The 71,254-nt window shown below is 46.3% G+C and overlaps 2 protein-coding genes across 4 annotated transcripts in view; one reads left to right on the top strand and one right to left on the bottom strand.

Moving 5' to 3' along the window:
- IFNGR2 (interferon gamma receptor 2) overlaps nt 1-23,697 on the top strand; it is a 28,625-nt gene extending 4,928 nt beyond the window's left edge. Inside the window, exons 2-7 of one of the 2 annotated variants that reach the window (XM_080802554.1) lie at nt 5,409-5,527; nt 11,096-11,298; nt 14,864-15,009; nt 19,343-19,502; nt 19,891-20,048; nt 22,555-23,697. In XM_080802554.1, the coding sequence (XP_080658680.1) occupies nt 5,502-5,527; nt 11,096-11,298; nt 14,864-15,009; nt 19,343-19,502; nt 19,891-20,048; nt 22,555-22,716 (855 nt within the window). In that variant the 5' untranslated portion in view covers nt 5,409-5,501 and the 3' untranslated portion in view covers nt 22,717-23,697. Of the gene's footprint in view, nt 1-5,408; nt 5,542-11,095; nt 11,299-14,863; nt 15,010-19,342; nt 19,503-19,890; nt 20,049-22,554 lie in introns of both variants that reach the window. The other variant, XM_080802553.1, reaches the window with a different exon arrangement.
- Nucleotides 23,698-31,650: 7,953 nt separating this feature from the next.
- On the bottom strand, nt 31,651-68,647 carry TMEM50B (transmembrane protein 50B). 2 transcript variants are annotated; one of them, XM_080807153.1, is made up of 7 exons: nt 68,528-68,647; nt 46,047-46,192; nt 43,647-43,759; nt 41,794-41,861; nt 41,110-41,202; nt 37,023-37,080; nt 31,651-33,157 (listed from the first exon to the last, which is right to left on the bottom strand). In XM_080807153.1, the coding sequence occupies exons 2-7, from the start codon at nt 46,143-46,145 to the stop codon at nt 33,112-33,114; spliced, it is 477 nt and encodes a 158-aa protein (XP_080663279.1). In that variant the 5' UTR covers nt 46,146-46,192; nt 68,528-68,647; the 3' UTR covers nt 31,651-33,111. The 2 variants fall into 2 exon arrangements, with proteins under 2 accessions (XP_080663279.1, XP_080663280.1); XM_080807154.1 differs by having other exon boundaries at nt 43,647-43,749; nt 68,528-68,634.
- Nucleotides 68,648-71,254: the final 2,607 nt, after the last annotated feature.

Raw genomic sequence — 71,254 nt, 5'->3', positions numbered from 1 at the left:
CAGGACACCCTGAAATAGTCACGTCTTAGGACTTTACTCAAGTGCTCGCTTCGGCAGCACATATACTAAAAATAGGACTTTACTCAAACAGCAGCGTCTAATTTGTCTTTCATCTGCTGTCTTGCACGCGCCCCTCGCTCCAGCTCCAGGAGAGAGGGCATCGTTCCACGAGTCAGGAGGAAACCGAGGCTCAGCTGGGGTGTCGGCAGGGTCTGTGGCTGTAGGTCACAGGATCAGGATTTCAGCCTAAGCCCTTTGTCCGTAAGTTCTGTTCTCCTTCCGCTGAGCCCTTGCAGACACGTTGGACAGCACGCACCATGACCCTAGATACGCTGACTCTTTGGAGCCGAGCAGATAGGTCACAGCCTGGAGCAGTCCACCCACACCGTGCTGCAGCAGAAACCAGACAAAAGGGAGGAACTTGAGCATAAAGCAAGGAAGGAAAAAGGGAACCTAAGCTCTGCCTGGTTTTCGAGTGGACGAATGCACCGCTGAGGACCAGAAATTGGTTATGTAATCTCTGAAGGCAAGCCCGCTACTGGGCTGCGGGCCAGTCACTCCCCAGATCTGGAGTGCCTGCTCTTCCAGGCAGGGGGGGTAAAACCGTCCCCAAATCCAACAACGCCCAGCCTTCCCGGAGCTCCCCACTCTCGTGTTCAGGGGTACCGTCGATAAACCGTTAGCAATGCAAGAGAGGCACGGGCCACAAGGTGCTCACCCTGTCCTCTGCCCCACGCATAAAACTAACTCATTCTCTCCTCATAACAACACTGCGAAGTCTGTACCGTACCCATTTTACAGATGAGACAACTGAGGCACAAAGAAGTTAAACAACTTGCCCAAGGTCCTAAGGAGCGTGCAGCTTTGAACTCAGGCAGTCTAGTTCTGGAATCCATGCTCCTAAGCACCGTGGTGTAAACAAAGGACCCAGGTGGTGACCTAGCACCGCGCGGATGAGTCAAGCAGAGACAGGGACCCCCGCGCCCTGGGCGTTTTACACAGGAAACCACTCTAGTGAGAGCAGAGGCCTGAAGGGAGTTAGGGGAGAGAGCTGTGGCATAAGGGGAAAGAAGGTTCCAGAGAAGGAGCCGCAGGGGCAGGTTCTGAGTTTCTCAGGAACAAGGAGGGCCCCGTGAGGGCTGTGGTGCAGGGGCGAGGCGAGGCCGTTCAAGGATGGGCCTTCCGAGAGGTACGGAGGGCAGTGTGATGCGGCAGTTGCTAATGAGCGGGCAGTCTTCGGTGCTTCATTGTGAAACCCTCGGTTTTAAGACTTGTTATCATCTCTGAATGTGGTAAGACAGGGGATTCCAGGAAAGTCAAATGTCAGAGTAAAACTGCGGGGCAGCTCCCCACACGTCGGGAAAATGAAAGCTGAAGAACGTAGAGGGCCCATCTGGAGACCCCATGTTTTCGGGGAAGCGTTTCTTCTGGGCCACCTGTCAGTTGGGGTGGAAGTCCGCCCTTCCTGCTCCGGCCCTTGGTGCTTCCTTCCTTAGCTGATGTCTGGATCTTGGAGATCGGGGCGCCAGGAGATGGCTTCTCCCCAGAGATGGGGGCATGGTGAAGGGCACCGTGGCAGGCAAGATGTCCCCAAAGATGTCCACGTCCTAAGCCCCGGAGCCTGTGGCTGCGTGACCTCATGTGGGAAATGGGACCTTGCGGGTGTGACCAGGGGTCCTGAGATGGCAAGATGACCCCAGATGGTAGGACTCCGTGGTCCCAGTGTCATCACAAGGGGTCCTCGAAAGATGGAAGAGGGAGGCAAAAGAGTCAGACCAGTATGGTGACAGCGTGAAAGGGAATCGGCCTGGTCTCTTCAACACATGGTCCTGGGGGAACTGAACAGCCGCACGCAGAAGAGTGAAACCGGACCAGAAGCTTTCTCACACCGTGTGCAAAGATAAGCTCAAAAAGGATGAAAGACCTAAATGTGAGACAGGAATCCATCAGAATCCTAGAGGAGAACACAGACAGCACCTCCTTCGACCTCAGCCGCAGCAACTTCTTGCTAGACACGTCTTCAAAGGCGAGGGAAACAAAAGCAAAAGTGAACTATTGGGACTTCATCAAGATGAAAAACTGCACAGCAACGGAAACACACGACAAAACCAAAAGGCAGCCTCCAGAATGGGAAAAGATATTTGCAAACAACATAGCTGATAAAAAGGTTAGTATCTAAAATCTATGAAGAACTTACCGAACTCAATGCCCAAAAAAACAAATAATCCAGTTAAGAAATGGGCAGAAGACATGAACAGACATTTCTGCAAAGAAGACATCCAAACAGCCAACAGACACATGAAAAATACTCCACATCACCTGGCAAGAGGGAAATACAAATCAAAACCACAGTGACATACCCCCTCTCCCGGTCAGAATGGCTACAATTAACAACACAGGAGATGACAGATGCTGGCGAGGATGCGGAGAAAGGGGAACCCTCCTACACTGTTAGTAGAACACCAGCCGGTGCAGCCATTCTGGAAAACAGCATGGAGGTTCCTCAGAAAGTTAAAAATAGAGGGGCGCCTGAGTGACTCAGTCGGTTGAGCACCAGCTCTTGATTGTGGCTCAGGTCGTGACTTCAGGGTCGTGAGATCAAGCCCCGAGTCGGGCTCTGAGCTGCACAGAGTCTGCCTGGGATTCTCTCCCTCTCTCCCTGATCCTCTGCTCTCTCTCTCCAGTAAATAAATAAATAAATAAATAAATAAATAAAATATTTTTTGTAAGTGAAAAATAGAACTACCCTGTGGTCCAGCAGTTGCACCACTATTTAGCCAAAGGGTACAAAAATACAGATTCTTACAGGCACAGTGTTCCTAGCAACAGCAATAACCAGACTGTACGGAGAACCCAGATGTCCACCGACTGAGGAATGAATGGGGAAGACGGGGTCTAGGTATGCGGTGGAATGTCACTCCGCCATCCGGAAGAATGAAATCTTGCCCTTTGCAGCAATGTGGATCTGGCTGGAGTGCGTGATGCTAAGGGAAAGAAGTCAGAGAAAGACGAACACCGTGTGACGTCACTCATGTGGCCTTTAAGAGACAAAACAGATGAACACAGGGGAAGAAAAAAGAGAGAGAGAGAGAAAACACCAAAGCATCGGAGACTCTTAACAATGGAGAACAAACTGAGGGTTGGTGGAGGGAGGTGGGTGGAGGATGGGCTCAGTGGGGGATGGGCTCGGTGGGGGATGGGCTCAGTGGGGGATGGGCCTTCAGGAGAGCCCGTGTTGTGATGAGCACTGAGTGTTTTATGTGAGTGATGAATCATTGGATTCTACCGCTGAAACCAATATTACACTGTATGTTCACTAACTAGAACTTAAATATTTATTTTTTTAAAAGATTTTATTTATTTATTTGCCAGACAGTGATCACAGGTAGGCAGAGAGAGAGGAAGGGAAGCAGGCTCCCGGCTGAGCAGAGAGCCCAATGCGGGACTCGATCCCAGGACCCTGAGATCATGACCTGAGCCAAAGGCAGAGGCTTTAACCCACTCAGCCACCCAGGCGCCCCTAGAACTTAAATATTTAAAAAGGAGTACCTGGGTGGCTCAGTCGGTTAAGTGTCTGATTCTTGATTTCGGCTCAGGTTGTGATCTCAGGGTTCTTGGGATCAAACCCATATCAGGCTCTCGGCTCAAGGCAGAGTCTGCTTGGGTTTCTCCTCTCCTCTGCCCCACCTGCTCGTGCTCTCTCCCTTGCTCCCTAAAATAAATGACTAAATCTTCAAAAAAAAATTTTTTTAGAAAAATGAATAAATGAATGGGTAGTCACTTAAACAAAGAGAGAGAGAGAGAGAGAAAAGGAATCAGCCCACTGTTGCCGGGGGAAGGAGTCAGAGCCAAAGAATGTGGGCAGCTTCTAGAAGCTGGAGGAGGCAAGGAGCCATTTCTGCCCCAGAGCTTCCAGAAGGATCCCAGCCCAGCCAACACCCAGACGCTACCCCAGGGAGAGCAGTTTCAAACTTCTGATCTCCAGAACGGTAAGCGATCGAGCTGGGTTGTTTTAAGACACTGAATCGGTGCTGCCTCATCTCAGCATCCGTGGGAAACTGTGGGTCTCTGACACTGCTGAGCGCGGCCCTAAGGAAGTCCTCCCCCCGGGGGGTGCTGTCTGGTGCTCAGCTGCGCTCTGGGGTCTGCGGGCCATGCACAGTAGCCACGGGGAGCGAGCTGGGCCTGCCCAGCAGGGCCTCCTTCCAGGCAACCCCAGCCTGCCTGCCTTTGGCCCTCGTGCAAATTGGCAGAAGTGCTGGTTGGCCAGTTGAATAAGGATTATTCTGGAACTGAGGCCTGCCTGAGCTCGGGGCTGTGGAGACAGCAGGCATTCCAGAGGTAAACAAGTGGCCACGAACTCTTGGTAGCACATCCTTCAGAGGAAGAGCCAGACAGACACCAATCTTTGAGATGGGATGCGTTTCCCAAAAACATACAGTTTGAATTTCCTGCTCTGAATTCTAGAACAGCATGTTTTTCAAAACCCTTCTTTCCGCCTTCTGGGCGTTGGTCACTCATCTTTCCATCTTGAAGAACAGCCCATCAGGATCATGTTTTCTTGCAAGAGAAGAAGAGCCTGTGGCAGTTGTGGTCCCCAGCCCAGTCCAGGTCACCCCAGGAGGGCGGCTCTGACCTTGGCAGTGGCTCCCTGGGGCAGGGAGCCCTGTTTGTAGCCCTCAGCCTTAACCGTGCCTGAGAATCAGCTGGGAAGCTTGTTGGAGATGTGGATTTCTTGGTCTGGGGTGGGGGGGGGGGTGGGCTGGGGGTGTGTGCTTTAAGCAGGACCTTGGCGACTGTGATACTGGGGGTCCTTGAGGAACACCGCAACCCTTACGAAGCCCAAAGGACATGTCTCACCCTCCACGTGCCTTTGGGCTTTGCACACCTGGTTTGGGGTTTGCACGTGTGAGTGTGTGTGCGTGTGTGGAGGTTTACCAGACGCTCCCTCGGTACGAATGCACGTCTGCAACTAAGGCTAGTCTGGGGCCAATGCATGTCACATGGCCACCGACTCAGCGTTCACTTACAGACAGTACAGCTGTTTACCCCTCGCTCCTGAAGAAGACCGTGAGCCCAGACTGTCAAGTTCACGTGCCCAGCCACACGTGCTTATTCAGGATAGAGCACGCATTCCAGTGGAGCCGGACTCCAGCACGCGGGCCCCGTTCCTAAGAACCGCAGCCTGCGGGCCCCGGGCCTCTCTTTCCCACCGGCTGTGTCACTGGTGCCATACTTAGCTCAAGGCCAGGGCGAGGGGACGTGCGTCGGGCAATAGCCATTTCTGCACTTGGACAGAAACGGAGTTGTGCGTTTAAATATTGTTGTAATCCGATTTTTCTCTCTCAACCCTCCCCCCTCTCTCTCTCCCCTCTGCCCCCTTCTCTTACTCCCTTGCCCCTTTCAAGACTCTCCCTCCCAGCTGCCGGCTCCTCGAAACCCGAAGGTTCACCTGTACAACGCCGAGCAGGTTCTGACTTGGGAGCCGGGGTCCCTGAGCAATGACACCAGGCCGGTGGTCTACCAGGTGCAGTACAAATAGTAAGCCGGATCCTTCTGTTGGCGTCCTTTTGGGAAGGGGTGCGGGGAGCCTCGGGGCCAGCGGCTCTGGCTTGCCTCTTGGCAGGATTGCCGGCAAATCCGCTGGAAACAGATATTCCTCTTGTACTTTTAAAATCTCCGAGGACAGGGGCGCCTGGGTGGCTCAGTGGGTTAAGCCGCTGCCTTCGGCTCAGGTCATGATCTCAGGGTCCTGGGATCGAGTCCCATATCGGGCTCTCTGCTCAGCAGGAAGCCTGCTTCCCTCCCTCTCTCTCTTTGCCTGCCTCTCTGCTTACTTGTGATCTCTCTCTCTGTCAAATAAATAAATAAATAAATCTTTAAAAAAAAAAAAAAAAAATCTCCGAGGACAGAGATTTCACAACCTCCCACTCATGCGAAGGCTTAAACGGCACTGGTGTCACAGAGACTGGGCTGCCTACCTACGGGACTTCTTAGTTGGGGGGCGACTTGGGTTCAGGAGAGGCTTGTAGAAGAGGGCTTCCTGTCTTGAAAGGGCAGGAGGCACCTTGTAGCTTTCATCTTCCTCAAGTTTGAAATATCTGGTTTATCGAACTTTACAGGCCAGATTTGGCCTACTAAGGAATGTATTCACTTAATCGCTACGAATTCTCGATCTCTAAAAGGGGTTTTCCATTTCACATGTTCTTCTGGGCCCTCATTCTCTCTCTCACCGGCTTTCACACTTTCTAATCCCTTGGTGTACAACAGAAACACACAGGGGAAGAAGTAAGACAAAATCGAAGTCCTCGGTGGTTACGTGTTTACTGTGTTACAGAGGTTAAAAGAAGACGAAGTTAAAATTATTGGCCAAGTCGTTTTGTATAACCAGTCACACAAACTGTAAGGAAATGGTAATGCTCCGTGCTTGGGGGAGTGTGGTTGATGGAGATTGTGCTGGGCGAGGGTGAGTTAGCCCAGCCCTCCTCCCGCAGCGTTAGCCACTGGACAGCTCAAGTCACAGAAATGCCCACATTACTTTCCCCCTACACAGCTGATACAAACTCCCATCAGAAAAAGATAAAGAAATGGGGTGCCCAGGTGGTTCAGTCGTTTAAGCATCAGACTCCTGGTTTCAGCTCACGTCATGATCTCCCGGTTGTGGGATCAAGCCCCACGTCAGGCTCTCAGAGTGGAATCTGCTTCAGATTCTCTCTCCCTCTCCCTCTCACCCACGTGCCGTCTCTCTCTCTATAATAAATAAATAAGATCTTTAAAAAAAAAGAAAGAAAAAAGAAGGAAGAAAAAACCACTCATATTCATGAAGATAGATAGACATTGAAGTATACATTCGTGTCCGTCAGCAGAAAAATGCCAAATTGTGTCATGTTAACTAGTCGTTGAACATTCAGGAACTATTAAAAAGGATAATCTGGTAGCGGTTGCAACTGTGTAAAATCTGGACCACATCTGTGGTCAAGAACAGGGAAGGAATCTGGAAAAATTACGGGCACTTAATTTGTAAGAGGAGCGTGTTTCCAGATGACTTCATTTTCACCTTTGAATGTCCATTGTAACAACATTTGCTAAATAAGAATAGATTCTAAACCAGGGTTTAGGGGTTATCTCTGAATAACATTTAGGTGTTCCTCAAGTAAGTACCAAGTAATCTATAGTAAGCGGACAGGTCCACAAGGACCAGGTACATAATTCGTGGGTCCAGCACAAAATGAAAATGGTACAAGGCCCCTTGCTCAGAATTACTGAGAATTTCAAGATGGCGGCAGCCACGCATCAAACTGAGTGACTCCTCAGAGTGGGGCTTTGGGCCCTGCACGGGTCCTGTGCCCACAAAACTTGCCCTACTCGGCACTCAGTAAACACTGAATCGTAGAACTAAACAAGATTTCGGTGACAGGAAGTCACAGCTCGTATCCTGACTAGCATTCCTTAGCCTTGAAGGGGGAAGTACATCTGTGGGTCGACGGAGCGCCTGGAGATAGTGGAAATATTCCTTAAAGCCTTTGACAGTTTCCTTTCCCAGACTAACATGTTTATTATACTTCATTTCCTTTTTGGAAAGCATTTTGGAGATGGTTTTTTCAGGATAGAAGATGGTTCTAGTAAAAGAAACAAAGGATGGGTTGAATGTAAACGTCCTTCTTCGGAAAAGTTGAGGGGTGACGAGAAACTGAAACCCGGGCTGGTCTTGTTTTCTTTTCCAGTCACAAATCTGATGAGAGGACGGCCTTTGCTCTTGTTTTGTTTTCAGAGACTTTTACATGTTTGGGACGTTTGAATGACATGAAATAATCATTTTGAGGCTTGTGGGACTTAAAACTTTTCCATCATATTTCTCTACAGTAAAGCATTACCATAATTAGAAATGAAGGTGCCTGTTTTCTGGTAGTACAGTAGCCAAACCCAGATTACACTGAGCACTGTGGGAAATTTTCAAGTTTAAATCAGGGGTTGCAGGGAGTGTGGCCTTCGTGCTGGGTTGGACCCACAGTGTTTAATTTTTTTTTTTTTTTCACTTAGTCCTGACATTAAAAAATCTGGAGATTTCACTTTTAAAAAACTTAACCTGACCAGCCCAGTCTTCTGAAACATTTTTTATTTCCTTTTTTTTTTTTTTTTCTGATTTTAACAACAACACGTGTTCTTTACAAAAAGGCTAGAACACCCAGGAAAGTAGAAAGAATAAAATTAAAACAACCTCATGCTCTGTGAGCCCAAGAATAATCCCTAGTCTCCTTCTGGCGTATTTCTCTCTAGACTTTTTTTCTAAATGCACGCACTTGGTTTGAAAATGTGCCCGTGTATGTGTAAAAATGAAACAAAACTGGGGTTATGCCTTTGGGTACTGCTTCCTTTTTTTTTTTTTTTTCAACCAAATGTAGTTAAGTGTATGAGCCTAGTGATCCTCCTAGTGATGTCTGTGTAAACATTTTTACCGCTCGTTTTATTAGAGGATGCATCACACATGATATATTCAATGCTTCCCCACTGGCGGGTGTAGATGGTCCCCAGCCTGCGTCCTCATACATAAATCGTCTGATTGTTTTCGTATATTTGGAGCAGAGGAATTGCTGGGCGCAAGGGGACACTCGCCGTTTTCGGAAGTGATGGAACAGAGACTGAACAGTGAAGCCCATAGCTGCCCAGGCGCGGGACAAGTGATTTACATGGTGCTTTCGGGGCCCCCGGTCCCGGCTCAGGCACTTTCGTTAATGTCAGCTGGTTCAACCTTCATGGTCCCTCGGAGGCAAATACCATCATTTATCCCCATTTTATAGATAAGGGGACTAAGGAGCAGAAAAGCGAAGTAACTGGGATTTGAACCCAGGTGGATCCGGCTCCAGAGTCCGTGTGTTCGGCCGCTGTGCCGTGCTCCCTCTCATGGTGCTCCCTCTCAGGACGAGGGCTGCTTTCACAGTGAGAAAACTCAGGGACAGAGGCAGTCCGTGCTGGACACATGGTGAGGGGGAGCCAGTGGGGACTCTTGGGGTGAGACTCAAACCACACACACCCCCACCCCCACCCTGCACCCCTGCACTCAGGCCCCAGGAGGCCAGAGTCTGGCAGGGGGCCGGGCCACGCTCTCCAGGCTGCGCTCATTGAAGTGCTGCCAACATCCCCTCATTTCTCTCGTTCATGAAGACAAAGCAATGTGGCCTCCCAAAGGCAGCTTCCTTTCCCTCTCTTCCCCCTGAAATTGCTGTCTTGTGTCAGCTGTCATTTCAATTCGGATGGTTTGTCCCTCTTCAGACCCCTTTGTGGAGAACCGTTTTTCAAAAGCAGTTCTGAGACAGGGCCAGGTGTGGAGGAGAGGGGAGGATGGGGAACGGGAGTGGTCCAGTCCCTGCTAAACGGGGAAATGACCTTTGAAATTGGGGAGCCTTTCGCCCAAGTTCAGCGGCTGGGATCTTCGGGGAGAAGGTTAGAGTATCTCTAAGTATCTGTGTAACTGTTTAAAGATCACTTACCCCTTCTGAAGCGCACCCCCAATCTAAGACGGGGGTGCCTGTGCTTGGGGACCCCTCTCCCCAGCACGGTCTGGCCCCGGGGCTTCGTGGTAAGCCACAGAAGCCGCGGCCACACATCTTCAAGTGGACTTCATCTTGCCACTTGCCACTTCGACAGAAGTTTCCAGTCAGGGTCAGAGGTACACTTAGAAGCACGTGTGGTGTCTGTAAGACAGTGGCAATGATCCCCAGCCTCCTCTCTCCTCTCTTCTGTCTCCCCCTCGCCCCACGTTCTAGGCCAGAGCCACTGTTGGGGGCATAGCGTGTCTCTACAGAGCACACTGCCTACTGCCCCCCATTGGGGTCTCTAGCAGCCACCTCCCTGGTTTTCCTCAAGTCTGTCACCTAAGAACAGAGGTCAGAGCTGGAGAGCAGAGCCCCGTGTGGGGATGTGGCATTGGGACTCTGGAGAATGCCTAGTCATTTATAAGAATATATGCCCTTGTATTAAGCAGGGTTTTCATACAGGTGACGCAGACTTTAAATGGGCAGCTATGGGGTAAAAAGAACTTCACACTAGCAGGAAGCGTGAGTGGGGTTTGTAGGAACCCAGTATCTTTCCTAAAGATGTCAGGGGCTGAGCTTGAAGAATTAAAATCAGTTGCAGGACCGAATGGGAAAAATCTGAGAAGAGACTCACATCCAGAATATATAAAGAACTCTTACAACTCAACAATTAAAAGACAACCCTGTTAAAATACCAAGAAAGAGTTTGAGTAGACAGTTCTCCAAAGAAGATAAACAAATGGCCAATAAATACATAAAAAGATGCCCAGCACCAATATTCATCAGAGAAATGCAAATTTAAAATCACAGGGACATACCACAGCACAGCCACTAGGATGGCTAAAATAAAAAAAGGCATAATGACAAGTGCTGGTGAGGATGCGGAGAAATCGGAACCCTCATACATTGCAGGTGGGAATGTAAAATGGTGCAACCACTTCGGAAGGCAGTTAAAAATAAGAGTTACGGTATCACCCATCAGTTCCCCTCTTAGGTGTTTCCCCCAGAGAATTGAAAAGTTACGTCCGCAAAGAAACTGGCACGTGAATATTTCTTAGTGTTACTCACAACAGCCAAAAAGTGGGAACAACCAACATGACCATAAACAGGTGAATGGAGAAACAAATGTCCTATAAGCATCACGCATCACGTCTGAAAACACACTACGTGGAAAGAGCCAATCAGAAAAGACCATGCGGTTCATGAGCCCCTTTGTAGGAAGTGTCCAGAGGAGGCAAACCCTGAGAAACTGAAAGGAGACGATTAATGGTCGCCTAGGGCTTGGGGGGTTGGGGCACAGTGGGGAGTGAGTGCTAATAGGTATGGGGTTTCTTCGGGGGATAATAAAAATGTCCTAAAATTGGTCATGGTGATGGTTGCACAACCCCGCCAATCTCCTGAAAGTCATTGGTTGTACACTTTCACTGGAGTGGATTCTTTGATCTGCACCTTGTATCTCTGGAAAGCTGCTTTAAAAAAAAAAAAAAAATCGGCTCAGGGGAAACTGTTGGATGTGGCAGAAGAGTGAAATCCACGAAGTGAAAGCCTTTTTTCCTTTGCAGCTTCTCTGGCAGTAGGTGGTACAACGCCAATGACTTAGGTGTGAACTGTATGAACCTCACCAAGCCGGAGTGTAACTTCACCCCAAGCAGCCTCTCAACGGGTTTCCCACCACATTTCAACATCTCTTTACGCGTCCGAGCTAAGCTGGAGGACCTGGTCTCCCCCTGGCTGACCGTGCCTTGGTTCCTGTCCTGTTGGAATGGTAAGAGAACTTGGCTCTAAAACTTCCTTTATCATTCAGGCTTTCTTCACTTTCCTCCTCGCTGAGCCGTGCGGACTCCATGCTCCCCAGTCCTGTCTCTCGCCCCGCACAGCCAGTGAACAGGTGCGTATGATGGTCGAACCCACGTACTGAGCGTGGAGGCTGGCGCTAGAGGAGTGTGAGTTGCTAAGACCAGGGGCTGGGAAGCCACAGCCTGTCGGCCACATCCGGCCCGCCAACCTGCTGTTGTAAATAAAGTTTTATTAGAACACAGTTTCACCGTCTGTTAATAACGTATGGTCTGTGGATGCTTTCAAGCTACAGCAGTTCAAGCTTTCAAGCTACAGTTGCAACAGGGATTGCCTGGCCCACAAAGCCCAATTTACTAGGACGCTTTACCAAAAAAAGCTCGTTGGCCTCTGGGCTGGATGGGACATATTGGCTTCACTGTCTTCCGGCACAACTTCCTTTATGTTTAAGAAAGACTTTCATTTGGCCTCGAACAGTGCCTGGCTCATGGTGGATATGCCCTGGAGCTTGGTTGAATGAGCAGATGTGCTCCCAGAAATCAGAAGGGGGCATAAGAACGGACAGATTCTAGTTTGTACTTCGCTCCTTCCATGATTCATTTCCCACATGGTCAGCTGTGTCCCAGTGCCCCAGTGTTTATGGTTTAGGCAAACTAAGCAGAGGTAGAAGACAGCTGAGGGAGTGTGGTCACGGTCTAGCTATTTGACGGGCTAGTAAGCAATTACTGTTTGTTTATCTTAGGTTCCATAATGGTATTTTATGTTTTTAAGGGTGGGGCGGGAGGGCCCAGGCTTTAGAGACACGTACTGGAGTAGTTACACATGAAATGATGTGGTGTTTGGGATTTTTCAAAATAATCCAGAGAGTGGGAGGGCAGAGGGCAAGGGGGATGAGAGGAACAAAATTGACCATGACCTCACGGTGAGTGAAAGTTGGGTGATGAGGACATGAGTTGTTACCATGACCTTCCCTCTCTTTCCTACGTGTCTGAGAGTGTCTGCCTTGGGAAGCTAGGAAGAGCAACCCACAGCTTGCACCATATGGTGTGGGGACAGGAAGAGAAGGCAGCGCAGTCCCCGTGGGCCAGGCAATTACGCGGACAAGTCGTCTGTCCTTGTGTAGAGAACCAGCCCATATCTGAGCTACGAAATGTCACCTAGCTGGGAATTAGTTAAGAGAAAAAGAAAAAGTAATGGTGGGCCCTGGCCCTGGTGCTGGAGAAGAGGAACGGGCTGGAAGCAGGGCGTGTTGTGAAAGTCACTGGTCCAGTGCCAGCCATCAGCGGCTCCCCGTCCTCCCGGCCTGAGCTGGGCAGCAGTGTTCCCAGGCGGTTCCCGGCTGGGCAGTCATCCCCTGCCCTCGCTTGCAAAGTCGGAGGCAGACGCGTCCTCAGAGTCCATCGCTGGGTCCAGCACCTGTGCACTTGGGGGGCACGACCAACACGAGGATGAGCGTGTGTGCAGGGAGGAGGAGATGGCTGCAGGGGCAGGCTGGTGGGGGTCAGGTCGGCCTCGCTTCAAATCCCACCTCTGCCCCTTACTGGCTAGGACTCTGGGCAACTGTGATGACCTCCAGGCCTCTGTGTCTCCCTGTGGGAACGAAGATGACCTTCTGTGGCGGGTACACAGAGCTGTGTGGACACGTGAAAATCCACGTCGCCGGGTTTACAGTGAGAGCTGGGCCGTGGAAGCTGTCAGCTGTCACCCGCGGATAATCGAGACTCCCTTCCGTGTGTTGAGAGAAGGCGGATCGTCTCCCCCTCAGAAGACAGGCTCATTTCCCCTCAAAAAGTGCTTCGTCGATGGAAGGGGCCTAAGAGCGGCAGGCGTTTATCCACACTCTACATCAGACCCAAGAAACCCGTTTCGTTACCTCTTGGCACCTGTCGCTTGGTACCAGATCCCAGATCCAGCACTCTCGAAGGGCAGCTCTCTCCACCCTGACCTTCCAGGGGACGAAATGACCGCTCAGGCTGGCACCCTAGCTTCCAGGCCCACCCCTGCGTGGAAGTCACAGAAAAGTCTAGAGAACATGTCCTACGGAGGAGACAGGCCGGAGGATAACGTGGCTTGAGCTGGTGGCGGGGGGCGGTAGAGGGGACCAGGCCGGCCAGGTCTCTGTCTAGACCTCATCCCTCCCCCACAGCCCATGACACCAGATGGTATGGCCGCAAACCCTGCAGGGACCAGCCCCTTGCCCAACAGGTGCCAGGGCCTTGCCCAGCCGGGAGAGCCCAGGCGGGAGCGTGGAAGGCACGAACGGTCTCAAACACACGACTGGCCACAGTGATCCGATCGGCGGCACGTGTGGACGGCGCAGGGACGGGCCTCTCGGAACTCACGGGACCCGAGCTACACACTCCGTCTGAGTGATTGTTTCGTACAAGAGGGAACCCTTCCTTCAGTGCGCTTCAGGGTCCCGGGAACTCTGTGAAAAGCTTCGAGAAATAGACTTCCAACTATATTTAAACACGGTCTGTTTATAAATACTCTTGTTCATTTGTAAGGAAGTACGAATGTGTATTGGACATAAATCTGCAAAGGAGCCAGGTGGTGGGTAAGGGGAGCAAGATCCTGTCCCCCCTCCCCCTCTGCCTGCACATCTGATCTGTGGTTAACCTTCCAGCTGTTTCTCTGCAAACCTGGTCACGGTGGCTGTTTGCCACATTCCTAAGCAGCATCGCTTGTGGCAAAATGACCCCTGACTGATAAGCTGCACCTCCCCTTCAGTGCCTTTGAGGGACCCGTGTCTTCAGCTGAACGCAGCAATCCTTGTAACTGCGCATGGTCCTCACGGGGACTCTGGAAACTTCCTGCGGTGCTGTCGTAAGAAATATTGGCTCTTGGGGCTTTTCAGCCTGGGAGGCTCCTGTACCGGCCTCTTGTGGGTCTCAGTCTGCAGGGAAGCTGTGTGCTGGGGTGGGGACTGGGTGGGGGGTGAAGAGACTGGCTCTGGGCCAACACGTGGACAGCTGCAAGGGCCCTCCTGCCACCGACAAGAAGCCCTGGTGCCACACTGTGGCCTTCCTGCCCCGTGGCCTTCCACGTGAAGCTTGTGCCCAGACCAGTCTCGGGGAGTGCGCTGTGCCAGAACGCGATCTCACCGGATTTAAAAATGTGTGTGGGGGGAGTGTGGGTGTGGGTGTGTGTACACGCCATATATATATATAAAATCATGTGTGAGAGGAGAAAATAAACCAAGACGAAATCAGAGAGGGAGACAAACCATAAGAGCCTCTTAATCATAGGAAATAAACTGAGGGTTGCTGGGGCCGGGCGGGTGGGAGATGGGGTAACTGGGGGGTGGGCGTGAAGGAGGGCACGTGACGTAATGAGCACCCGGTGTTGTAGGCACCGATGAATCACTGACCTCCACCTCTGAAATAAGGAATGCACTATATGTTAATTAACTGGGTTCCAATTAAAAAAATTAAAAAAAATAAGATTATATATTATATTATATATAAAACGTGTGTGTGTGTATATACATATATATGTGTGTGTATATATTTGTTTGTGCCGTTACTCTGTTTCAGTTACCGTTGGACCTCCTGAGAACATCTGGGTGACGCCGGGAGAAGCCTCCCTGATCATCAGGTTCTCCTCTCCCTTCGACATCCCTCCCAACCTGGGCTATTTCCAGTACTATGTCCATTACTGGGAAAAGGCAGGAATCCAAAAGGCAAGAGCATTTTTCTCCTTTTCTACATTTTTTCTACTTTGTTTTTCTTTTCTTTCCTTTGGACTTTCTGATACAGAAAAAAAAAATCAACTTGAAACTAGACGAGGAGGACAGAGAGTCCCCGTGTTGCCTTAGGGTCTGAGCCCTGAACCTGGTTTAATCCTTCCGCTCAAGACCCGAGCTTCTGCTCCCTATGCCCAGCCTTCCCTTCTGCCAGGTGGCTCCGAAGGCCCCTCTCTGCCACAGAGCCCCTGGGGCACTCTAAAGTGCGGAGAAGGTTCTAGAAAGTCTGTTTCTACAACAAGGAATCCACCCCTGCAGTCTGCAGGGTTTATGTAAGTTGCTGTGGTTTGGATGATTTGCAAAGAGAGCGCATATGAACAGGTGATAAGTCTGCTGGGAGGAGAGCGCGCCTTTTAGGGAAGAGGACAGGGTGTGGGAAGGTTCGGGATGTCTGGGGATCTGCAAGGGCCAGGGTCGTCAGGAATGCAGGAGGGGCTGCGGCGGGCCGCGAGGCTGGCAGAGGTGGCATCAGACCAGCAACGCCTGGTCAGCCCTAGTAATATGAGGGATGGTGCTGGCCTTTGGTCGTCCGCGTGCCTGATTGTCCAAGCTGCATGTCAAGAGGTTTCATTATCTATGTGCGTTTCCGGGTTTCCTAAACTCAACAGTATTATAATTGTTTTGGTTTTTTGTTTGTCAGTTTTATTGTGATATAACTGACATTCATCACTGCACAAGTTTAAGGGGTACAGCATAATGGTTTGGACTTACGTGTATTATGAAATGATTATAGTTTTTTGTAATGCTAAGAGCTTATGTTAATCGAGAGTTTTCTTTGCGTGGGGCCCTGGACCAGGCATTTTATTTTATTTTATTTTATTTTATTTTATTTTACTTTTTTAAAGATTTCATTTATTTATTTGACAGACAGAGATCACAAGTAGGCAGAGAGCAGGCAGAGAGAGAGAGAGAGAGAGAGAGGGAAGCAGGCTCCCCGCCGAGCAGAGAGCCGGACGCGGGACTCGATCATGAGATCGAGTGACTGATCGAGACTGAGATCATGACCCGAGCCGAAGGCAGCGGCTTAACCCACTGAGCCACCCAGGCGCCCTGGACCAGGCATTTTAGATGCACATTTAGTCTTTGTCCCGAGCCGTGTCACAGAGAAGAAAACCAGCTGGTTGAGTAAGTTGCGCAGGGTCAGCAGCTGACAGCTAGCACATCAGCGCAGGGACATCTGAGCCCAGGGTCCGTGCTCTGCAGTTTGTCTTTTTTTTTTTAAGATTTTATTTGTTTGGCAGAGAGAGTGCACAAGCAGGGGGAGGAGCAGAGGGGGAGGGAGAAGCGGGCTCCCCACTGAGCAGGGAGCCCTATATGGGGCTCGCTCCCAGGACCCCGAGATCGTGACCTGAGCCAAAGGCAGACGTCTAACCAGCTGAGCTCCCCAGGCGCCCCCGTGCTCTGTGGATCGTCCCCCACAAGTTCACGCTTGTCCTCCCTCCCCATTTCTTCATGGCGAATCTTAAAACACTGAGGAAGGTAAAGCTCCCGGAAGAGTAGACTCTTATCATGTGAGGAAGAAGGAACGAACCATTTCCCTGCATCAAGAGGTCAAGGTCTGGTCAACTAGGATGGAGAAGGCCTGGAAGATTCCAGAAGGGATTCCCCTTTCCCCCTTCCTACCAGAGCAGCAACACTTCGGACTTGTGTGAACAAAGATTCTAGGGCTCGAGTGAGTGTGAGAGCCACCAAAATATCCGCATCCCAGCTGTGAGTCTGTGTCCCCAAGACCAGCCCTTGGATTTGCTGGAAGGACCCACGGGACTTGGCATATGGTTGTATTCACGGCTATGATTCATTACAGAAGAAGGACACGGAGCAAAACCAGCAAAGGGAAGAGGAGCGCGGGCCAAACTCCAGAGGAAGGCAGGCACACGCTTCCAAGAACCTTCTCCGGAATGACTCAGACAGGACACACTCAATTCCTTCAACAACAAACCGTGACAACGTGTGAAATGTTGTCTACCGGGGAAGCTTATCGGAGATGCAGTGCCCAGGGCTTTTATTGGAAATGCGGGCCCCTTCTCCTTAGCACAGATCAAAATTCCAGACTCCTAGAAGGAGAGCAGGTGGTCAGCATAGAAAACATTGTTTTCACCATAAGCCACTGATATTACTTAGGGAATGGCGGGGTTATTTCTGGATTCCGAGTTCCCAGGCGCCAGCTTTGGTTAGCCTGGCAAACAGGCCCCCCAAGGACAGCAGTCTCAGGTCTCTGCAGTCTTTGATTCTAAATTCTAGAAATGCCAACTGGCCACTGAAATAAACCCCAGAGGAAGTTTATATTTAAAATGGCATCGTGCGGTGGGGCGCCTGGATGGTGTAGTCGCTTAGGTGCCAGACTCTTGGTTTGGGCTCGGGTCATGATCTCCGGGTTATGGGATTGAGTCCCAGTAGGGCTCCACGCTCAATGCGGAATCTGCTTGCGATTCTTTCCATCTGCCTCTGCCCCTCCCCCACCACACTTGCGTGCTCTCTCTCTCTTTCTCAAATAAATAAATAAATCTTTTTAATAATTGCTGTATGGGGCATCACGAGCAAAAATTTTTCCCCTCTGCCCTGGCAGTCCCTCAGCATTAAACAGAAGGAAGAAAAATCATCTATGGTCCTACTATTCCTAAGTAAGGCGACTATTTTATATATTTTTTTAAGATTTTATTTATTTATTCAGCAGACAGAGATCACAAGTAGGCAGAGAGGCAGGCAGAGAGAGAGAGAGGGGGAAACAGGCTCCCTGCCGAGCAGAGAGCCCGATGCTGGGCTCGATCCCAGGTGCCACATTTTGTATTTTTAAAAATAAGATGCTCTCTACATACTCTTGAGTAATCTGCCGGTTTTCAGCCAACACGATAGCAGCTTCATCTCCGTGTCGCTGAGCATATGTTATACCACCGTTTCAAACGGCTGTGGCGTTTTTCTGCTACATCTCAAAATAGGAAAGCAGGGGCTCCTGGGTGGCTCAGTGGGTTAAAGCTTCTGCCTTCGGCTCAGGTCATGATCCGAGGGTCCTGGGATTGAGCCCCGCATTGGGCTCTCTGCTTGGCAGGGAGCCTGCTTCCTCCCTTCTCTCTCTGCCTGCCTCTCTGCCTACTTGTGATCTCTGTCTGTCAAATAAATAAAATCTTTTTAAAAAAAAAATAGGAAAACAATCCCCTTATAAGAAACCCTATATGGCCATAATATATCTTTCCCCCCTTTCCCTGTGGGACAATGGTGACTTCGTCCAGGAGAGCAAGATGCCATTGACTAGAGGGATCCAGAGGCAGCACCAGAAATAGGCTGAAGGGAGGAGACAGAAAGCTCCAGAATCTGGGATCCAGCTGTGTCCCAATCACGTAACTCACCAAGATCATGTGGGCCAAAACTCTGTAAGAGGCATCAGCCCATTTCAGTTAAAACTAAAACCAGACTCGGAACGAAAAGAACGTTATTTCCCACCATGATGTTTTTTCCTCTGTCGGTTGGCTAGCTTGAAGAATCTAGAATACATTAACCGTGAAGTACAAAATAGTGATTTTAAAGTAAACACACTGGGCATAGAAGCAATTTTATTATTTTTTTAAGATTTTATTTATTTATGTATTTTAAAGAGAGAGAGAGATTGCGGGAGGGTGGGAGAGGGACGAGCTGACTCCCCCCTGAGCATGACTCGGGGCTCGAACTCACCACCCTGAGCTCATGACCTGAGTTGAAACCAAGAGCCGGATGCTTAACTGACTGAGCCACGCAGGTGCCCCATTTAAGGAGAAAATTTCATCCCAGACATGGGGACCTGGTAGATTCCAGGGGTGGACCTCCGTGGCCACGGCAGGCCCCCTGAGGCCTCACAGCCAGAAAGACAGCTCTGAAGCCCTCAGTGTCTTTCTCCACACGGTTCACCACTTTCGCACATAAAATATGTCCACTGCAAACCAGTGACTCTTTCAAAACAGAATCTCTTGGGACACCTGGGTGGCTCAGTTGGTTAAACGGCTGCTGCCTTCGGCTCAGGTCATGATCCCAGCATCCTGGGATCGAGTCCCGCATCGGGCTCCTTGCTCGGCGGGGAGCCTGCTTCTCCCTCTGCCTCTGCCTGCCTCTCTGCCTACTTGTGATCTCTGTCAAATAAATAAATAAAATCTTTAAAAAAAAACAAAACAAAAAAACAGAATCTCTTTCGTTGGTGACGGTGTTCCCTGGGGATTTGAGGAAACACTGGCAAAGCTACAAGCGGCTCGACCACATCTCTCTGGGTCATGTTCACATGTTCCTGTTGGCGTTTTTTACGTAGGTTAAAGGTCCTTTCAAGAGCAACTCCATCGTGTTGGATGGCTTGAGACCCTTAAGAGAATACTGTTTACAAGTGAAGGCGCATCTCTTCCGCACATCCTGCAACACCTCTAGGCCCGGCCACTTAAGCAACGTAACTTGCTACGAAACAATGATGGATGGTAACACCTGCCTTCCTTACGTCCTTTCTGAGCTGGGACCAGAATCCTCCCCGAGTAGTGTGACCCGGGCTGGCTTTCGAGGTGGAGGGCGGTGGCAGTGGGGAGACCCAAAGAGAAGGGGCGAGAAGCCAGCGCCCAAGTAGGTCTAACCAGCTCATGCTGGGATCCTGTGACAATGACACCGCCAGGCAGCTACCACCGCCCGATGTTAGGGTCGCTTTTAGTAGTTACGCACTCGAGCGTGCGAGGCTGGGCAGGGGAGGGACAGCGTGTGTCCATCTCAGGAGGATGTGGACACTATCGAAGCAGTTGGCAGTGAAGGCTGACCCGGTGTTTGTATCGTGTGTGGGATGGGCCTCTTGTTCACTCTCGTGTCGTCTTTTTTAAGCTACTACCAAGCTTCAGCAAGTCATCGTCATCGCCGTGGGAGTCTTTCTGTCGCTGGCAGTGCTGGCGGGGGCCTGTTTCTTCCTGGTGCTGAGATACAAAGGCCTGGTAAAATATTGGTTTCACTCTCCGCCAAGCATCCCGTCACAAATCGAAGAGGTACGTGTGCACACATCCATGGGGTGACATGTCAGCCCTCTGTGGCCCCGTGGTAATGCCTAGGAGTCCGGCAGTGGACAAAGCCACGGACACAGAGTGTGGAGTTAAAAGTGGTTGAGGGCAGGGGCGCTGGGGGGCTCGGTCGGTTGAGCGTCTGACTCCTGATCTCGGCTCAGGTCTTGATCTCACGGCTGTGAGTTCAAGCCCCGCGTTGGGCTCCACACTCGGTGTGGAGGGGAAAAGAAGTGGTACAGGGTTATTTGTACACCCGTGTTCATAGCAGCAATACGCACAACCCCTAAATGCTGGAAGCAACCTAAGTTTCTGTCAGTGGATGGATGGATAAACAAAGTGTGGTCTAGCCCCACCATGGAATGTGATTCAGCCATAAACGGGAAGGGGAGTCTGACTCATGCAACAACACGGGTGAACCCTAAAGACACGATGCTCGGTGAAATCAGCCGGTCACAAAACGACAAATTCTGTGTGATTCCACTTCCATGACATACTCAGAAGAGTCAGACTCACAGAGACTGAAAGTAGAGTGGTGGGCGCTGGGGTGTGGGTGCGGAGGGGGCAATGGGGAGTGAGCATTTAATGGGGACAGAGTTCTAGTTTTGCAAAATTAAAAGTTCCAGAGATGGTGGTGAGGCTTGTCCAACTGAGTGAATGTATTTTATGTCACCTAAAAATGGTTCAGATGATCATTCTGTATTCTAACAGTGTATTTTGCCACAACTTAAGACAATTTTTTTAATGGCATGAGGTTGGTGGAAAAGGTGGCCTGGCGTGGCCAAGAGATCACCTGTGAAGAAAGCCACCAGGACACCTGGCAGAGGGTGGGAAGGCAGTGGAGACAGGGCTGTAGGGCGTGAGCTGTGCACTTAGAAGGATTCTAGAGGAAATGCACCCAGGGCTGTGAGTACAGAGCCATCCACACTGAGAGCTCACTGGATGTCACTTGTATTCTGAAAGACCTGAGGAAGACAGGTGGACAGGGTCTCGTGGGAAGTCGCTTTCCTGCCCAGCATCCCCACCACCACCGCCGCCCAGGCTCCGTGAGGTGGCCCAGCCTTCTAGGAGCTGATGGAAGATTATTTAAAAGTATTTGTCTCTGGAGGTTTATTAGCAGTAAAATCGGAGTAAAGGTACTGGAAACAGACTCTGCGTCTGCTACACCTAGAAGGAATAGGTGTTAGATAAGGCCCAAGTCTGTAGAGAAGGAGTAGTGCTTCTAGAAAGAGCTGGAGTCCCTTATCTTCCTTCCTCCATCACGAGGTGTTTAAAGTACCCAGACAGAACTCAAATTACGTGTGAAGTCCCCCACTAGAAAACTCCAGGCCGATTCCACTCACGTGAGGCATCTAGAATAGTCCGCCTCATAGAAGCAGGAGTAGAATGTGGTTGCCGGGGGCGGGGGAGAGGGACCCGGGGGGATGCCGTTCAGCGGCCATGAAGTTCCAGTTATGTGGGATGAGTAAGTTCTGGAGAGCTGCTGTGTGTCAGCGTGCCTAGAGGCAGTAGCGCCTTGTGCGTTTAGAAATTTTTTAAGAGGGTAGAACTCATGTTAGGTGTTACTACAAAAAAAAAAAAAAAAAAAGAAAGAAAGAAAGAAAGAAAGAAAGACAAACAAAAACAAAAGACCTTCCCTGGTTAATATTTTCACACAGTAGCAGCCCTCAGTGGGCGTCGGCATCTTACCTGCTCCGATCTCTCTCACGGTAAAACCACCAGCAGGTCCCTGTGAGGTGAATTTACTACTAGCTGTTTCTTTGGGGCATGGGTCTAGAACAGAGTCTTTCGGTTCACTTCCCTGGGAAAGTGTGAAAAATAGATATCAAAGGGCACTGAGGTTACACGAGAATAACGAATCAGGTTTCACTTATATTTTTGAGGTTTCACAAGCGCTCAGGATTGGTTTATGCTCCTCTTGTCGCCCGTCAGCTCTGGGCTCGCTGTGTGTTTCGGTGTCTGTCGGCCCGTCTGACAGCGAGACGGGAGTTTCTCGGTCACACAGCGGTGACATGATGGCTCAGCCTGGTGCTGAGGCCGGAGGGAAGGGGCAGGTGGGGCGCCATGAGGCCCCCTCCGTCTCTCCTTGCTTCTCTGCTTGGTGTGTGTCGTGTGAGGTGGAAGTGACCGGTGGGTAGAGGGGCTGAGGGAAACACGGGCCAACTTTCCCTCTTTTCCCCCATGAAGGGTGAACTGGAGGCCCCTCGTCCTCCCTCACCGCAAAGTGAGAATCCCAGAGCCACTTCCGGGGAGAAACAGGCCCCAGGCCCGCACCAGGGGCGGGAAGTCACAACGCGCTTTTCCCAAGGCACTGTGTGAGCTTGGTTGGCCCTGGGATTCCTGTTGAGGTGACTGTTAACGTGAGGGGCGTTCTTGTTTGAGAAGTGGCTTCGCTGGTGGTCAGAATAGGAAGGTACCAACTCAACGTCAGGTAGAAGGTCCGCCATGTTGAACTGAGAAGCTAATGACGCTGTTGGTTTTCAACCTTTTCAAGTATCTGAAGGACCCGAGCCAGCCTATCCTAGAGGCCCTGGACAAGGACACGTCGCCAACGGATGATGCCTGGGACTCTGTGTCCGTCATTTCGTTTCCAGAGAAGGAACAAGAAGATGTTCCCCAAAGCACTTTGACCCAAAACTCTGGTGCGGTCTGCTAGCCTGTGGGGTGAAGGCTCTGAGCCGAGGAAGCTGCTGGAGTCCCTGTCAGGACTTTATGGAGCCTGGCATTCCATATCCCTGTCCCCAAAAGGCCCGTCAGTGCCTGGGAAGATGTAACGGGTCTCATGGGGGCGACAAGCTTATTGATTTTTTTCTTCAAACTAAGAGTTTTCTAATCATACGCGTTTTCAGAATAATTCTACAGATATGTCCCCGAAAGATTAAGATTTCTCTTAAACACTAAAAAGACATGTAATTATTTGTTGGCAAATGGGCGTCTGGTACGCCTCTGACACTTTTTCGTCAGCAGCCAGGACACGAGGTCCCCTCCTTGATGAAGCCCCTTGGGCAGATCATGTCACCCATCCCAGCCTGTTCCAAGAAGGGACATTAAGTGGCCCTTCTTCATATCCAGACACCTGGCTTGAAATGTGATTAGTCCTGTAAATAGTTCCCCAGAGATTAAGCCTTTTTTTTTTCCAAGTTAGGAATAAAAGACTATAATTAACTTTTTAAAAGTCAATGTGAAGTTTCTGCTTTCCACTTCACTTTCTTGATTTTGGTCTTTATCTTCTGCAAAGTTTCAACCATTTAAAATTCCTCTCTCTAAATTTCTGTTTTCTTAAGTAACACCCGGTAGAGCTCCCAAGGACTCATGGTCACTCAGCGAGAACAGTCTCCATGTGTCCCGATTCCCTAGGAAGGCATAAAGGGCACTTTCAGAAGCTGCATGAGCCTGGGTGGCTCAGTTGGTTAAGCAGCTCCCTTCGGCTCAGGTCATGATCCCAGCGTCCTGGGATCGAGTCCCACATCCGGCTCCTTGCTCTGCAGGGAGCCTGCTTCTCCCTCTGCCACTCTGTCTGCCTGTGCTCGCTCGCTCTCTCTCTCTCTCTCTGACAAATAAATAAATAAAATCTTTAAAAAAAAAAAAAAAAAGAAGCTGCATGAGCACGTCACCCAGGATGACTCGTGCATTGACCAAGACAGGGGCCTGTAGGCAGTAAAGAGAATTCGCTAACAGTCAACGGTGACACCTACAGGGCATGTGCGTCTTCTGATCGTGTAAGTATCGACAGGTTCTGGATTAAAAATCCATTTCTGTGACTCTTAGCATTTAGGAAGTGGACGTGTAGCTGCATGTCCCCTCCCCCGGCGCGCACGCTCGCGCACACACGCACGCACACACACACCCCAAGTGATACACTTGCTGTAAGGTCTGCTTTCCAAAGAAGCCCCTCCTGGCAGCCAAACCTCACTGGGAAGAGGAGGCAGTGACTTTGTAAGAAGAAGCAGCTTCTAGCACTCATTGATGGGGCCACTTCTCTCTCTCTCATTCGGGGCCTGTGCCACTGGTGAGGAATCGGCCCTGGGGCTGAGCTTCTAAGCAAACGCTGCTCCCAGAGGCCTGGCTGGGATGTTATTGTGTCAGAGAGGAGAGTGTGCCCATGACACCAAACCCACTTCAGCATCCTAACTCAGTAAACACCCCAAGGAGGCCTGGGCCTGGCCTATAATCCGGGGAAAAGGACAGGAAATAGTGGAGGGAGAGCCTCCCTTTCTATATATCTTCCCCAAGAAACACCTGGTTCTACTTTGTCACATGAAGGGCTAGTCAATGGAATTCATACTTACACTTACTTGGGTTTTAGTTTCTCGTCAAGCAAAGTACCTAACCATAAAATGAGTCAGAAGCAATCTTGTCGGTCAATTACAACAGGGCACACTGCAAGCCATTCCGCAAAGCCAGCCTGCTCCCCGCATTCGTAGTTAAGAATAGTTTCTACACCTTTAAACAGTTTGGGGGGGGGGGGAAATCAAAAGAATAGTATTCCTTCACACATGAAAAGTACCTGGAATTTAAATTTCAGTGTCTGCAATAGCCAAACTTTGGAAAGAACCTAGATGTCCATCAACAGATGAATGGATAAAGAAGATGTGGTGTATATATACGATGGAATACTATGCAGCCATCAAAAGAAATGAAATCTTGCCATTTGCGACGACGTAGATGGAACTAGAGGGTATTATGCTGAGCGAAATAAGTGAACCAGAGAAAAATAATTATCATGTGATCTCCCTGATTCACTTTGAGAGGCAAAGTGGGGGGTTTGGGGAGTAGGGAAGGAAAAAATGAAACAAGATGGGATCGGGAGGGAGACAGACCATAAGAGACTCTTAATCTCACAAAACAAACAGGGTTGCCGGCAGGAGGGGGGTCGGGAGAAGGTGGTGGGGTTATGGACATTGGGGAGGGTATGTGCTATGGTGAGTGCTGTGAAGTGTGTAAACCTGGCAATTCACAGACCTGTACCCCTGGGGCTAATAATACATTCTATGTTTATTAAAAAAGTAAAAAATTTTAAAAAATTAAATTTCCGTGTCTGTAAATAAACTTTTACTGGAGCCCGGTGATGCTGACCATGGCTGGCCCACTGCTGGCTGATTTTGCACTGCTCAGCAGAAGTGAGGAAGGCTACAGAACCTAAAACATTTACTGTGTGACCCTTCCACAAGAGTACTTGATCCCCCTTGATCTCCACAGTGAACTGCTCACTGGGCAGGAGAAAGCAGAACCATTCCCACTACTTAAGTGTATACAAAGTCCCCGCAAGAAGCCGTCTGACGCTGGGATTCTCTTACTGAGGCCTCCCATGGTATCCGGGAGGAGAGGGATTGAATTCTTGCCTGTATCCCACAAAGCATGTAACGGACCATGACCTAGAGCGGGCTGGAGGCCGAGTTCAGGGGAGCCCGCAGGTCAGGGGAGGTCCGTGGGCCCTCTGCCAAGAATAGGGCGCCCAGAGATGATGGGTTCGTTGGAACCAGACCCCCGGTGGCCTGTATTTGTGTGAATTAGACATCCGACTTTCAAGACATTTTGCTTTCAAGCGCCAGGGATTTTCCAGAAACCCCAGCGTCTGGTGTTCCTGCGGTGTGGATAGCGCCCCCTGGGGGCCCCACAGTGCCCGGCCGTGATGAGAAGCATGTATAGAAGCAAGGCTTATCCTTCGCTACATACAAATGTACAGACAAATGTATATCCATCCGCCCTGTCCCAGGGCCACCTACTGTCATTCGACTCCACATAATGCTGCTGGGAAACAAATCTGAGTTCGTTCTACTTGATGTATTAAGCTAATCTGTGCCCGCAGGTTACCTAAGTTAATTACAAGGGAGAAAAAGAGCAGCCAGACACCACCTCGAGCAGTTTCAATGGCTGCTGATAGGAGTAATGACACATAACAAATGTGGTTTCTGTCGTATTCCTGCCCAAAACGCATAACCTAGAATCGTGAGGGAACACCCCGCAAACTTAAACTGAGGGACATCCTACAAAACGACGCACTGGTCTGAAGTCTTCAAAAATGCTCAGTCACAAAAGACAAGGCTGAAGAATTGTTCAAGCCGAGGGCCCCTAAGGGGACACACGAGCAGGAGCACTGCGTCCTCAGGGACTGGGTTCTGGAACCGGAAAACGCTTGTCTTCCTTTACTATGAAGCGCATAAAGGGGGCAGCTGGCAACATTTGGATACAGTTGGGCTGTGTCAGCATTAACCTCCTGACCTCGGTGCTGTGTGTACTGTGGTTAGGACTTGGGGAAACGTACACAGAAATATTCAAAGGCGAAAAGGCATCACACCGGCAGCATATGCACAAACATCTCAGAAAAAAATATAAAGTAAATGCAGTAAAATGTTTCTATTTGGAGAATCTGACGGCTGTATAGGAATTCTCTAAGTTGGGGCACCTGGGTGACTCAGTTGATGAAGCATCTGCCTTAGGCTCAGGTCATGATCCCAGGGTCCTGGGATCGAGACCCGCATCGGGCTCCTTGCTCAGCGCGGAGTCTGCTTCTCCCTCAGCCTGCTGCTCCCCCTGCTTGTGTGCACTCTCTCTCGCTCTAATAAATAAAATCCTTAAAAATAAATAAATAAATAATAAATCACATCTTTTTAAAAAATTAAACAAAAATAAATTCATGACTTTCAGAATGGAGGGAAATACACTTAACCATCATCCTGAACGTGCTTTGGCCCTTAGAACAGGTGCTCCCAAATCAAAGCCTGGTGCTCTCTGTACCATCCCTGAGGGTCTGGAAGGCGCCTGCCACACCGTCTTGTAGGAGCTGAAAATACCTTGAGAAGGCACCACAGAAACTGTGTTTGAACCGCTGCAAAGACTTAAGCACAGGCAGGCTCGAAAGGAAACAATAACCAGGAGTCCAGGAGGTTTTTCTTGAAGGTGGCACGCCACCTTGTGCCAAGAAGCTAAAAAGCCATCAAAAGAGGAAGGAAACATCCCTCACTTCAGGCAAGGCCCTCGGGGAGAGGTTAAGGACCCACTTATAGTGAGCACTTAACTGTTTCCAGGCACGAAGTTAGGCACCTGTTAGCATTCTTTCTCCCAAAGGGCATTTCCAGGCCTGCAAACAGCCTTGGCATCACAGAGCTAATACGGGGCGGGGCGGGGCCAGATTTAGGGAGGAGTAAACCAGCCTAAATATAAATGGTTCCCTAGGAACCCCAACTTCCAAACCAGAAATCTCTAGGAACAGTGTCGCTGGAAATACTCCTCCTTTCTCTGTCCTCAATCCCTGGTTTCCTCTCAGGTTGTGATCTGGGGGTCGTGGGATCGAGCCCCACCTCATGCTCCCGGCTCAGTGTGGAGTCTGCTTGTCCCTCTCCCTCTGCCCCTCCACCCTCCACCTGCACGGGCTCGTGCTCTCTCTCTCTCTCAAATAAATAAAAGAAAAAACTTCACAGGAAGAAAAATGTTTTAGCCTGGTTCAGCCTGAGGATTCCCAAGCCTTCTTTGACCACGACGCCTGTTTTTCTCAAGAACACCAGTGCTATGGGGCGGCTTGGGGTATGCGGGTATGGGCCCCGCCCTCAGGAGCAAACTGCCTGAGCCGTGACCGTGACCCCAGTCCAAGGGCAAGTTACTTAACTTCTCCAGCTAGAAGGTCCTACCTCCAAACCGAGAGCGAAATGAGAACACATGTAGGACAGTGTTTGTTGGGGAAGGTCACTGAAAAGGTGGGGCTGCCCGTTGACTGGGGAGCTGGCCCCGAGCTAGTCACTCCCTCCCTTGTCCTTGGAAGGTGGGTTCCCTTGCTTTTCCTGTGCCCAGAGGCTGCTCCAAGGACACGGCCTGGAGATGGGGATGCGGCGCTGAGAACACGTGTGCGGCATCTGCGACTCCACCTGTGTAGTGCCCCTTGATCCCGTTTCAAGATTCGGCGTTAGGGCGGGTGTGGGGAGCCACTCATCTCGCTGCTGCCCCCGAGGAGCCTCAGGCCTCATAGGCAAATTCCTTTGCTCATTAAACCTGCCACCTGGGGCGCCTGGGGGATTTAGCTGGTTAGGCAGCCACCTCTGGACTCCGGCTCAGGGCGTGATCACAGGGTGGTGGGATCGAGCCCGCAGTCAGGCTCTGCGCTGACAGGGGAGCCTGCCTGAGAGTCTCTCTCTCCCTCTGCCCCTCACCGTGCTCGTGTGCTCCAGCTCTCCCTCTCTAAAATAATTTTTTCTAAAGATTTATTTTATTATTTATTTGATAGAGATGACAGGTGGGCAGAGAGGCAGGCAGAGAGAGGGGGAAGCAGGCTCCCTGCCAAACAGAGAGCCCGACGGGGGGCTCGATCCCAGGACCCTGAGATCATGACCCGAGCAGAAGGCAGATGCCCAACCCACTGAGCCACCCAGGCGCCCCCCTCTCTAAAAGAATTTTAACAAACCCTTTCCACCTAGCAGCCTGGAGTAGCCTCTTCTTGGGTCTCCCCTGGCCGTCTGAGTCCAGGGCCCGCGTGGGCGAGGCGGGCTTCAGATGCTGCCCGCAGACCACCTTCTGGGTGCAGGTCAGCTCTCAGCGTGGAGCAGGGACACGGCCTGAAGCCCGGCCTTGACGCGGTACGCCGGTGGCGGGGCCCGGAGCGAGGAAGGACACGGGCCGCGAGAGGAATGAGGGTGGGAAGAGCACACGGTGTGGGCGGAACAGGAGGGCAGCGGGCGCTCTGTCGCTACAGCTGATGCTCGTGATTTGGAAGAGGGACGGCTTGCGAAAATACTGATGTGTCGCTCTCCCATCAATCCTCGGGACACTGTCAGGCCACTGGCCTGCAACGGAGTCCCCTGCCCCGCGTGATCCCAGCTGAGACTGATCCCCGCTGAGACGGAGCCCCGGGAGCTCTGTCCTTTTGTTGCTTCGGCGCTCATGCTGGGACCGAGGCCCCGTCTGCGATTTGCCTCCACGTTCCTCCCGTTGCGGGGTCCTGCTGATGTCACCGCGTGAACCAGCGCCGGTGCTGGACTAAGGGCTGCCTTGTGTCCCCGAGCTCAAGCAGGCTGGGCTGGGCCTCATGGAGAGACCACCAAGGGTACAGAAGCTTCCTTGAGGCATGAGTGATCGTGCCTTCTGAGCTCAACGTTAACGAATGGGGGCTTTTAAATAAGGTGGTTTTCAACAGAGACACATATGAAGCAAAGTTACATACTGATGGTTTGAGGAAAATGCGGTACAGGCTAACCTAACCCTGTATCTCCTCCAGCAGCCACCACCCGTTAATTCAGTGTTGGGGAGAATTCACAGAACCCCCCATCTTGGGGTGCTTGGCTCAGTCAGTGAAATGTCTGCCTTCGGCTCAGGTCATGATCCCAAGGTCCTGGAATCGAGCCCCACATCGGGCTCTTTGCTTAGCAGGGAGCCAGCTTCTCCCTCTGCCTGCTGCTCCCCCTGCTTGTACTCTCTCTCTCTGATAAATAAATAAATAGAATCTTAACAACAAAAAAACCCCACCTATCTTGAATAATGAGAATTGCATTTGGAAAGCTTGTAAGTTGAAGGTATTGGAGGGAAAGGGAAAAGAAGGGTGGAGAAAACATTTGGGCTTGTTTATAATGCAACTGAGGGGACGGGACACTAAGAAAAGTAAAGGCTGTCTAGATATGAAAGAAAATATAACAGATTATTTTTAATAAAATGGAACTATCATAAACACTATTTGTAGGGGCGCCTGGGTGGCTCAGTGGGTTAAAGCCTCTGCCTTCGGCTCAGGTCATGATCTCAGGGTCCTGGGATCGAGCCCCGCGTCGGGCTCTCTGCTCAGCAGGGCGCCTACTTCCTCCTCTCCCTCTGCCTGCCTCTCTGCCTACTTGTGATCTCTGTCAAATAAATAAATAAAATCTTCAAAAAAAAAAAAAAGACTATTCATAGGAAAATGGGAATGGGTTGGGAAAGCAAAAACTGCCACAGTTCCGTCCAGGTGAAGACCTACTCCAGGATTAGACAAGCCTACCCTGATTGTCCTCCGTAACTCTCCAGAAAAGCACTGAACCTATCAGTTACTCCAGGCTGTTCCTCTGTCTTCCATCAAAGAGATAAAAGCAATCAACAGAGTACCTCAAACCATAATTTCTACTTCAAGTAGTTTCTCCTTCAAATTTTCCTGTCTGAACAGATACAGTCATGAGACTGTTCTAACCTAAGTGCACACACAGTTAACCACAAAATGTGACTAATTGTTTAGAGAATAAAATTAGCATCAGATGTTTCTCCCTCAGGATTTAATAGGCTGCTCCTCGAGATTATTTAAAAGTAGCCCAAACTCTTATGAACTCGAAACAGAATCCAACGGAGAGCGTGAGGACAAGAGCGTGCAGGAAAAATTGGGATTAATTCGTAAGACTGGCAGAGGTTATTTCATATGATATGAAGTCATTAAATCTAAAACGGAACAGTGAAGTTGACGTTATGATTGAAAAGCCTTCCATTGTGGAAAAATGTTGAGAACCTGCGTTCAATGTCAAACACCTGGGTGGGGTTCCTGCTCAAGCAGCAAACGTTACATGGCGTGATAACATCAATCTTTCCCTCTCGAACTTTGCTACTGCATTATGCTGATACACATCAAAATTTACATAATGGAAAAAGTTAGCCTCTTTTTTCTCATAGTGGCGACACCACAAGGAATACAAGGACCTCAGAAACAGTGTAATGACATAGAACGCTCTGGTAATACTGGTCCACATACAAAAACCAAAAGACACTCAGATTTTACAGCGACTGAACCTGTGCAACAGGGAGGGCTTTCCATTAATGGAATCCCACGTATTTTTTTTTTTTTAACGATTTTGTTTATTTTAGAGAGAGAGAGAACGTACAAGCAGGGAGGAGCAGAGGGGGAAGGAGAGGGAGAATCTAAAGTCGTCCCTACAGAGCGTGGAGCCCAATGCAGGGCTCAACATCATGACCTTGAGATCATGACCTGAGCCGAAACCAAGAGTCGGATGCTTGCCTGAGCCCCTCAGGCGCCCCCCAGCCCCACCGCACGTATTTTTAAATGATTATGAAGGGTTCCATCTTTTCTTTTTTTGGGGGGGGTTCCATCTTTTCTTATTCATGGTATATGTCAGGGTGGATACAAACATTATCCCCCCCTCCTTTAAAGTGAGTAAACAGAGGAAAATTAAGTGATTTGCTCACAGTTAAAAAATAAATTCATGGCAGAATCAAAAATTGAGAAAATAGGGGCGCCTGGGTGGCTCAGTGGGTTAAAGCCTCTGCCTTCGGCTCAGGCCATGATCTCAGGGTCCTGGGATCGAGCCCCACGTCGGGCTCTCTGCTCGGCAGGAAGCCCGCCTCCCCCTCGCTCTCTGCCCGCCTCTCTGTGTACTTGTGATCTCTCTCCCCTTGTCAAATAAATAAATAAAATCTTAAAAAAAAAAATAGAGAAAACAGCTACTATTTCCGTCGGTCTTCTGGCACGCCCTTCGCTAGCCTTCATACCAGCATTTTTACAAGTCTGAGTAGAATGTATTTCTCTTTATGTCACCAAGAAAAACCGCTTCTATGACCGGGTCCACCTGAATAACTGAAAATGAATAAGCCGATTTTTTATGGCTCATTTTCTCCAACTGATTTCACAATATTGGAATGCGTGATAAGTAATATTTATTGCAACACGTTACAAGGGAACAGCCACCAGTAATTAGTCTTAACAAGTTGTTGGAGGCAAGACAAAGTTTACTGACATTTGGAGGGAAAAACAACAACAAAGGAAAACGTCATTCAACAAGAAGGTGTCGAGGCAAAGGCACAGCGTTCCACCGTCGCTTCATACTCTGTGCGCGGGAGATGCTCTCAGAGAGCAGAGAGGATAGAGCAAGACAGGCTTGCGTTAGGAGCTGCATGTTAATACCACTGCTAATATTCTGTCTTACAACAAAAGGTGCTATAAAATCCCTCTAGAGGAAGAAAGTGCAACACAAAGCCTGTGTAACAAAGGAAAGCCAAAGTAGCAACAAGGACCCAACCACCGCTTTGACGCCTTGTCTCTTGTAGGAATACACATGGTGCACAAACAGTGTTTCCAACTCAGCAAAAGGAGGTTTGGACTGGAATTTCGGACTTTCGGGTTGAAGGTATATTTTGCAGGCAGAATCCACCCAAAGTCTGAGAGCTAGCACAAAGAGACACCTGCAGTTGGGAATGAAGTGGAGGAAATGCCTCGTTTTTCACTAGGTCCTAATAATTCCCTTTGGGTACAAGTGCTTTATCTTGAAACAAATTATTCCAGTTTTTGTTATATGGTTCATGCTTCTAAACTGCAGTTGTCTCAAACTTGCTTGATGCTGAATTTTGTAATGACAGCCTGCCAAGAGAACCCCATCGGTCAGATCGCGGCGTGGCTTTCACAAGAAGCACGATGCTGAGCTGCCCTACAGCCTTTTCACATTAGTCATATAAAACCGAGCATATCTGATTGTGAATTCTCTCCTTCCGAATAAAGTCATGTTAGAGAAATCGTTTTTAAGAGAGGCTTTCAAACTAGTCCTTCAGGCATTTAAAAAATCTTCATATAAAAGTCCACTTCTTTAATACATAAGAACATTTTTCCTTTAAAAAATCTCATTTTTAAGCCAAAATAAATTACAACTTGCTGAAATACCCTTGTTCATGGCTCAGTGCTTGTTTCAGATACATGGAGCTGTGGTTTTGTGTTCGCGTGTGTGTGTGTGTGTGTGTGTGTTTGTTTTTTGTACATCTTCAGAAATTAAAGATACTAAAACAAAACAGTTAACTCTAAAATGACATGAAGATACAACGCTGGCTCAGGGAATAGATCAAGCTTTAAGTCTTCAGGAATAAAAAACTGACACTCATCATCCCATCTATACGGTTTTGTATTATGTACATATTAACAATCTATTCAATGATTTTAAAAAAGGACAGAAACTTCATAAAACTATTTCCAAACTCAGAGCATAAAAGTGTAAAGAAACAAAACATTGAATGTACAAGCTATCCCATTTGGCAATGTGTAAATCATGTTGAGAGAGAAAAACTTATCTACAAATATAACAAAACAAAAGGAAATGCGATCTAAGAAGTGTTCTCAGGTCCACAGCTCTTCAGTTCTTCCAAATTTGTAGATCAGAGTGCTAGAAAGATATGAAAAGAAATCATGAGGAAACAATGCCTGGGAATGAGCAACAAAGAATTCATTTTCTGACTATGCTTTGACAGGTGGCTCCCTGATTCCTTTGTGTCAATTTCTAAACATAAAGACCGCAGTGGTGCTGGTCTGAATGTGCTTGTTTCCTACAGCAGTTTGTTGACCTTGACAGCTAAGTTTGATTACATACACTTTCTTAAAGCCTGCAGAGTTATTGGATAGGAAACCTGTAAGGAAATGGGGGATTTCTCCTAGTGACAGCATCAGAGCCCCTTTTACCTCTGGGTTTCTACAATAACTGAAGAATCCGAAAACAGACATTTTCCATATAATTACTGTACCCGGAGGCCTGGCCAGGCCGTAGGCTCCTAGCTAAGTGATAGGAATGTCGGAGTCAAAACAAGGCCAGGGGTGCTCACAAACACAGCTGAGAGCCTGAGGGAGACAATCAAATTCCAGTGCAAAAAAATGCGGTCAAGGCGATGCACCTGGTGCCAAGAGAGTGAAACAGAATGCTCCGCCGAGTGAGAGAGGTCAGGAAGGTCCTCCCGAGACAGCGGTGGCTAAGCTGAGACATAAAAGAAAAGTGGGGATGATCTCAGCAAAGGAGGGGGCGGGGGGCGGGGAGCAGAGAGGTGGCGCACGCTGGGACCAGAAATTAGGCCGTGGGCATGATGGATGTGCTAGATTTGAAATGTCAGCCACCCAAGATAAGTAGGCAAGCGGACACACGGTTCAGACATGGACAGACCTCTGTGACTCATCGGCACCTATGCGGTAATCCAAGGCCTGAGCGTAAAGGAGCTCACTTGGAAGGAAGAAAAGGCCGGGACTGGAGCCTTGAGAAACTTCAAAAGTGAGTGGCCAGTGGGTGGGAGGGCCAGCTGCAAAGCAGCAGAGGCACAGTGGCCAGAGATGCGGGAGCCGCACTCTGGTACAGAGAGGAGGCCCACAGCGGGCTGGCGAACCCACCGGGCTCGGAGCAGAGCGCACGGCTGATGCGGCAGCCAGTCCGCAGGAGCGCAGGCCTTCCTACCCGCGAGGCTTCTGTTCGCCCAGCCGTCAGTTACACGGTCTCATGAATCTCAATTTCAATTTGATTTCTAAACAGTGCCTGGGGCGCCCGGGTGGCTCAGTAGGTTGAGCATCTGCCTTCGGCTTAGGTTATGATCCCAAAGTCCCGGGATCGAGCCCCGCACTGGGCTCCCTGCTCAGCGGGGAGTCTGCTTCTCCCTCTCCCTCTGCCTGCCACTCCCCATACTTGTACTCTCTCTCTCTCTCTCCCCCCACCCCTCCCCATTAAATAAATAAATATCTTCAAAAACAAAAACAGTGCCTAAGATGTCTTCAGGAAAACTTAATTGTATCCCCAGAAGGCTGTTGGTCACATCCCAAGAAACACGATCACAAGACAGCAGACACTGTCAAACAGCTTCAAAGCCACGAGCGTCCAGGCCATGGCGCGGGAAGAGGGCAGAGCCCAGCGGTCCCCCTAAACGGAAGGAATGGAGCCGAGAGTTCAGGGAGGTCCAAGGGGTTGGAGTTTGTGGGGAAGAGAACAGACAGCTAGAGAGAGAGCACAGGAGACGCCCAGGAGCTCCCCGGGAGTCCTCTGCTGAGTGCTGATCAGCAGACGAATGCTGAGAAACTACCCAAGGAAAGGGAAGGAACAACTCCCAGAGCCGTCACAGGGCTGGGAAGACTTCACAGTCTCCCTCGCGGAGTGGGACGACGCCTCAGGGCCCACAGCACGGGAAGGGCACCCCCTTAGTAAGGGGGCGCACTGGTCCTAGACTAGGGCTGTTCGGGCTCCGCCCTTCAAGCCTTCCAGGCAAGACTCAGAAGGATCAGACTGTTTCCAAGCGACCTAAGTGCACCCAGAACAAAGCTCAAAAATGTGTAGAGGAATGCCAAAAAATTCAGCCCCCGCCACTGCATGCAGAGAAGCAAATGGAAGGGAAAAAAAACCAAAATGAAGAGAAAATAGAAACAACAGGAAGAGACTCAGAACTGACACAATTCGAGGGACACTGAAATGGCTATAAACATACGTCATGTGTTCAAGAAGGCGGAGGAGGGCACGACCATGCTAAGGAGAAATACGGAAAATCCCGCAAACGGAGACAAACGCGCATGTCTGAGATGACAGGTACGCTGGACGGGAGAATGGACACTGCAGAAGAGACGAGTGACCTTAAATATAACAAAGCAAGTATCCCAAATGAAACAGAGAGAGAAAACAAAAACAAAAAAAGAACGAAGCACTTGGGGGTATGGGATGACTCAAGCAGCCCAGTATAGGTGTGCTTGGACTCCAAGGACAGTGGGATGAACAGAGAAGGGCTTTGAAGAAATAATGGCGAAAAGATTCCAAATTTGATGAAAACTAAACACAAAGATCCAAGAAACTCAATGAACCCCGAAGACAATGAACATGCAGAAAACTACATCATAGCACAGGAGCGAGCACCACAATGAGATTGCTTAAAAACAGTGACGGAAAGCAAGTTCTTCAAGGCTTAGATCTTAATGATTTTCTGAGGTTGAGATGGGTATACATTTACAAGTAGATGGCTAAACTACTTCTCTTTATATTAAAAGACATTCATTCTGAAAAGCATAGGATATGAGCTTCATATTTTTTTTATTAGGAGGCTCCAATGTAGGGCACAAATTCATGACCCTGAGATCATGACCAGAGCTGAGACCAAGAGCCGAATGCTTAACCAACTGAGCTACCCAGGCACCCCACGGGCTTCATTTTAGGGTTTTTTTTCTTCTTTTTCAGAAGACTGCCCCTAAGAAATACTTCTAACATTGTTTTAGTTTTATATTTACTTTTAGTTTTCTTAAAAACATAATCAGGGTGCCTGGGTGGCTCAGTGGGTTAAGCCTCTGCCTTTGACTCAGGTCATGATCTCAGGGTCCCCGGATCAAGTCCCGCATTGGGCTCTCTGCTTGGCAGGGAGCCTGCTTCCTCCTCTCTCTCTCTGCCTGCCTCTCTGCCTACTTGTGATCTCTCTCTGTCAAATAAATAGACAGACCTTTAAAAACATAATAAAAAATCCAATTTCCCAACCAAGTTTTGTATATGACATGCTTAATATGTATTAATCCTGATTTTTCTGTTTTTTTCTTAATAAAGGTACCTGATATGTTTTTTTTTTAATATTTTACTTATTTATTTGACAGACACAGATCACAGGTAGGCAGAGAGGCAGGCAGAGAGAGAGGAGGAAGCAGGCTCCCCGCTGAGCAGAGAGCCCGATGCGGGACTCGATCCCAGGACCCTGGGATCATGACCTGAGCCGAAAGCAGAGGCTTAACCCACTGAGCCGCCCAGGTTCCCGCCTGATATGGTTTTTTAACAGACTATGGAAGTAGTCTGAGTTCAAGTCCCAGCTCTGCAATTACTTGCCCTTAAGTAGGCTCTGACCCTTATTTCCTCATCTATAAAACAGGAACATCACCGAGTTCGTAAGTAGTAAGTATTTAAGACAATGATACAAGAATTGAAAAGGGAACATACATAAAGCATCCAGCTGAGCTCTTAGCGCATAGCAGGGCCCCAATTAAATGGTTTTTGTCTGCCCTTATATAATAGTAGAATTTTCAGCTCTTCAAAGAAGTTATACTGTAATGAATTCAAAGGATTTATACATTCTATATGCTGCTCTTACAAGAAAGTGACACTTCTGTAAATGTTTCAGGTATGGTTAAGAAATTAGGCAACTGGCAGGAAGTCTTTCTGCTCACGGGTCCTGTCTATAACAAAACCACCATTTTGCTCCCCCCGCAAGAAGAAGGGAGGAAGGAAGGAAGAAGAAAGAGAGAAAGATTAGGCAACTTACCTAAAAAATATAAGTGCATTTTGAAAAAACACAGCTAGTCCTGGATAAACATCGGTATCTGCACAAAGGAAAAGGCATTAGAAGATTACACAAGGCAAACGGCAGTGACAAAGTATTCGTGCCACTCACAATGACACGCTCTGCATGGTAGCAACTATGTCTATTATTCACGAACGCTAAGAAATCGGTCATGAAATTGAGGGAAGAAAATGTCAGTCTCGTTCTCCCAACACAAAGGACTGTTCTCACTCTGGATAAAAGACAGTGAAATTCATAGTTTTTTTTGTCTAAAGTAACTGTTACGCTTGTAGCTGAGCCAGAACTGTGAGGAAGCATCAGCCGCTTCTCCCTTTCCTTTCCACAGTCAATACAGCGCCCTCCCCTTTATCCGTGGTTTCACCTCCCGAGGCTTCACTTATCCGTGGTCAACCGCCTGCAGAGGCAGACGATCCTCCTTCCGATGTATCATCATCAGGTCAACAGTGGCCTAAGGTATGCCACATGCCCAGGGCGCTCACCTCCCTTCACCTCATCACACGGACATGTTATCACCTCACATCACCACCAGAACAAGAAGGGTGGGTATGGTGACAAGGTATTTTGAGAGGGAGACCACAGTCACATAACCTATTACAGTATAGTATTATTAATTTTTCCATTGTATTATTAGTCACTGTGGTTAATCTCTTATTGTGTGTAATTTATAACTTAAACTTTATCATAGGTCCTTATGTATGGGGAAATCATAGTATAGATAGGGTTCAGTACTATCCACAGTTTCAGGCATTCATGGGGGGTTCTTGGTACGTAACCCTTGCGGATAAGGCAGGGGAACCTATTGTATAGAAATATAAAATATTAGAAAGGTATATATTAAATTCTTGATGATTTAATAGTCTGTAAACTTTTTTTCTTTCATGAATTCAGAAATCTTATTGTGCAATTCTAACAGATACACAAAGGATCATTTTAATTCATCATCATGTTCTTTCACTGAATCTCCCCTGGGAGAAACAGTTACCATCTTCAAAGGAAAAGAAAAAAAATTGGAAACTATTTAAATTTTTGTGGATTTCTAACTGTCCATTAAAAATACTAGACTTGGGGGGCACCTGGGGGGCGCCTGGGGGGCTCAGTGGGTTAAAGCCTCTGTTTTCGGCTCAGGTCACGATCCCAGGGTCCTGGCATTGAGCCCCACATCAGGCTCTCTGCTCAGCAGGGAGCCTGCTTCCCTTCCTCTCTCTGCCTGCCTCTCTGCCTACTTGTGATCTCTGTCAAATAAATAAATAAAATCTTTTAAAAAAAAAATACTAGACTTGGGGCGCCCGGGTGGCTCAGTGGGTTAAAGCCTCTGCCTTCGGCTCGGGTCATGATCCCAGGGTCCTTGGATGGAGCCCCACATCGGGCTCTCTGCTCAGCAGGGAGCCTGCTTCCTCCCGCCCCGCCGCCTGCCTCTCTGTCTACTTGTGATCTATCAAATGAATAAATTTAAAAAACCTTAAAAAAAATACTAGACTTGATGGGGGAAAAAAAAACCCTTCAATTTTTAGCTTTCTATATCATAGCAAACAGTACAACAGCATGGTCAAGAGTTCCAAGTCTAAGCCCAGATCCCTGGATGTGAATCCCACCTCCACCAAGTGACTAAATGTGTGACCATGGGCAAATTGTTTAACCTTACTATGCCCTTAGTTTCCTCATCTGTAAAGTGGGCATTATAACAGCACTGACCCCACAGAGTGTGGGGAATGTACGACCATGTACGTGCTGAGAACAGTACTTGGCCCATAAAGTGCTATATAAATGTTAGCTGCTGTTACGATTAGTAATAGGTCAAGAAGATCTGTACAGCAAAAGATCTGAAATATGTGTTAGAAATGCCCTCTGAAGTAAAAGCGTATTCAGAGTTTATAAACAGAAAAGTCTAAATACTGAGCATTGCTGTAGAAATATAAAGATGAAATCCATAACTGAGAAATTTCTCAATGTGTACTAGTTCTTTAAAAATTAAAATACAACCAATGAGTACACAACCTTTACAACGTAATACTTCCCCACACGCCTTCCAGAAATGATAATTTATACCCATTTTCCTAACAGAAACGAGAAAGTTTCACCTGTTGCTCTAAGTAACTGAGCAAACTTTCCAAGGAAATCAGTAATAGCACTTAGAATCAGGGATACAGTGAGCTTAAAACACACTTCCCTATATGATTCCATTTATACGAAATAAGCAAATCCACAAAGACAGGAAGTAGATTAGTGGTTGCCAAGGGCTGGCGGAGAAAGGTAATGGGAAGTGACTGCTAATGCTAAGGGCTTTCTTTTTGGGGTGATAAAATGTTCTAAAATTAGATTGTGTGATGCACCTAGGTGGCTCAGTCAGTTAAGTGTCTGCCTTCAGCTCAGGTCATGATCCCAGGGTTCTCGGATCAAGCCCCACATCAGGCTCTCTGCTCAGCGGGGAGCTTGCTTCTCCCCCTCCCTCTGCCTGCCACTCCCCCTGCTTGGGCTCGCTCTCTGTCAAATAAATAAATAAAATCTTAAAAAAAAAAAAAAGCACTTTCCTTCATATGAGCTTCATACTAGAACTGTGTACTCCGTTAGTATTTTTAATTAACTAAAGTTAACACTTTATTTTTAAGTAATCTTTGCACCCAATGTGGGGCTTCACACTCACAACCCCGAGATCGAGAGCTGCACAACCTCCCAACTGAGCCAGGCGCCCCTAAAATAACACATTTAAGATATACTTGATGAGCAGGGTTATTTAAACAGTAGTCAACCACTTATACTGACTTACTTTGCACCAAGTGAAAGACAAAAGTTTCCAAAGATCGAACTAGGAACTGAAAGGGTCCTACCCGGAGTATTAAAAGGTCAACTGTGGGTAAGGATAAGGAGAGGTGACCGTTAAGCAGAGTGACAAAGAGATTTGGAGGGGAGGGGGGATAGAAGATGAGTAAGTGGTGTTACGTGTTATCTGAAACAGACTCCTGTCTTTGGAGTGAAGGGAGAGAAATGGGTTCTTCTGGGACTGGGTCCTGCCTTTCGACCCCGCCCTGGAGGAAAGCTATGGTGCCTGGAGCAGCCACTCGGAACAGCGTGAGTGGCGTGAGCATGAAGTTTCTGCACGAAGGCTACACACACATACTGTCTTACTCCTGAAAACCTGCCCTGTGCCTATGCCTGAAAAATTCCAGACTAAGGGCGCCTGGGTGGCTCAGTGGGTTAAAGCCTCTGCCTTTGGCTCAGGTCATGATCTCGGGGTCCTGGGATCGAGCCCCGCATCGGGCTCTCTGCTCAGCAGGGAGCCTGTTTCCTCTTCTCTATCTGCCTGCCTCTCTGCCTACTTGTGATCTCTGTCAAATACATAAATAAAATCTTAAAAAAAAAAAAAGAATTAGGGGAAAGTAATTTCTTTAAAAAAAAAAAATTCCAGACTAGGTTGGAGAAAGGTGGCATCAGCGGAACGATATCAGGGTACACACCCTGAATGGAAATCCTTGAAAGTATGTTTTGGAATTCAAAAATTTTCACATTTATGAATGGTTAACACAGGGCCATAAATATTATAGAGGCCCCCAGCTTTGTTTGGACCAGCATCCACAGTCTAATACAACCACATTCCAGCAAGAAAACGTGTGAACACTTACTCAACGGAATAAAGACCACGAGGAGCCCCTTGTCAACTCAGGTCAGGTGTTGCTGCCAAGCTGATTGTGAAACACCTGACTTTCAGCACTTTGTGGATTTTAGAATTACGTATAAGGGACGGAGATCTGTACAGGTTTCCCCCTTTACCACTTAAAACCCTCGGTAAACGGGCCTTCTAGTATAAAGGCAGGCTCTCCAGGGTAAGGAAGGAAATCAGACACTCTAGAAATGGCCAAGAGTTACCTGGTCTTGTTGGTGGCTTAAATTCCGCAACCAGGCTATCCCACTGCACTCAAGGACCCCAACTTATGTATCTTCAAGCTAAGTGAACAGTTACACTGAATTTTACTCCCAGTGGAGCTGACGGAGTGAGCTAAAGGTAAAAGACATATCTAAGTCTCTGTGAAATAAAGGAGGAAAATATACTTACTTTGGGTGACGTATGCACCAAAAAGAATCCACATGGAAGCAATAAGTGAGCCAAACATCAACATGAAACCAATGAAGAGCCAAACTCGAGCACCTGCACGAAGAAAAGGCTTTATCACTCTGCTCATTGCTGCAGCACGGACTCAAGAACGCAGAACGCCGGAAACACTGCGACCCTAACACCTGGCGTGCATACCAAAGGCAGTCCCGTGTTTGCATACACCTGCTGTAACAATGAACTGAAGGAAGATTTAAAAAACGAACAAATGACTAAAAGGGGTTAAGCCCCACCTGGGGGGAGAGAACAGGAGAATCCCCTTTCTGCTGGTAGAGAAATTAATACCCTAGCAAACTGCACTAGGGGAGCTTCTGAGTAATTCCATGACTAAATTGAGTAATTGATTAATTAAATCCTAAAGCTTTGCGGGGAGAGTAACCTGGAATCCAAGAGCCACTGATTTTAAATAGTAACATTTTATTTATAGACTGTGAGTAGCAAAACCTGACTAAAATAGTACTTCTGGCGGTAACTTTAACTTCGTTAAGGATTTAAGTAACACCCAACATTTTTTCAAGTTAATAAAAAAAATTCTGTCTAATCCTAACTAGTCCTATAAAGAGACTTTCTTCTCCTGCTGACAAATCTCCCTCTGCCAGCGCACATTAAAACTCAAAGTGCCTTTACCTGTTCTTCCCAAGCAGCCGCTTTCATAGCTGTCCCCCCGCACCTGAGCATTGGACACAGCATTTATCCTGGAACAACACAAAACCATTTCATGAGCTCATGTGCTGCTAAACCAGTAGCAGATATTTACATATTATTTAAAGAGAAACATTCCCTAATTAGAGTCAGTATCTGAATAACTGAACATATCTTTTAATTTAACAGCTATCCTAGTGGACAGAAATGTTACAGGACTCTGTACCTAAACTACACCCAGAAAATATCCTTAATTTTAAGAAATTACTATTCACTTGTCTCCAAAGGTTACAAAAAGAGGGGCCGATTTCCTGATTTCTTTGCCTATTTTACATTCATATGCGAGTGACTCAGTGTGAGTCATCGTATTTTAAGGTTCTCGTTACAATCAAGACTTAAGCTCCTCTCTGTGTTAAAAGTCAAGTGATTTTCCCTGATCCATTTCTCAAAGTCACACATTTGATCTCTGTATAATAAACAAGCCCACTTTACTCAGCCTCTCTTGCCATTTTTGTTAGAGCAAGATGCATTCATAGAAGAAATGTAGCCTCTTCTCAGCATCCTTAATGGATGTAAGTAGTTCCATCCTCTACAATCTTTTTTTGAAATATTTTATTTATTTTTTTAGAGAGAGAGGGCATGAGCAGGATGGAAAGGGATGGGGGGGGATCTTAAGCAGGCTCCACAATGGGCTCCAAAAGGGGGCTCAATTTCACGACCCTGAGATCATGACCTGAGCCAAAAATAAAGAGTCAGACACTTAACAGATTGAGCCACCCCGGCACTTGCACAATTTAACTTTTATAACTCTCTACAGTATAAAGAAATTATATAATCTTAATGTTTTAACATAGTCTTTAATGTTAATAAAAGATATCTACAGAAAGCTTCCAAAATCTCTTATGAAATGAGATTTAACAGATAAACCCAAAAATGACTTAATAAAAAAGAAAAGTCACAGACCAATCTCATTAGAGGCCAATCCTGCCCTTCCCCCAGCTACTGGCAAACAGTCAAACAACATATTAAAAAAAGAAAATTATACTCCATGCTAAAAGTTCCATGTGTTACAATACTCAAGGAATGATTCACCACTACAAAGAAATCTAGAAATGTAACATATTTCATTAAATCCAAGATGCCAATGATTTTTTAAGATGCATGAATATTTTTTTTACCCAGAAAAAAAAATCAATTGTGGGGCACCTGGGTGTCGGGCTCTTTGCTCAGTGGGGAGCCTGCTTCTCCTTCTCCCTCTGCTGCTCCCCCTGCTTGTGCTCTGTCAAATAAATAAAATCTTAAAAAAAAAAAAAAAAAAAAGACGCACCCTCAGAAATATTCAAATACAAAAAATAATCTTGGGACAAAAAAAATGCCGTGACTGATCAGTTTAACAAGAGTGTAAGAAGAAAAATCATGTGATCATCTTTACAGATGCTAAAAAGATATGTAACTAATTCAATACTCATTCTTGATTAAAAAAAAGTCTTTGGAGCACCTGGGTGGCTCAATGGGTTAAAGCCTCTGCCTTCGGCTCCGGTCATGATTCCAGGGTCCTGGGATCGAGCCCCACATTGGGCTCTCTGCTCAGTGGGGAGCCTGCTTCCCCCAGCCCCCTTTCTGCCTGACTCTCTGCCTACTTGTGATCTCTGTCTGTCAAATAAATAAAATCTTCAAAAAAAAAAAAAAAACTTCACAAAATGGGGAAAAATATACATATTTATCATGTTATAGAATCCACTGATAAAAGGTTATTCCAGATAGCATTAAACTATACGGCAAACATGTCTTTTGGAAATAAATCTTGATCTTGAATTAAGAATCGCCTTCATACTTACATGAAGAAAGCCAAGGTGGAGAACACGCCACACGTGTGAAAGGCATGGTTCAGCTGCTCTGGCTTAGGGTACACCACAGCCGCGTCGATCATTATCCACCAACCTGTAAAAAACTTGTGCAAGAGCCCAAGTCACTAAAATAACACGAACACTTGGCTCAGCATGACGTTACCTGCCCTGCAATATTCCTGTGTTTCTCCAGACCATGTAAATGAAATATAAGGTATTTCTAGTTTGAGATCTGGATGTGGAAATATAAAAAATAGGAATCTTCGTTTACCTACTCTTGATAGCATTTGACGTGACCTTACCTAGTCAGATCTGTGCAAGATTCTGCAGTTCTCTCAATGCAGGATAAAAAATTTGTTTTCTAAAATGAATTATCTGCTTCTTTGGTCCACCATAATTACAGGCACTGAAGTTCTCTCTTTTTAAAAAGATTGTATTTATTTGAGTGAGACAGAGAGGGCACGTGCGTAAGAGCAGGGGGAGGGACAGAGGGAGAGAGACTCTCAAGCAGACTCTGGCTGAGCACAGAGCCCAGCACAGGGCCTGATCTCAGGACCCTGAGATCATGACCTGAACCAAAATCAAAAGTCGGATTCTTAATCGACTGAGCCGCCCAGGTACCCCTGAAGATCTCTTAACTAACCTCCAGCTAACCAGCTCCCGATTACCTGATGTGTTTCATTCTCTCTAGAGAACATTCCTTTTTGATAGGTCCAAGCTCTTCTGTGTCTACAAATGAGCTGCGGGCTTACCAAGGGTCAGTTGTCAGGTCTCCAAAACTATTTAAGCCTGCCATAGTTTTAATCAATTATGCAGTTTGATTAAACACGGTGTAACTGACTGAACATGTTTGTAAAATGGCATTTTCTTTTTTAGATTTTATTATTTATTTGACAGAGAAAGACACAGCGAGAGAGGGAACACAAGCAGGGGGAGTGGGAGAGGGAGAAGCAGGCTCCCCATGGAGCAGGGAGCCCGATGTGGGGCTCAATCCCCAGACCCTGGATGGTGATCTGAGCTGAAGGCAGACGCTTAACCAACTGAGCCACCCAGGAGCCCCAAATGTCACGTTTCTATGTAAACTAAACTGCAAAGACTAAGAGAAGCTGCTAAACAATTTCATGGAAAAACTAAGTGCAGATGAGATGACCACAAAAAGCCAAAAAAAAAAAAAAAGAAGCATCACAATTATCTTTAATTCCTGCTCTGGGTTTTTTTTTTTCCCCCTACTGGACTTCAGGTATAGAACTATATACTGAAAGAGATACATTTTTTAACTGTAATGGATCCTGCAATTTGCTTCAGAAATGCAGTGAGGGCAGGGAGCGGGTGATGGACCGCTAAAGCAAGACTGGTCCTGAGTCGTTTTGAAGCTGGGCTGTAGGAACATGGGGTGAGCAGGGCTCCCTACACCATTCTCTTTCTGTTGACTGTATATGCTCGACATGTTTTATAATAAAAGGTCGAAAAAGAAAAAAAAGGAAGAAAATGAGGCAAGAGTTTCCTCCACAGACTTCTTTGTCTCACTACCCATCAGAGCTGCCGCTGGGTCCAGGAGGCACTGGCGATCCTTCCCTGAGCACCGCAGGGCTTCAGTTCTAACGCAGCCTCGTCCACGCTGCTGTCTACACGTCCTGAATCTCGCTGAGTCACCACACTATTGGTTCTCAAATTCTGAGCCTCTGGGGAGCTTACAGGACTAAAACATTGTATCATTGGGCGCCTGGGTAGCTCAGTTGGTTGGGCGCCTGCCTTTGGCTCCGGTCATGATCCTGGAGTCCCGGGATGGAGTCTCGCATCCGGCTCCCTGCCCGGCAAGGAGTCTGCTTCTCCCTTTGACCCTCCTTGCTCTCGTGCTCTCCCTCTCTCTCTCTCATTCTCTCTCAAATAAATACAATCTTGATAACAAAAAAACATATTGTATCATTAACTTAAAAATGCTACCGCTGATGATAACTGTATTATCACTTGAGCTGAAGAAAAGATATTAAGCTTAACAAATTTACAAAATCAGGGGCGCCTGGGTGGCTCAGTCGGTTAAGCGACTGCCTTCAGCCTGGGTCGTGATCCCAGGGTCCCAGAGTCCTGCTCAGGCTCCCTGCTCAGTGGGGAATCCGCTTGCCCTCTCCCTCTGCCTATCACTCTGCCAACTTGTACTCTCTCTCTCTGTGTCAAATAAATAAAAACCCTAAAAATAAAAAAAAGTACAAAGTCAAAAGAATGCAGGGCCTACCGTGTTTTGTTCAGTCGTATCTAGAACTCTAATTATGCATACAAAGTAACAGTGAAATAAACAGTTCTGAAAGGGTATGCATGCTCCAAAGGAATCGACATTAATTTTCAGGGCAAAGCATGAGGCAGCAATGCCAACGAGCTCGCTTTTCCACTTACCAATATGCCCGCCACCACAGAAGCCACGGCGTTTCTCCTCTCGCTCCAGTCAATACATTCGCATTCTGGCCAGCGGAAATTATCAAGGAAGCCTGCCATTTTCACCCCGTAGGCATGGATTTTTCATTAAACTCTGTATTCTACAACTAAAAAAACAAAAAATAATAATAATAATAATAATAATCCCTCTGAGGAAATGTTTTTTAAAAAGTGAAATATCTTTTCCTTTCTTAAACAGAAATCTGCTTTCGGTCCAAACCTAGAGTTAAGGAGAGAAATTCAGCACTTCCATGACTACCTACTGACATGTAGGTAGGACTGTGTTGGGACACAAGGGGGAGCTTGCTATTTACTAAATGAGCTGCTGGTTTTAAAAAAAACGGGTCTGCAAATTCTTTGACCCTTCCATTTCACTGAGAAATCGCTGTCTGTCCCTCCCCTTGCATTCAGGCCAACAGTAAAAGCCGGCTGAGCAACAGCACAGCAGAAGGGATGCTACGTAACTTCTGCCATACAACTTCTAGGACTGGATGGAAAAAGGCAATGCAGCTTGTAGCTGGTTCTCTGGAACACGGGTACCAGAGTTCCGAGCTGCCATGTAAAAATCCAGCGTCACAAGGCTGTGAGGAGACCGTGCATAGGCGTTCTGGCCCACAGTTCCTGGCCAACAGCTGGCCTCCCCTGCCAGAAGCATGAGTAGCGACTTCTAGGTGACTCCTGTTCCAGCTACTGCACCCTATCTGGTACCCAGACTTCCGGCTTTACCCAGTGAAGCCCCAGGTATATGGAGCACAGACACCATCCTGGCTGTGCCCTTTACCAATTCCTGACCCACAGTAAACCATAAGCATAATTAAATGGCTGTTTTAAGGTACTAGGTTTGGGAGTTACCAGGAATGTGGCAATCAATAACTAGGAGAAAAATCATGTGCATAAAAAACTACAAAGGTACAAGGGCGCCTGGGTGGCTCAGTGGGTTAAAGCCTCTGCCTTCGGCTCAGGTCGTGATCCCAGGGTCCTGGGATCGAGTCCCGCATCGGGCTCTGTGCTCCACGGGGAGCCTGCTTCCTCCTCTCTCTCTCTGCCTGCCTCTCTGCCTACTTGCGATCTCTGTCTGTCTAATAAATAAATAAAATCTTTAAAAAAAAAAAAAAACTACAAAGGTGCAACATGTTGGAGTTTTCAGAAAAAGTACATTCAGACGACATGATCCAGGAACACCTCAAATTCCAAAAAGGAAGGGGAGGAAATATTTGAAAGCATTGAAGAGTGCTGAAAAGCAGGCAGAAACTGGAGGGGATTTACCCTTGAAAGAAAACACAATGAGTAAGACCCACTTTTATACAGCTTTTTCCTCTGAAGAACCCCTAGTCTCCCACACCAAGCCCAGGTGAGTCTCTGTGGTACACCGTGGCTAAAACTTGACCAAAAATGCCACAGTCTTTTTGGTTTGAGGTATAAGAGGGTAGAGTTCAGGATTATTGGAGCAACTGGGAACTGAGAGAGGAAATCTTGGAAAGGGTTGAGTTACAGGAAGGAGCCCCAAACACTTTACTATAAACTCTCTTTAAATACCTAACACCCCCAAACAGGACACCCATGGAGGAAACTGCAAGAAACTCAGCAGGGAGGAAAAAAAAAAAAAAAAAAAAAAAGCAGAAAGGCTAAATGAACTAAGCAGAGTTCCCTGCACTCACTGCAAGATACTTTAGAGCTTGAGTTCCACCAAGTCAGAGATCAGTAAACACCTTGGCATTACTCTAACAAGGTGTAACACCAAGCGTCTACAAGTTCAAGGTGGTCAGCCAGCATTTTATCCACCTGTTAGAACAAGAACTGACACCCTTCAGATGAAGATAACTGAATTGAGAGTGTCTGTAACGGATCACCACCCACAATGTCGAACATGTAGTAAAAAATTATTAGACATTCACAGAAGCAGGAACAATGTGATCTATTTTCAAAGAGTAAAGAAAAAAAAAGTCAATAGAAATAGACCCCAAAATGACACAGATGTTGAAATTAGCCAACAAGGACTTTAAAGCTACCAATATAAACACATTCAAAGACTTAAAGGAACATGGTCCAAATAACTAAACTGATGGAGGATCTCAATGGACAATTTTTTTTTAAGATTTTATTTATTTATTTCACAGACAGAGAGAGATCACAAGTAGGCAGAGAGGCAGGCAGAGATGGGGGGAAGCAGGTTCCCCACTGAGCAGGGGGCCTGATGCAAGACTTGATCCCAGGACCCTGAGACCATGACCTGAGCCGAAGGCAAAGGCTTTAACCCACTTAGCCACCCAGGCGCCCCCTCAATGCACAATTTTTAATGTAAGTTTTAGAACTGAAAATGATCATCTTTGAAATTTTAAATTAACTAAATGGGCTTACTAGGAGATTAGAGACAGTAGAAGAAAAGCGTAGTAAACTTGAAGATCAAAAGAAATTATCCAGTTTAAAGAACAGGATTTTTTTTTTAAGGGATTTTTCTTTCTTTCTTTTTTCTTTTTTAAGATTTATTTATTTATTTGACAGGAAGAGAGAGAGAGAGATCACAAGTAGGCAGAGTAGCAGGCAAAGAGAGAGGAGGAAGCAGACTCCCTGTTGAGCAGAGAGCTCAACAGAGGGTCTTGATCCCAGGGCCCTGAGATCATGACCTGAGCTGAGGGCAGAGGCTAAACCCACTGAGCCACCCAGGTGCCCCTCTTTCTTTTTATTTTATTTTATTTTATTTTACTTATTTATTTGACAGAGAGAGAGAAAGAGAAAGAGGACAGCGGGGGGAATGGCAGCAGAGGGAGAGGGAGAACAGACTCCCACTGAGCAAGGAGCCCAGTGTGGGGCTCGGTCCCAGGACCCTGGGATCATGACCAGAGCCCAAGGCAGACACTCAGCCAACTGAGCCACCCAGGCGCCCCTAGGGATATTTTTTCCTGAGAAAAAAAAAGAACAGAGCTCCTGAAAACTAAGGATCACTAGTAACTGATCCAATATATGTTTAACTGGTTCCCAGAAAAAGACAGAATGAGGAAAAAAATATTTGAAGAAATAAAGGCTGATAATTTCCCAAGTCTGGTGATAAATATTAATTTATAAATCCAGGAAGCTCAGCAAACTCCAAAGAGGTTAAACAGAGGAAACGTCATAATCAAATTGCTGAAAATCAGAAATAAAAGAAACACCTGAAGTAGTTTTAGGGGGAAAAATATCAACTTATGATAATGACTGACTTCTCAACAGAGGCCAGGATAGTGAAAAGAATTTAAGTGTTTTCCGGTTTGTTTTTTTTTAAGTAATCAATCCCAGTATCCAGTGAAAATATTCTTCAGAAGAGAGCATGATAGGGGCACCTGGGTGGCCCAGTCAGCTAAACATCCGACTCTTACCTTCACTCAGGTCATGATCTCAGGGTCATGAGATCAAGCCCTGACTTGGGCTCCGAGCTGAGCACGGAACCTGCTTAAGATTCTCTAACTCCCTCTGCTCCTCCCCCTCCCCCCACCTAGTGCATTCTCTCTCTCTCTCAAAACAAATAAAATATTTTTAAAAAGGGAGCATGACAGCCATTCTACTACCGATCTACCCAAGAGAAATGAAAAGATACATGTACACAAAAACTTGAACGCAAATGTTCATAGTAGCATTAATCATAACAGCCAAGAAGTATAGCAATCCAACATACATCAACTGATGAATGGACACATAAAATGTGGCATATCATACAACGGAATACAAATTCAGTGATAAAAGGGAACGAAGTACTGATATATTCTACAACACAGAGGAACCTCAAAAAAATTATGCTAAGTGAAAGACATGAGGCCACATCTTGTATGATTCCATTTATATGAAATGTCCAGATGAGGCAAATCTGGAGACAGAAAGTGAATTTGTGGTTGCCTAGTGACAGTGGGGGAGAGTGGAATAGGGAGTCACTGCTAATGGATACAAGGTTCTAAAATTAGACTGTGGTCAGACATCACAGGGGAAGGGAAGAGAGAGACCAAGAAATAGACTCTTAACTACAGAGAACAGACCGGGGGTCACCGGAGGGGAGGTGGGTGAGGGGAAGGGTGAAATAAGTGATGGGGATTAAGAAGGCCACTTGTCATAATGAGCGCTGGATATTGTATGGAAGTGCTGAATCACTAAATTGTACACCTGAAACTAATAGTACACTGCATGGTAACTAATGAATATAAATAAAAACTTTAAAAATAAGATTGTGGTGATGACTACACAACTCTGTAAATAAACTAAAAATTCATTGAATTGTACACTTAAAATTGGTGAATGTTATCATATGTATATCTCAATAAAGCTTTTTCGTAAAAATGAGGATAAAATAAAAATATTTTCAGGTTAACAAAATCTGAGATAATCCATCACTAGATCTGCACTAAAAATAATGCTAAAGGAAATTCTTCAGGCTGAAGGGAAATGACACCAGATGAGTCTAAGATCTGCAGGGAGAAATGAAGAAAACCAGAAATGATCACTATGTGGGTAAACATAAAAGACCATCTTTTCTTCTTTTACTTAAAAGACAACTATGTAAAGCAAAAATTGTAACACTGTATAACATATCCACAAAGACGAATTTATTTCTAAACAGTATGTTAGTTATATTTTCAAATAATATGCTTAAATATGGATTCAGGTGAAACACCTCTAAACTTAAAGTAATGTGTCACTTAATAAGTACTAATTAATATATTTTAAGTACATTTAATATATTCTGAAATAAGTACAATTAATATATTCTTCATAGAAGGTCCAAATATTGGAAACACAGGCTGGGAGACGGTATTTGCAAAACAAATATCTGACAAAGGGCTTGGCTCTGTAATATAGAAAGAACTAAGCATTAGTAATAAGATAAAATATAGGCAATAAAAAGCGCAAAAGATGGGGCGCCTGGGTGGCTCAGTGGGTTGAAGCCTCTGCCTTTGGCTCAGGTCATGATCCCAAGGTCCTGGGATCGAGCCCCACATTGAGCTCTCTGCTCGGCAGGAGCTTGCTTCCCCTTCTCCCTCTCTGCCTGCCTCTTTGCCTGCCTCTCTGCCTACTTGTGATCTCTCTCTGTCAAATAAATAAATAAACTCTTTTAAAAATAAATAAATAATTAAATTTTTAAAAAAGTGCAAAAGACTTAAGCAGACTTGAAATAGGCAAAAGACTTAAAAAGACAATTTATGACCAAGAAGCACATAAAAAGGTATTCGACATTGTCAGTCAACAGAGAAGTGCGAACTAATGAAATAACATCTCACATCCACTAGAACCGCAACTCAACCAACAACTCTAAATGGGGATGAGGTTGTAGAGCGAGTGGAAATCTCATAAATGTCTGGCGGCAGTTTCTTATAAAGTTAAAAATAAACCTCCCTGTAACCCAGCAATTCCATTCCTAGGTATTTGCCAAGGGAAGTAAAAATACATACCCACACATAAAAAGACTTAGAGAAGAAAGTTTTTAGCAGTTTCATTCATAATAGCCCCCAAATTAAACGATCTAAATGTTCATCAACAGATGGATGGATAAACAAGTTATGATCGAGGGAGCACCTGGGTGGCTCAGTTGGTTAGGCGTCTGCCTTCAGCTGAGGTCAGGATCCTGCAGCCCTGGAATGGAGCTCATCAGGGAGACTGCTTCGCCCCCTCCCTCTGCACCACCCCGCCCACCCGCTTGTGCTATCTCTTGCTGTCTCTCAAATAAGTAAGTAAAAGCTTTAAAAAAAAAAAAAAAGTGGGGCACGTGGGTGGCTCACTGTAAGCCTCTGCCTTCGGCTCAGCTCATGATTTCAGGGTCCTGGGATTGAGTCCCACATCGGGCTCTCTGCTCAACAGGGAGCCTGCTTCCCCACACCTCCTCTCTCTCTGCCTGCCTTTCTGCCTACTTGTGATCTCTGTCAAATAAATAAGTAAATAAATCTTTTTCAAATAAATAAATAAACAAAAAAGTCATCATTGATTCATACAACGGAATACTGTTCTGCAAAACTGATACAACCACACAGAAAAAAAAAAAGTAAACCCTCAAAGATGATTTAAGTCAAAGAAGGCAGACCCAAGAGAGTACATACTGTATAATTCCATTTAAATGCAGCTTGCTTAAGAAGAGGCAAAATTAGTTGACAGCCCCAGGAATCAGAATAGTGCTTGCCTACAGGGGGTAAGGACTCACTACAAGGGAACTTTTTGGGGAGAGGGAGGGTGATGGAAATCTCTATATCTTAACTGGGATAATGGTTATACAGGTACATAACATTTATCAAAAGTCACTGAAGTGTACACTTAAGACATGTGTATTTTACAGTATGTAAATTTTACCCACAAAATGTTTCTAGAAGTTTATCAGATATGCTTTAGCTACACCGAAGTCTTGCACATTTTATATCATCAAAGATTAAATATGAACTGGTTAATAGAGAAGGTCACCATGAATTTAAGACAATGTCTGAAGTTAAAAGTCTTATTTCCAATTATAAAATTCATTTCCCATATATTAACCTAATTATAAATAGTTCTAGAAGCAGAAAGTATATAGCTATTTGCGTACAATGATTTCTGAAATGTCATGATCTCCTCCCTTCTGGGGCTCAAAATGGAGGGTCAGGGATGGAGTGAGGCAGAGAAACATTGGAGTAATACAAATAATTACTATGGAGGAAACATGCAGGATCCTAACAGGGAATAAAGGGCAGAACTATTTTTTTTAAGATTTTATTTATTTATTTGACAGAGAGAAAGGGAGGGAGATCACAAGCAGGCAGAGAGAGAGGGGGAAGCAGGCTCCCCGCTGAGCAGAGAGCCCGATGCGGGGCTCGATCCCAAGACCCTGAGATCATGACCTGAGCCGAAGGCAGAGGCTTAACCCACAGAGCCACCCAAGCGCCCCAGGGCAGAACTATTTTAAAGGGTGATCAGGGAAAGCCTCTATCAAGAGGTAACATTTGCTAAAAGCTTAAAATAAACTCAAATTTAAAAGCTAAGTACAGTCAATTAGATTAAGAAGAAACAAAAGGGATAGAGGAGGGAGAGGGAAAATTATATACAAAGCCACTAGGTCCCTCTAGTCCCAGCAAGGAAGAGTTAGACGGCACCAAAGAGATTCAGGACAAGTAAGTTAGTGGAGCAGGCTGGCTCAGAATAAGTTTCGAGAGTCACAAGTAAGGCCAGATCACAATGCAAATTAACCTTGACCTCATGAAGGACTTGGGTTTCACAGAGTCATAATAGCAAACCAAAAGAAGAGCTTTAAGGAGAAAAGGAGTCAAGGCTACGAAGAGCCCAGTCACCACGGCCAACACTTAGGAGGGGAAAGTGAGGGGAAAGGGCTAGTCTATTAAGAATGAACCCTCCCAGCTAGGAGGAATGACTTTCATGTGAGTTCTACTGTTGACATTCACCAAAAGATAAGCATATTTTATCATGACACAGTGCTGATTTAACATAAACTGGCAAGACCCCTAACACTGGCTCCCTGGCTTGAAGTGCAAACAAGCACACAATACTTAATATAAGATAACAAGCCTTTGGAGACTCAGCGAAGGCAAAGACTACTTAGAGAAAACCTAAATGTTCCACGATAGAATAAATAGTTCAGTAAAATGGTTTACTTAATCCAAACATTAAAAAATCTATTTTTGAAAAACATTTAATGGCACGAGTCAATGGGAATGGTTAATACTAAGTGAAAAAAGTAGGTTATTAAAACTGTATGGATAGCATTATTTTCTTTTTCAAAAAAAAACTACCAATATGCATATAAAAACACTTACATAAGTAGAAATACCAGAAAAACAAACACCCAATACTTTTATATTATTATATATATGGGTGACAGGATCACGTGTTTATTTTGCTTTGTGTCTGATTTCAAAGTTTGCAGCTCTTAGCTGCAAAATACAAAAATTTCAAAAGTTATTATAATTAACACAATGAAGTGGTGATTCTTCTTGCCTGTTGAAAAACCTCTTTGTATAATGTAATATGTTTGTAACTGCTTTTATTTATTTATTTATTTATTTATTTTAAGATTTTATTTATTTATTTGACAGACAGAGATCACAAGTAGGCAGAGAGGCAGGCAGGAGAGAGAGGAGGAAGCAGGCTCCCTGCTGAGCACAGAGCCCAAGCTGGGCCTGATCCCAGGACTCTGGGATCATGACCTGAGCTGAAGGCAGAGGCTTTAACCCACTGAGCCACCCAGGCACCCCTGTAACTGCTTTTAATAAACTTATGACTTTTTTGAGGTGAAGAAAATTATTGGTAGGGTCTCCCACAAAACTGACCCCGGTACCAAGTGAAAAAAAAAAAACAAAAACAAAATTAGTGAACTAACTAATGGATTACTGGTCTGACCCACAAGACTTGTAATATATTAGATAGCAATTATTCTCATTACTAAGAAAGGCAATTTCCTTATAAAAGGAAATAGGAATCCTTTTCAGAGGTCATTTTACGTGATTCAACCATCAAAATTTCATTTCCAAAAACTCAGTTTAGGAGACCCAAGGACAACTGCAAAAGCAAGAGGAGAAAACGACGATACGCTTCAACGTACAAACACGGTCTGAGAAATTTCCGTACGCATCAAAGTCCCAAAGAACATCTAATTCAGAAATGTTCCCATTAATCAGATTTCTACACTACCATCTGTCTGTTCTGCCGTCTCTCCACTGGCTGTTAAATGCTATTAGTGTTTGGCAGTGAGCATATAAAAATGATTAAGGCAATCAACGTAGAGAACAGTCTGGTTAGGAACACTGTCAGAAGAAATACTGCATTACAATATGGGCTGTAATACACATACATTAGGAGCTGCAGTGTAAAAGTACTACAGCAGAAGTATGAAACAGTGTTAAAGCACAGTACTTGCCAGGAGGAGCGGAGGAAAGTTTGACAGAGGAAGAGCAAACTTACCCTGGGTTTTGAAGCTCGAGGAAGAGTTTCGCAGATGAAAAAGAAGAAATAAAATTCTGGGCTTGTCAGTAGGGAAGCGACAAGATCATCTCTGTGATTTAGGAAGACGATGCTGGCAGCAACGGTGTGGAAGAGGGACTGAAGAGAAATGTTAGCACCTGCCCTCAGGCCTTTTTTTTTTTAAGATTTTATTTACTTATTTGACAGAGAGAGAGCACGCACAAGCAGGGGGAGTGGGAGAGGGAGAAGCAGGCTCCCTGCTGAGCAGGAAGCACGATGCAGGGGTCGATCCCAGGACCCTGAGATCAAGACCTTAGCCGAAGGCAGACGCTTAACCAACTGAGCCACCCAGGCGCCCCAACCTGCCCTCATTCTAGACTGGGGGAGAATAAGGATGTACATGGAGGCCACATCAGTAAAGCCAAAGAAAGGGTTTTGTTTTGTGACTTTTTTTAGATTTTATTTATTTATTTGAGAGTGAGAGCGAGCACAAGTGAGGTGAAGGGCAGAAGGAGAAGCAAACTCGCAGGGAGCCCAATGCGGGACTCGATCCAAGGACTCTGGGATCATGACCTAAGCCGAAGGCAGACACCCAACCGACTGAGCCACCCAGGCGCCCAAAGAAAGGGTTTTTATTTGAGAAGTCCTAAAGCTGCATTATCAATAGGCAGGGGGAAGCTAAGAATGACAATGGCTGGATGCCTGGTGGATGGTGAGACACCATTAGCCAAAACAGGAAAGGGAGAATCTGAGCATAGTGTATTTGGAAGGACTAAAGGACATTCACGTAGGGGCACCTGGGTGGCTCAGTGGGTTAAAGCCTCTGCTTTCAGCTTGGGTCATGATCCCAGGGTCCTGGGATCAAGCCCCACATCGGGCTCTCTGGTGGGCGGGAAGCCTGCTTCCTCCTCTCTCTGCCTGCCTCTCTGCCTACTTGTGATCTCTCTCTCTCTCTGTCAAATAAATAAATAAAATCTTTTTTTTTAAAAAAAAAAAGGACATTCAGGTAGAAATTACCTAAGACAGATGTACAGAAACCACTGAAAGAACGATTTAAGACAGAAATACAGATTAGAAGCTCCCAGTAATTAATGGTAACTGAAGTCACAGGGCAGTTAAGGTATCTCCGGGAGATGTGGAAGAGGACTGAGGACTGATTCAGTGTTCGTCTCTGACTCCCGTCTTTTCCTCCTTGACTTACTGTATGCAGGCACTATGGCAGACCTGTAGATGCGACGGCATTTAATCAGCACAAAACTCCTCTAGAGCATGTACTGAATATTTACAGAACACCTCCTACAAGCAAGGCATGGTGGGGAAAATAAAGATGAATAAAACAGCCCTCATCATCAGATTTATAAGCTCACAGAGCAATCAGCTAACATTTGTTACATTAAATTGCAATTTGTATCATTAAAAAATCCATTAGAAAAAAATCAGATTAACAAAATAAAAAAACAAAACATAAAATATCATTCAAGGGGCGCCTGGGTGGCTCAGTGGGTTAATCCTCTGCCTTTAGCTCAGGTCCTGATCCCAGGTTCCTGGGATCGAGCCCCGCATCAGGCTCTGCTCAGCAGGGAGCCTGCTTCCCTGTCTCTCTCTGCCTGCCTCTCTGCCTATTTGTGACCTCTCTCTGTGTCAAGTAAGTAAATAAAAAATCTTAAAATATATATATATATATATATATATATATATATATATATATATCATTCAAGATGCTAGGTCTACATAGCCAGAGCAGAACAAGTTGACCAAAATGAAATAAAAAATAAAACCTCTTCCCCACTCTTACTAGCACTACTAGCCATTAGTTGCAGGATGCATGCAGGTGCTAGGCTCTTTACAGACCACTCCACTCCAGCCTCGGGAAAACCCCACTCATGGGAATATTCCCTTCAATCCTCACAATCCTCTAAGGCAGTCCCTCATATTATCTCCTACTACTGAAAAGGTTTAGAGAGTGGTTAACACCGCTAGCAAGGAGGAAAGTCAGGACTGCCACCGAAGTTCATTCAGAGCTATTCCTGAAGTCTGTGCATATGACCATTACAACACTACGCTGCCGCCCATCATCAGAGAGTTTCACAGGATTTCCCCCATCTCAGATTTCATAAAGAGAAAGTTACTGTTCCACGGCCGGCGGGGAGGAGACCAAGAAGAGCAAGATGGAAGAGGGAGAGACTGAATTGAGAGGAACCCTGTGATCATCTGGAGATAGAAGAAAGCAGTCGGACGAGGTCTGCAATGATCATGGTGACTGCTGCTGGTTCGGATCTTGCCAAAGGAGTCTGAAGAAGAGCTTTTCTTCTTGGTTTGCTATAAACCCAGTTTCCAGCCACTCACACTGTGAATATTTTATAGGCCTTAAAATCCAACCGCATGAATTATTCAGAGATCTAAGTACTTCTGGAAAAGACGTTTTACATACTTTATCTCAGGGAAGGCTTATTTGCCTTCTGACCTGTAAATCACATATAACAAGAATAAAAGGTAGTAAGTACCACCAGCTTTGGTAAAAGACTTAGATCTAAAAGCAAAGTAAAGGACATGGAGCATAGATTACTCACGAGACCTTAATTTTATAAACTATATAATCTCCCCCAGTAACATCCTCGCTAACAATTTTTAATTATTCAAAATTGTGGGTTATTTGGCAAATCCTCCCCTCTACTACTTCTCTATGCAGTTGCTACGCAGACGGAAATAGCCAATCCCAGATCCATACATCCAATCCCTCAAGACAACCCCTGGCTGCCTCAAAGGCACCTCAAAAATCAACATATCGGGACCTGAGTTCACGATCTCCTCCTCCACACCTGATCTCCTTCTGGGATTCGCTACAATGAATGAATCATCATTCATCCAGCTCTACGAGCCGGAAACCCAGGCGTCGTCCCCGCCTTTCCTTCTTCCCTCTCACATCCAATCCACCCCAGGATGCCTCCGAACTCCGCTCTTCCTCCACCAGCGCCTCCAACTGCTGTAGACACGTCCACCCCCGCCCCCGTCAATATCGCCTCCATACCGCAGCTGGGATGACTTTCCTTTTCTTTTTTAAGTTACAAATTTGGTTTTTCCCTCCTGCTTAAAACTTCTAATTTCCCTCCCAGATTTATTGTTTAAGATAAAAACAAAAGTCTCTAGTGCAGCGCAGTCCTTACCCAGCTTCCTCTTACGTCACTGTCTTCTCTCCAGTCATAACTGGTTTCTCTTTAGTACCGCCGACTTGCTCGGTCACCTCATGTAAACCTGCACACCTCTGCCTGATACCTCTCCGCTCCCGGCTCACCTCGTTAACGCCTACTCACTCTACAGTGCTCAGCTTGGTTATCACTTTTTCACTCAGATACCAGCTTTCCCTCCCTCATTAAATGCTCACTGACAATGTCTACTACATACCAGGTACTGGACACGTAATACACATCAATGAACAGATAAAAAACACTGGCTGTGTTTTTTATCTTGGTGGGGAGAGGGAACAGATTTTATTTATTTGGCAGAGAGAGAGACAACGAGAGAGGGAACACAAGCAGGGGGAGTGGGAGGGGGAGAAGCAGGCTCCCCGCTGAGCAGGAAGCCCAAAGAGGGGCTCGATCCCAGGACCCTGAGATCATGACCTGAGCCGAAGGCAGCCGCTTAACCGACTAAGCCACCCAGGCGTCCCTAAACATAATCATTTGATGTAAATCACATACCACGTTAGAAAGTAGTAAGTGTCATGGGGGGGGAGAATGAGCTGGGGAGGAACACTGGGAGTACAGGCGATAGTGGGGCCGGCTGAAATGTCACCTTGGTGTTCAAGGGAGGCTCCCCTGAGAAGGTACCAGCTGAGCGAACACTCGAAGGCAGGGAGAGAGGTGGCCTCTGGGTATCTGTCGGAGGAACAACAGCAGGGCAAAGGCCCTGGGTATTCCCCAGTGTGGCCGAGGCCGAGTGAGTGACAGGGAAAAGTTGGAGAAAACAAGCTCAGGGAGGGAACAGAGGCAAGGAAGGACACTTACAGAGCCTTGGCGGCCACGGTGAGAACTCTGGTTTTCACTGACTGAAAGAGAGCTGTAGGAGAGTGCTGTGCACAGTGACACACACTTGGGCTCCTGTGGGAGAACACCCTGGGAGGGCTAAGAGTGGAAAGAGAGAGACCAGTTCACAGGCTTCTGAAATATCCAAGTGAGAGATGATACTGACTTTCATGACTTTCTAAGCCCCCTAGGATTGCATTATTTATCATTATTTGATGAATATTTACCTCCCCTATAGAGGGTAAGCTCCTGCAGGACAGTCTGGAGTCCGTGTCTGTGGGGTTCCCAGAGCCTAGCACAGTGCCTGATGCACACTAGGCTAGGCACGCGAATACCTGCTGAACGACTGACTCTATTACAGCTTTCAAAATGGGAAATGCATACATGTCTCATTATCCTGTCATAAAATGAGAGAGTCAACTTTGTACTTAGGTTTACTGAAACTGATAATCTGGCGATGCCTGGGTGGCTCAAGTCAGTTAAGCGTCTGCCTTCAGCTCACGTCATGAGCCCAGCCTCCTGGGATTAAGCCCTGCATTGGGCTCTCTGCTCAGCGGAGAGCCAGCTTCTCCCTCTGCCCGCCACTCCCCCTGCTTGCGCCCTCTCTTTCTCACTGTCTCTCTCTCCCTGTCAAGTAAATAAATACTTAAAAAAAAAAAAAAAGAAAGAAAAGAAAGGAAACTGATAATCTATAAAAGCTGGTCATTAAAAACATCATTTGGGTGAGGGAAATAAGTTCTACTGTGATAGTATATTCAAACATATTATTTCTTAAAATCATCTTCCTTGCCTTCCCAAGTCCAATATTCTGCTAGAATTTTCTAAAACTCAGACTGGATCATGACATTCATTCATAAAATTCCAACAGCTACTGAGATAAATTCTGAAAATACAGAGTACTTGAAATCTTTCCCTGACACAGCCTTCTTATCTCCTGCTATCTTGACACTACACAGCCAGCCATCTTGACACTATACACAAAGCCACAAAGAAACAGAAGGCGGAAGGCAGCCAACACTTGTTGAATATGTACTGTCGGGCAAGCTGCTAAATTGTATGTAGCTATATTTATACCTCATATATTTATATTTATAAATCATATACATAATTTAGACATAAATATACTCAGATATTTCACATACCTAATACAGATATGTATTACTATATATTATATATAATATATGGCACTATATACTAAATATCTGATATAATGATACATCTCTATACTAGATATACCTATAATATTAAACACATACACACACATACCCTTGGAATGCCCCTTCCATCTACTGTCTATAGGCAGACTTCCAATTCAACCTTCAGGACACACATCAAACATTTCCCTTTCTAGGCAGAATTAGCATAAATGCTTCATGAGTCTTTGTTTTGCTTTAAAAATAGTACACCACGGGGTGCCTGGGTGGCTCAGTGGGTTAAGCCTCTGCCTTCAGTTCAGGTCATGATCTCAGGGTCCTGGGATCAAGCCCCGCATCGGGCTCTCTGCTCAGCAGGGAGCCTGCTTCCCTCTCTCTCTCTCTGCCTGCCTCTGCCTACTTGTGATCTCTCTGCCAAATAAATAAATAAAATCTTAAAAAAAAACTAGTATACCACACTGCAGAGCAATTATTTTGTGTTTATGCTTAACAAATGGTATTCGAGGAATACCTCGAATGCTCAGTGGGTTGAGCCACTGCCTTCGGCTCAGGTCATGATTCTGGGGTCCTGGGATTGAATCCCACATCAGACTCCTTGTTCAGCAGGGAGCCTGCTTCTCTCTATGCCTCTGCCTGCCACTCTGCCTGCTTGTGCTCTCTCTCTCTCTCTGACAAATAAATGCATAAATTAAAAAAATGAAATATTTAAAACATATATATGTTAAAAAAAACAAATGATATTCGAATAATGTCTTAAAAAGGGGGGGGGAGGGCCGTCTGGGTGGCTCAGTGGGTTAAAGCCTCTGCCTTCAGCTCAAGTCATGATCCCAGAGTCCTGAGATCGAGCCCAGAGTCGGGCTCTCTGCTCCAAGGGGAGCCTGCTTCCTCCTCTCTCTGCCTGCCTCTCTGCCTACTTGTAATCTCTATCAAATAAACAAATAAAATCTTTAAAAAAAAAAAAAAAGGAACATGAGGAGCACTGCTTCTAGTACTGGCTCTGACATTCTTTAAGTTGTGACACTGGCCCATGAGACAGGTGGACTAAATCAGTGGTTCCCAAACACAGGTCCGGGGAGCAGTGCCAAGCTAACCTCATAGTAACTTGGAGAGTTAAAAAATAAAAAGGTAATTGGGACACCCCTCCCACAAAGATCATAAAGTCAAGAGAAATGCCAAGTTATCTATTTTTTAAAACTTCCCAGGTTAAAAAACAAAACAACAACAACAACAACAGAACACCAAACTTCCCATGCACCACAGGAATCACTAAGCCAAATTCACTCAAGGGTCCCTTCCATTGCTAAGATTCTAAGCATCACCATCTAGACTGTAATGAAGCCGTCTCCAAGAGCCAGAAACTTCAAAGGATTTCATCTATGTCAAATCCATTAATCATTAATTTCAACTATATCAGAACATACAACTAACAAACCAAGTGAAATGTACAAACCTTCACTGATTCTAGTTTCAAAAAAAAATTTTTAAGGCAGTCTGGGCCACATGGGGAAGTATGAATACGGGTCAGATATTAAAGACATTACAGAATTATTTTCTTGGGTGTGATAATGGTAGAATTGTGGTTATGTAAGAGAATGATCTTGTTTTTAGAAGACAAATGCTTACATATTTAGGGGTTAAGTGTCAATGTCAGCAACATACTATCACACGGTTAAGCAAAGAAAAAAACTAAAGCAAATAGGGCAAAATGGTAAAATATTGAATCCATGGTTCAACTTCTCTACGCACTTAAAATGTTCTGTAATCAAAAAGTTGAAAAAGAAACAGGAATTGCCTGTTTCATGAATTGCCACCCAAACTCAGATGACAGCTACATAATCCACAACCTGCTCTCCCCACGGCACTATTCCACTCACTCCCTGAGGCCATGTTCACCCAGGCTCTGCAGCAGAGCCCTACTGAGGCATCTTTACATCCTCTGGGATTGCTCAGAAATGCCCTCCTCGGGGCACCTGGGTGGCTCAGTGGGTTAAGGCCTCTGCCTTCAACTCAGGTCATGATCCCAGGGTCCTGGGATCGCGCCCCGCATCAGGCTCTCTCCTCTTCAGGAAGCCTGCTTCCTCCTCTCTCTGCCTGCCTCTCTGCCTACTTGTGATCTCTGTCTGTCAAATAAATAAATAAATAAATAATCTTTTAAAAAAGAAATGCCCTCCTCCCCAGTTCAGAGTAACTGGCTCCAGGGTCACAGCTCCCAACCCACACAGATGAAAGCGAACCCTCCTCACAAGCACTGCTGGGAAAGCAAAGGCATTGAAAAGAGTTCAGAAAAGATCTAGAGAAGAATATTCCTAGGGCGCTTGGGTGGCTCAGTCATTGAGCATCTGCCTCCGGCTCGGGTCATGATCTCAAGGTCCTGGGATCAAGTCCTGCATCCGGCTCCCTGCTCAGGGGGAAGCCTGCTTCTCCCTCTCCTACTCCCCCTGCTTCTGTTCCCTCTCTCACTGTGTCTCCTCTCTATTCAATAAATAAATAAAATCTTAAAAAAAAAAAAAAAAAGAATATTCCTAAAAGGCCCAAAGGACGTGGACATCTTTACCACCTTCCAGTTTTAACCACACAGAGGCAGTGCACCTACCTAACACAGGGCACCTGGTTAACTCAGCTGGTAAAGCAGGTGCCACCTGATCTCAAGGTTGTGAGTTCAAGCCTCATATCGGGCACAGAGCTCACTTTAAATAAATAAATAAATAAACAGAAAAAGAAGGAAAGGAAGGAAGGAAGGAAGGAGAAGTACAGGCTTTGGAAGTGAGCACTGGTGGGCCCATTCCCACATCCAGCCTCTTCCCAGCTGTGCCTACCCGGCCAGGTCCATGTATACATTCTACTCTTCAGGGAAGAGTTGCTATGTACCAGCACTGTTTGAGTTTTAAATCTCCCTAGGCTATGGTTTTCTGGTATGTAAACTGGGGTGATGACAGCACCCCTCCCAAAGAGTAAAAAAAAATTTTAAAGACTCTAGTTATTTGACAGAGAGAGAGAGAGAGAGAGAGCACGTGTGCCCAAGCACAAGTAGGGGGAGTAGCAGGGGGAGAGGGAGAGGGCGAAGGAGGGAGTAGCAGAGGGAGAGAAAGAAGCAGGCTCCCCACCCAGCAGGGAGCACGACTCAGAGCTTGATTCCAGGACTCTGGGATCGTGACCTGAGCTGAAGGCAGACGCTTAACCAACTGAGCCACCCAGGTGCCCCAGAAAGTGAGAATTAATAATAATAGCTCTGTCCAGCATGTGTGATCACTCAGTACCACAACCACTCCCCACCAAAAAGAAGGTTCACATACATATGATCGCTTTGTCGCAAACACTCTGCTCCTGGAAACACCGCTATAACTCTTCAGTCCAGAAAAACTATCACTGCTTTAGGCAAAGACCGCAGGTTGCACAGAAGCATCTCCCTCTGCTCCTTCCTGAAGTTTCACTAAAACTACAATAAAGGGAGTTTTTAAAAAGTCGTAGACTCCTAATGATATGGAGAATAAAAGAGGAGACAATAGCAATGAAATTCTGAAAGCTGGAAGGCAGATGGGCAGTGGTGACTGAGCACAGCCAAGAAAGCTGAATTCCCAAGCCAGCAGTAGGGAGAGCTCAAAAACAACCTAGGAAAAATCTGGGGGAAGTAGTAGAAAGTGAGATCCCGGGGCGACTGGGTGACTCAGTCGGTGAAGCGATTAAGCCTCTGCCTCTTGATTTCCGCTCAAGGTCATGATCTCGGGGATTGTGAGACCGAGCAAGAAGCTGGGCTCCATGTTGGGCATGGAGCCTGCTTAACATTCTCTCTCTGCCCCTCCCTTCCACTCTCAAAAAAAAAAAAAAAAATACTGGAAGGAGATAACAATGGAGCAACAACTTCAAAATTCTGAAGGCAAATTATTTTCAACTGAAATTCTATTACCAGAAAAAGTATCCGTGAAGTATGAGTACAGGATCAAAACATATTCAGGAAGGCAAGAGCTCCAAAAATATAACTCTTCATGTCAAGAAGCTACTAGAGTTTGAGCACCACTAGAGAGAATAAATCAATAAAAGAGAATACAGGACATGAACTTCCAATTATAAAATAAATAAGCTGGGAAATGACAAGTACAGCAATGACAAAGGAAGAGAGTCGAGGATATACTGGATGGTGACAGATGGTAGCTACACTTACTGCGGTGAGCACGGAGTAACACACAGAATTGTCAGACCCCTGTGTCGTGCACCTGAAACTAATGTAACCTTGTACGTCATACTCCAATAATAAAAAATATTTCTTAAAAGGGAGAGAATCCGGGATATAGGAAAGATCTGACACAGGAGGACTAAAGAGAATCCAGCTGTGCCCCAGACGAGGAGGATAACCAGGCCAGATTGCAGTAGCGTAACTCGAGACAGACGTGTCCCAGCTGCTGTACCAGCTCTTTAACCCGACGACTGAATGCCCCGAAACCTGGCCCAGATTCCTATCTGTACTCAGCCGGGCTTGGCTTGATCTTGATCATATGGTGACACTGTTCCTGCTCTCCTTCCAAGCCCGGCAGCTGCACCAGCAGAGGACACTCACTTCCTTCACAGAAAGGTTCTGCTTTGACCTACCCTGGTTAACTGCAGGCAGGCCACGTGAGCTCAAAAAGCAGAAAACAGAGAGCACTCTCTCATTTCTGCTGTCCTTCCAGTACGGGCAGACCTAGGAGATATTATCGATTCGGTTACAGACCGCAGCAATAAGGTGTCAAATGAGTCAAATGAATTTTTTTGTTTCCCAAGTGCTTATGAAAGCCATGTTTACACAGTACTGTGATCTGTTAAGGGTACAATAGCACTATGTGTCTAAGAAAACATTGTGCATAGTTTAAAACTACTTCATTGCTAAAAGTGGGAAGCATCATCTGAGTTTTCAGCAAGTCATACAGATCACAATAACAAATATAGCAATAAACAAGTCTGAAATACCGCAAGAATTACCAAAATGTTGATACAGAGACATGAAGTGAGCAAATGCTGTTGGGAAAACGGTGCCAACAGGCTTGCTCCACGCAGGGCTGCCACAAACCTTCACTTTACTAAAAAATAAGTAAATAAATAAGGCGGTTATCTGCAAGGCACAATAAAATAAGGTGTGCCTGTATGTGATCCATACTAGAGCCTTCCAGAAGCCCTCACTGTGGTGAACCCCACTTCCTAAGACTCATTCATGACACTACCCACTAGCTTCCTCAGAAAGGCCTCCTGTAAACAGACAGGGAAGCTGAAGCCATTCTATTCTATTTATCTTTTCCCGGAAACCTTCATCTAATAGTGACAATAACGGGCTTTCCTTACAGGGTCAGGTCTGGGCTTACAATTACGAAACAAAATTTTAACCTCAAATTTAGAAAGCTCCAGTATTTTCTAATAAGCCTGTTTGGAATTCATCTGCGCTCTGGGGAAAATAATTAATAATTAATTATACTAATTATAATTAATAACTAATTATTAATTTAATGAAAAACCCACTGTTAATATAGTTTATAGTCCTGTAAGGTTTGAGTTTAACTGGAGAAATTAATAAGGTGTTACGATTTTTCCGGCCTGGTAGAAAAGAGTAATCCCAAAGGCATGATGATTTTGTCGCTGTGTGGAACATTAAGCAATTATATCTCGGCAATTTTGTTCAGACATTCCTTTCCTTGCGGACTACATATATTCCTTAAATTCTCTGAAAACCAGCTTTTCGTGGCACTCTCTATAACAGTTAAATAAAACTTTGAAACATGCTCATTATCTATTTGCGTGAGATTTTAACACTATTCATTCAAAACCAAATATATTGTTTAGGATGGGTATGCGTGTATGTGTCTGCTGTGTGTAGTATAAGTGTCTATATGTGTATATGTGTATATTTGTGTATATATGTGTAAAGTTTATTTTAAAAAGCAAGAAAAAGACTAACAGATCAGAATAGAGGCTACCTCTGGAAGAAAGATGCGCAGGTTTTATTTCTTAATCTAATGATAGATACAATGATCACAGCAATCATATTCTTTAAACACATACATATCGCATGTGTATATATAAAAATCACATATTATCATATATATACGGATATATATGTGTGTGTGTGTGTGTGTGTGTGTGCATACATACATACACACACGTTTGTATGTTCTACACACTTTTTTTTGCCCTGGGATACATTTCACAATAAAAGAAACATTTAAAAAAAAGAGAACAGGAATTTGTTATGACTGGATATTCAAGGTGCTTACCACAGGACAAAATACGCAAAATATGTCTGTTCACAAATCTCTTCCTGAAGGCCTTCTCTATTTATTCCTGCCAAGCCAATCAAGGAATGAATATAACCTTAAAGTCAACACTACTAAGTGGAAACAAGGTTTAAAAATTCACCATTTAAAAAAAAATAAAATAAAATAAAAATAAAAATTCACCATTTTTTAACCAGTTCCTCAAAATTTTCCTGATTCAGTTTCTAAATATAAAAGGACACTCATTCTAAGAAATGCACTTAAAACCAACAAATTTAGCTACCACCTTTAAATCATAAAATCGTTTAAATTATAAAAATGATTCCTTGTGAAAAGGGCACTCACATTATCCTTTAGTACAATAATCTGTTTAAATTATCCACCTGAAACTTATCCTACAATGGAAAAGGAATTTCTTGCAACAAGGCTTTTAACAGCTAAAATCCAAAAACATCCAAAATGACCATCAGTACAGGACCAATAAAATATATTAGAGTACATCTGAACAATGGCATACTACACAACATTTAAAAAATGAGGTAGGTCCACACATACATATATGGATATGTGTCCTGATATTACTATAAGTCACTTGCCCTACAGTTACGGGATGATCTCTTCCTAGGGAATGGAACTGAAGATATAAACGATGAAAAGTGAACAATTCCCACTTTTCCCTTGATGCACTTTTGTGCTGTTTGAACTTTTCACTTGATATTCTTCTGTAATGTTAATAAAAAAATTTTTTTCAACCTAGATGTCATTGTTATCACTTAAAAGTAGCAAATAAGGATAAACTAATGAGATAAATGCTCTACCTTGGACTCCATAAGTGAATTCATTAAAGACCGGCCAGTTAAGGCTGCGGTAAGGCTAGTGGGCAGAGGATGGGGGTGGGGGCGTGTCTCCGGAACAGGAAAACGACATCCTCCCGCGGCTCTCAGTAAACCTGCTTTTCCTGTAGCATCAGTACTCAAGATAACGTCTGATTTTCATTTTAAGAGCGAAGAGTCTGGCAACACTATTATCGGTTAAAAAAAAAAAAATTAACGTGTGTTCTACGTTTGAAACCTGAGCGGATTTGAGACACGAAGGGCCAAATAAGGGACTAAAGATGATGGGGAGAGGAAGTGTGACAAGCCCAGGAGTCAGAGCCCCGGGAATTGTTAAGAAAAGGGATTCACGGTACAGGTAGACGAAGAGTTTGAGGGAAGAGGTGGGACACTCCGAGAAGAGAAACTGTCTTTGAGAGGCATCACGGCGATTACACATTTACTCCAATCGGAGGCTTGACTCCCGCCCCCCCGCACACAGACAGACAGACACACACACACATACACACGCACACACTCACACGTTCACCGGGCACTAACAGCAGGAAGGGATGGAGCACGGTCGAGCTCATCACTGCTTTGGCTTTAAAAAGGTCATATCTGTGATGAAGCACCTTCCAGTGATTAACTCGGAACCCAATTTATTGGTTAAAACCCGGATTGTTTTTCCCCAGCTCAACTACCACTGCCACAGTGGCAATTCTCTGCTGCCGCTTGCCCAAAAGGGCACTCCACACTTTATGATGAATTGTCGAAAGAATGCCGAGGCTCTGGCATTTCCTCCTCCCACCTCTGTACCTGACTGTCCCAAGGCCAGAGTCGGGAAAGTCCACAGACACGGACAGTATTCCCAGCAATGGTTCGGAGCAAACGAGAGCGGCGACGAAGTACGAGTCGCGCCCAGACTCCCCATGCGAGCCGTCCACCGCCTCTGTCCCCTGCCCGCAGCCCTGGGCGGCCGAGAGGCTCGAGATGGGAACCTTCCAGACCTCCCAGACCAGCAATGGGCGGCCAGGTATCGCGGCGGTGCGGCCCGCCCGGGTCGACAGCGGATCCCCGGGCGTCGCGGCCCCCGTCGGCCCAAGGGGACGCGGGCTGGGCCGGGGCGAGCGGCGGAGGTCTCGGGTCCGCAGGCTGCCCCGGCGCTCCGCGGGCCCGTTCCGGCGGGCGGCGCCGGGCGCGGGAGAGGCCGGGCTAGGCGCCGCCGCACCGCGCAGGCCGGGCCGGCCGGGGGCGCCTCTCCACGCGCGGACGGCGGGCGCGAGCCCCCCGCGCGCCGCGAGACCGACCGACCGCACTCACCTGGCCTCCCCGACACCCACGCCGACCCCGAGCGCGCGCGCAAAGGAGGTGGCGGCTGCGCCGCGTCCCGGCCGGCGTCCTCGGCTCCGCCTCAATCCCGGGGAGCCGGGAGCGGACGGCGGGCGCTAGGCTGGGGGCGCCGGCGGGGCGCGGCGCCGTGCGCACCGCAGCGACCAATCGGCGCGCAGCAAGTGGCCGAGGGGGCGGGGCGGGGCGCCAGGGGCGGGGCGGGGCGCCAGGGGGCGGGGCGAGGGTACCGCGACTCTGCGGCTCCGGGAGCTGTCGGCTGACTCTGCGCGGTGGGGTTCGCGGCCGCGTAAACCTGACCCGTAGTGCTGTCTTCCAGACGGCGTGGGGGCCGGGTTCCTACCGCTGCGTTTCTGCTAGCGGACTTCGAGTGCAGCATCCGTGAGGTCACGAGCGCGGGGAGCCCAAGACCCACAGGGCACGGACTCTGCCATAGGCCCCGCGGTGTTGCACGTGCTCCAGAAAAGGGCGTCTCAGGAACTGAAGGTCTGTAGGGATGCCCTTTCCTAATCCCCACCACTCAGAAATGGAAGCCTGGAAAAGTGAAGTTTTTCACCCAAGGTTGCCAACTAGTACTGTTACCCGAGGTAACCAGCACGGTACAACTCGTCTTCTAGTTCTGCCCGATGCTTTTCCAGGGATCCACCCAGACTTTTGGCTTCCTTATAGTTAGGTCTCTTCCAACTGTCTCCTTCCTTTTTTCTTTCCTCCTCCTCCTCTTCTTCTTCTTCTTCTTATTCTTCTTTATTTTTTTAATTTAAATTCAGTTAGCCAACACCAACTGCCTCCTCTGAAGACACTACATCTTGTGGGGCCTGGCTGGCTCTTTCCGTAGAGCATGCGACTCTTGGAGTCGTGAGTTCAAACCCCACCTTGGGTGTAGAACTTAATAAGCAAATAAATAAATAAAAATAAACACACTGCATCTTGAATTTTCAGCATAACTTCACCAGCTTTTGAAAGGCCCATCTAAATTTCCTACAGGATCTAAAATGCCATTTGATTGTTTGGAGGAAAAGACACGGTGAATACAGGTATTAACAAAGGGAATCTTGTGATGCCTGGGTGGCTCAGTCCGTTAGGCTGCTGCCTGCTGCCTTCGGCTGGGGTCGTGATCCTAGGGTCCTGGGATCAAGTCCTGCATTGGGCTCCTTGCTCGGCAGGGAGCCTGCTTCTCTCTCTGCCTCTGCCTGCCACTCTGCCTGCTTATGCGTGCTCTCTCTCTATTTCTCTGATAAATAAATAAATAAATAAATAAATAAAATCTTAAAAAAGAAAGAAAAGAAAACAATGGGAATCTTAAAAAGTTTTTTACTTGTGGTAGGATGATAAAAAGGGTTTTGTGTCCCAACTTATAACAAAATGCCATCCTCTTCTATACCTACTACTCCTGTAGATTTAATGCATGTGAGAGGAACAATCCCTGCTTTGAGTTTTTTTCCCACTAACCCTCACTTCACATATTCATGGATACTATTTTTCTATCTTGTATATTTGTCACTTGGCAAGTAATGCATTTATAGTTACATTATCCATTATTCTGATATATGTGCTAGGATCTAGTGCCCAATAAATATTTGTTGAATATTTTACTTTTGAAATATGTGCGACCTTAAAACTAGTCAAATCATATAAAACTTAACTTATTAACTTATGAAAGTTGGCTTTTTTAAAATAAGATTTTTAGATCTTGCTTATTTTTTCATTATTGTGCTAGGAGTAGGTTTGCCTGCAAATGGCATGGGGAAAAAAAACCACAAAATAATAATGACTTAGATAAAAATCGGTATTTCCCTCTTACATTTAAAAAGTCTGGAGTTAGTGTAGAGATGGTCTGACCCTCCATGGAGACAGATTCACCATTATTCCACCAAGAGAGTCCCACATGTATTTATTTATGCTTTCAAATATATAGGCATTTGGAAGATACCCAGTTCCTTTCCCAATATCACCTCATGATATAAGAGAGTTGCCATAGCTCCAGCCATTATGCTTACATTCCAACCATCAGAAGAGAGACAGCTGGCAGGAGAGAAGAATAAAACACCTTTAAAAACCTTTCCCAAAGCTACATATACATATCATTTCTGCTTTTATCCTGCTGGCAAAAAAAACTTAGTCACTTAGCTACACTAAATGTCAAGGAAGCCTGGAAAACAGGGCTTCACTACTGAGAAAGAATGGGTATGGGGGACAGGTAGGAGTTTCTATCATAGTCTCAAACTCATCACTTCTTAAAGTATTAAGTATCTTAAGATTTCCTAAGATTTTTTAAAGCAAGTTTTTTAACAGAAGAATATCTGTAAGAAAATGCTTACCTCCATGTTTGAAGGAAGGTGTTACTATTAACCTGCCCCGAAGATGTATGCTTTCAGTTGCTTTTCCAGAAATGAGTGCAGACTCACGTTAATGCAGTTAGCTTCTCCCTCATGCTGTAAACCTCTACCCTACAAAGAGAGTCATATTTTTTTTTTCAGAAATATGGGCATTTGAAATGTACTGGGATTTCAAATGTACTGATTTGAGTCTTTAGTAAAATTGCAAATCAGTTTAAACCAAACTTCACACCTGCCCTGAATCAGTTGGTATTCTGTCATGTAGCTACCTAAGCGTATGTTTTCTTAAATTCCTATTTCCTGAGAACCTCAGAGAGGCCCTTCTAGAATCTGGAGTCTTTGTGACTTCAGGACCTTTACAGGC

Source organism: Martes martes (genome assembly GCF_963455335.1).
Source record: "Martes martes genome assembly, chromosome: 1".
NCBI classification, from domain to species: Eukaryota; Metazoa; Chordata; class Mammalia; order Carnivora; family Mustelidae; genus Martes; species Martes martes.
This window is presented reverse-complemented; position numbering and strand designations above follow the sequence as displayed.

Coding starts and splice junctions, on each gene's coding strand:
- TMEM50B (XM_080807153.1), bottom strand. CDS start 46,145: ATGGCAGGCTTCCTTGATAATTTCCGCTGGCCAGAATGCGAATGTATT. Junction 41,862..43,646: donor TCCACCTTGGCTTTCTTCAT/GTAAGTATGAAG, acceptor GTGTTGTTCCAG/GATAAATGCTGTGTCCAATG. Junction 41,203..41,793: donor CGGCTGCTTGGGAAGAACAG/GTAAAGGCACTT, acceptor TTCTTCGTGCAG/GTGCTCGAGTTTGGCTCTTC.